Source organism: Streptopelia decaocto, assembly GCF_964273445.1.
Source record: "Streptopelia decaocto genome assembly, chromosome: 23".
NCBI classification, from domain to species: Eukaryota; Metazoa; Chordata; class Aves; order Columbiformes; family Columbidae; genus Streptopelia; species Streptopelia decaocto.
The window spans coordinates 549,453-612,551 of NC_138678.1; the positions used below are offsets into that span (position 1 = coordinate 549,453).

The 63,099-nt window shown below is 57.6% G+C and overlaps 2 protein-coding genes across 6 annotated transcripts in view; both read left to right on the forward strand.

Moving 5' to 3' along the window:
* AHDC1 (AT-hook DNA binding motif containing 1) overlaps positions 1-15,943 on the forward strand; it is a 51,703-nt gene extending 35,760 nt beyond the window's left edge. For 2 of the 3 annotated variants that reach the window (XR_014185957.1, XR_014185958.1), the window contains 5 exons: positions 5,928-6,078; positions 6,877-6,917; positions 7,264-12,336; positions 12,439-13,076; positions 15,854-15,943. Coding sequence is in view for 1 of the 3 variants with exons in the window: in XM_082071583.1 (XP_081927709.1) it covers positions 5,928-6,078; positions 6,877-6,917; positions 7,264-12,293 (5,222 nt within the window). In the remaining 2 variants the exon portion in view is untranslated. Of the gene's footprint in view, positions 1-5,927; positions 6,079-6,876; positions 6,918-7,263; positions 12,337-12,438; positions 13,793-15,853 lie in introns of those variants that run through there. The other variant, XM_082071583.1, reaches the window with a different exon arrangement.
* An 11,161-nt stretch (positions 15,944-27,104) lies between these two features.
* WASF2 (WASP family member 2) lies at positions 27,105-59,390 on the forward strand. 3 transcript variants are annotated; one of them, XM_082071265.1, is made up of 9 exons: positions 27,105-27,215; positions 43,907-44,055; positions 47,800-47,934; positions 48,446-48,599; positions 49,612-49,729; positions 50,781-50,911; positions 52,341-52,496; positions 54,259-54,779; positions 55,201-59,390. In XM_082071265.1, the coding sequence occupies exons 2-9, from the start codon at positions 43,926-43,928 to the stop codon at positions 55,356-55,358; spliced, it is 1,503 nt and encodes a 500-aa protein (XP_081927391.1). In that variant the 5' UTR covers positions 27,105-27,215; positions 43,907-43,925; the 3' UTR covers positions 55,359-59,390. The 3 variants fall into 3 exon arrangements, with proteins under 3 accessions (XP_081927391.1, XP_081927390.1, XP_081927392.1); XM_082071264.1 differs by having other exon boundaries at positions 27,113-27,215; positions 43,902-44,055; XM_082071266.1 differs by lacking the exon at positions 47,800-47,934 and having other exon boundaries at positions 27,113-27,215; positions 43,902-44,055.
* The last annotated feature ends 3,709 nt before the right edge of the window (positions 59,391-63,099 follow it).

A 63,099-nucleotide genomic window follows, 5' to 3' on the forward strand; every position in this document is an offset into this window, starting at 1 on the left:
TGGCGGTGGGACGGGCTCCGTCCCCTCCCCGCACCCCCTGCTCCGTCACGCCGGCGCTGGCATCGTCCCCAGCGGCTCCCACACCCGGCCCGGCCCCAGCCGGCCCTGCACCGCGCTGCATCTCCCAGGAAACAGGATCCGCAGCCAGGAGTTTCCGCTCAACTCGTGTGCGCCTCCCGCAAAAAAAATCAAGAAGAAAAGAAAGAAAAAAGAGAAAAAACAAGAAACACCACCCACCCCCCCCCCAACACCAGCCCAGCCGTAAATCCTGCCCGGCCCATTCTGCTTTTCTTGTCTAGCCAGTTTCTAAAATTGGCCGAGGGAAGCAACTGGCTGCTCTCCCCCTGCCCGGACCCCCCGTTTCCCCCGGTGTCGGCACCGCAGGGTGCAGCGGTGATGCCGCGGGCTCAGCCGGTGCACCTGGACCCCGCTGGTGGGGCCGCGGGCGAGGGGCCGGTGCTGCTCCCCGGTGCGGGTGCTGCTGGGTGTCCCAGACCCCGGTGGAGACGGGTCCGGTGTCCCCCGCATGCCAGCGGGTGCCCCTTTGCTGCCCCCCAGCCCCGGGGAGGGGGAGCGTGGCTGTGCCGAGCGAGCCTTCGGCACGGGCACGCGTCCATCTGGCGCCTTCCAAATGTTACTGGCCTCGCAGGATCCCGGCCCCGCTCGGTTAACCCGCAGCTCACCGCGGCCTTGCAGCCGACGGGGGGATGAGCATCACCTCCGGGTCCCCCCCGGGGGTCCCCCAGTGGGGTGTGTGGGGCTGCGGAGTCACCCTCGGTGCCACAGGTTCCGGCGTCGGGCAGGGGCCGGTGCCCCCTCCACACCGGGACGGGTGTTACATGACCCGGCGTGGCCGGCGCTGGGCAGGGACACGGGGCTGTGACTCATGCTGTGGCTATAACAGGGAGCCCAGAGCGGGAGGGGACGTGACCGTCTGCGCAGCCTCGCGCCTGCCGACGCTTTTTTCTGGCGGGGACACGCTCGCCGCATTGGGGCAAAGCACCCGGGAACAGCCGTCGCGCGGAGGCCTGCGCGCAAAAATACCCCACACCCCAAAAAGCGCCCAGCACCCCGAGCTGGCACCTCGAGGGAGGGGTGCTGGGGTGCGTGTGTCCCCCCCCAAGCAGGGAGAGGGCAGGGGAGGGGGCCCGGCCGGCTGCTCGCCGCCCGCGCTGGCTCGGCGGGGCGGGGGAACAAAGCTGGCACCGAGAAAAGCAGCTAAATTTAGCCCGTTTCCCTGCGAGCTCTGAACTGCCGCTCTGGGCTCCAGCCGGCCGAGGTGCCACCGTCTCTGCCGTCCATCTGTCGAGCGGTTTCACCCCCCTGCCAGCCCGGCCCCCCCAGCCCCACCGCCACCTCCTGCCCCCCCGACAAAGAGGGGGGTCAGGGACCTCTGGGGCCAAGGGGGTTGGGAGGGCAGAGGGGCTGTGTCTGCGCTGGGTGGTGCTGCTGGGGGGGTCTGGGCATGGAGGGGAGTGTGTCCCCCCCTTGGCTGTGCCCAGGCAGGCTTGCGATGGGGGGGAGAGTACAGGGAAATGGCTTCTTGCAGGGGGACGTGGTTGCAGGGGAAAATGGTCATTGCGGGGGAGATGGTCGTTGTAGGAGAGATGGTCGTTGTAGGAGAGATGGTCGTTGTAGGAGAGATGGTTGTTGTAGGAGAGATGGTTGTTGCAGGGGAGGTGGTTGTTGCAGGGGAGGTGGTTGTTGCAGAGGAGGTGTTTGTTGCAGGGGAGGTGGTTGTTGCAGGGGAGGTGGTTGTTGCAGGGGAGGTGGTGGTTGTAGGAGAGATGGTTGTTGCAGGGGAGGTGGTTGTTGCAGGGGAGATGATTGGTACAGGGGAGATGATCGTTGCAGTGGCGATGGCTCTTGCATGGGAGGTGGTTGTTGCAGGAGAGATGGATGTTGCAGGGAAATGGTTCTTGCCGGGGAGATGGTTGATGTGGGGAGATGGTTCTTGCAGGGGAGATGGTTGATGTGGGGAGATGGTCCCTGCAGGGGACATCAGTGTCCCTGCAGCCTCCTCTTCCAGGGCCAGCCGGGATTTCGGAGCTGGGAGTTTCCCACCCTGCCTTGCTGCAGCACTTGGGGGGATGCAAGGACCTGCGGGCCCCCCCAGCAGTCCCAGCGTCCCCTCCCCGGTGGGTGCCTGAGCCTGCCCCGGGGATGTGGCACCCCAGGGTGCCATGGCAGGGGGGCTCCCAGCCCCGGCTCAACCTTGGGACCACGTCTCCCCGGTGTGTTTGCCCCACACCAGCCAAGCCCTTCCCGGCAGCACCATCTCCTCCCGCGGCAGCACCGCACCCCAGCGCCGCGCTGGGGGGACGTGGTGCCCCGCCAGCTCCCTCCTTCATGGGGGGGACCCCAAAAAACCTCAGCACTGGCAACTGACAGCCCCATGAAGGGAAACAGCGGCCAAGGAGCTTGGCTGGACGCGGTACCTAAAATGAAACCCAGGCGCCATCTGCTCCATCTCCTCGTTACCAGCGCGGCACAGAGGGCAGGGCGGCGGGGGGACGCGGTGACAGCCACGCTCGAACCGCGGTGGGAGTGGGGTGACAAGCGAAGGTGGGCTCAGGGCTGCCTGCAAGCACCCTGCGCCCCAGCACCCACCTGCGCCCAACCCTCAGGACCCCCGCTCTTCTCCCACCCCATGCACCAGTGGGTCCCCAAGGGAGGACCCCGGGAGGGCTTCTGGGTGGGGGGGATGCAGAGGTTGGGGTGACAAGGGCAAAGGTGGGGGGTCCTCCTGCTTGTGCAGCCCCCTGTGTGGGGCAGGGAGGAGGTGGTGGGGGGGCTGGCTGGGGAACACGGAAACCCTGGGAAAGCGCCTGCCAGGAAGCTGTCACTGGAGGGGATTTTCCATTGGTGTCAGCAGGCGCGGGACGGGCTGGGGGGGACTCGCGGGGCTGGGGGGACCGGGTGCGTGTCAGCGAGCAAAGGGGGCGCGGGAGCGTGCGAGAGACGGGGCACAGAGGGGACAGCGGGGGGGGCACTGTACAAGGGAGGCACCTCCCCGGTGTCCCAGGGTTGTGTGTGTGTGTGTGTGTGTGCAAGGGAGCTGCATCTCTGCTGTGCTGTGCACCCAGATGTGCAAGGGAGGAAAACCTCTGCCGTGCCCCCAGATGTGCAAGTGTGCGTGTGCAAAGGAGACGCTGCAGCAGCCCCAGGCTTGTGCAAGGGCAGAGCCAGGCGTGGGACACCCCCGATGTCACATCGCCTGCGAGTACAAGGGGGACGCACCTCTGCAGTGCCCCAGATGTGTGTGTGTGCACGCCAGGGCCAGCTGTGCCAGCTGTGCACACAGAACACGGGTGATGGGGGTGTCCAGAGACCCCACCACACCCACATGGAGTGTTTAGGGCCACCCCGACCCCTCCCGTCGCCCCGCCATGGGGAGGACGCCCCGTCCCCGGTGCCGCCGCGGGCAGCTGGGCACGGCGCCTGGGCAGGGTGGGGGGTGGCGGGGCCAGCGTGTCCCCATCTGTGTGGCGGCTGGGTCCCCGCCGCCTGCCTGTCTCCCGGTGGCATCTCCGGCCCCACCCTGACGTCTGGGTGGCCTCGGAGCCGGGCACCAAACCACGTCCGTGTGTCCTGCGGGGCCGTCCCTCCGCCGCAAGCTGCCGCCAAGCCGGTGCCAAGCGAGCCCTTCTGTGCGCCCCCCTCCCGCCAGCGCTGGGGGGCAGGGCTGGGTGCCAGCAGCCTCAGGGGACTTTGGGGGGACAGCAGCCCCCTACGCCACCACGGTGCCACGTCTCCCACCCCACAGCACCCCCGCCACCCAAGCAGGAGCCTGTCTGGAGGGGGTGGCGCGGGGGGGGGGCCACGCTGCCACCAACCTCGGTCAAGCCTGAAACCGTTAAACTAATTAAAGCTTTGCAGCAGGAGGATTAAGCCCGGGCAGGGGAGGTGGCGAGCCCAGGTAGTCGATTAGTTCACCAGGCGAGGATATTGGATTTCTGCGAGGCGAGTCAGCAGTCTTCGGGGGCTGTTATCTGTGCAGGCTGCGGGGTCAGGAGGTGGGAAGCGGAGGTGACTGCAATCTCGCCCGCGTCCCCCCCGCAGCCCCCCGGCCCTGCCGCAGCACCCGGCCTCGCCGCCTCTCCTCCGCCCGCAGCGCCCATCTATCTCTCCTCTCCCTCCGTCCCTCGCTTGTGTGGTCTCGGCTGGTGTTTTGTAACCAGCGAGGAGAAAAAAAGATAAAAAAAATAAAAAATAATAAAAAAAAAGGAGAAGGAAAAAGGCCCTACCCCTGGCGAGGGAGCCAGAGCGGCCGAGGCCAAAGAGCCTAATGCGAAACATGTGGCGCCTGCCTGGGGCTGAGCGGGGAGGTGAAAGTGAGCGGGGCAGCAGGGCGAGCATCCCGGCCCCCCCGCAGCCCCCTCCCCACCGCCGGGACCTGCGGGGCGGGGGCGGTGGGTGCTGGGTGGGGAGGATGCAGGTGGTCCCCATGGCGGGGGTGGCAAGGATGAGGGAGATGGAGCGGCCCCCTCCTTGTCACCAGACGCGTCCCTGCCCAGGGTGGCAGCGGGTGCGAGGGCAGGAGCGCAGCGCTGGGCGGGTGAGGTGACAGCAGGGCAGGGGGGACGCGCCCTGCGCCTCCGGCACCATGGGTGCACACCGGTGGGTGCCGCACACCCCGTCAGGGACCCCGTGGGCATCCCACGGGGTTTGCCAATCCACCCGCAGCTCGGTGCGCTGCGGGGACACGGGGACACAGAGGCGGGGGGGCTGTGCCCCACACTCCGCGACACTCCGCGACACCCCGCTCCTCCCCGTGGAGCCGCCGCAGCGTGTGCGGCAGGGACCAGGTCCCAGCGGCTGTTCTGGAAAACCTCCCGTTTGCTTCCTTCCTGCCTTGCCTCCCCTCCAACAGCTTCTCCGGCCACATTAGCAGCTTCACCAGAGACCAGACCGGTCTTTCGAGCACATATTTTCCTGCTCCACATTGCCCTTGGTGTAACTCAACACCGGGCAGGCGGCGCGGCCGGCGGCGTTTGCCGGAGCTGTGCCCGCGTCGTCACCATGCCAGCGCTGCGCCCAAAGGCTGCCGGGGGAGATGGGGAAGGGGGGGGGATGCGGATGGACTGACAGGTTTGAATTCTCTGTCCCTGCCTTGTTGATAAGTTGTCACGCTAATCCAGACACCGGGAAGGAGCCCGGATCACGCCGAGCGGCTGCGTGTGTGTGTGTCTGCGGGTGTGCGCTGGGGGGGCCAGCGGGCAGGGATTCACACGCAGCTCTTGGCGGGGGGGACAGGCGGACACGCAGGCACGGGGGGGACAGCAGTGGTTTAGGGGGCTCTGCTGTGCACCCCTGTGCCGGATGGGTGGCTGGTGTGGGTGCTGGGACCCCCAGCAGGCCGGTGTTACACGGGGGAGCTTGCGTGTGCAACGCATGTCCGTGTATGTACACACATATGTGCAACACACATGTCCGTGTGGATACACACACGTGTGCAACACACGTCCATGTGGATACACACATACGTGCAACACACATGTCCGTGTGGATACACACACGTGTGCAACGCACATCAGTGTGGACACACATGCGTGTGCAACACACATGTCCGTGTGGATACACACACGTGTGCAATGCACGTCAGTATGGACACACATGCGTGTGCAACATGTACCCGCAGCCTGGCAGGGAGATACCTCGGGTGGGCAGCCCCCAGCTCAAGGCACAGCCGTGGTGGGGAGGAAAGGGCTGTCCTGCCCCAAAATGCCTCCCTGTGCCCATCCCGTGGGGCAGAGGGGACAGCGTGGGTGTCGGCATGGGCTGTGGCTTTGAGGGGGAGGCGTGAAGCAGGGGACACCCAGCGTGCCCAGCGCCACGGGCACCCACGCCAGCCCGGGGCAGGGGGTGCTCCACGGGGAGGGGGTCGCCGGGCTGACGTGGGGGGGTGTGTGTTGTTGCTCGAGCAGATGGGAGCTCGGTCGCCTGCCAGCCCGTCGCACTGGAGAACGGTGCCAGCCCGCCAGGCGAGTGGTTCCCGCGCACCCAGGGCCCCCGCCAGCCCGACGGCGACGGCAGGAGCTTCAGAGTGAACCTGCACTGCAAGCACCCCCGGCCCAGGTACCCGGGGGGGCCGAGCCCCGGGACGGGGAGCGGGGGCTGCACCGGGGTGGGGGGGTTGGGGTTTTGGCAGCAAATCTTGCTGCTTCTGCTCTGCCCGGCTCTGCCTTGGCGGGAGAGGGGGGGCTGCAAAGTATCCGTGGAGATTTGGGGGTGCTCTGTGGCTTTGCAAAGCTCTTGGCTTGTGGGGGGGCAAATAGGGGTGTCTGCAGCTCCCCATGGGGTGCAGTGGGTGCATGGGCTCCGTGCTGGAGACGTGGGTTCCTGTGCCGTGGACCCCCCCGCAGACCTGCCAGCGAGGGGAAACTGAGGCAGGCGCGGTGCGGGGAGTCCCCGGGGTGCGGTGTCACCCGGGGGGGTACAGCAGCTGTGCGGGGGGGGCAGGAGGTGGGCCGGGGGGGCGGGTCGGAACATGCTGAGCCACCTCCGCGGGAAAATAACTTCCCCCCCGCTCCCGGTGTGTCCGGCGGGGCGGGGGGGCGGGCGGGCCGAGGAGCGCGGCTCGCCGGGGACACCTAGCGGCAGCCAACCGCAGGGACCCCCTGCTCCGGGACACCCCCCGGGACACCCGTGGAGAGACTGGGGGAGGCAACCTGTCCCCTCTGTCCCCCCCACTCCCCCTTCTCCCATCCCCGCCCCGACGCCGGGGTGATGGGCGGGCGCTGCCCCCTCGGTGGGGGGAGCTCGGGAGTTTCGCCCCCCCCGCCCCGGTATGCCCCGTGGTGCTGCCAAAGAGCCCTGGGCACCTAAGTGTGCCCCCCCGCTCGGGGCTGACCCTCCGCACCCCTTCCTTTGCAGAGAGCTCAAGTGCAATAGCAGGAGCAGCAGCAAAGCCGAGGGTAAGTCCCAGCCCTGTGACACCCCCGGACGCCCCCAGATTTGCCCCACAGGGGGACAGAGCCACCCAGCCACCCCACTTCCCCTGGGGGCTGGCAGGGGAGGTCCTGCTGTGGAGGGGGCACCCAGCCCCCCTGAGGAGGGGGGTGGCCAAACCCCATTTCCCCAGCGCTGCGGGGGCCAAGGGGGGTGCTGGGGGCGGTGGGGGCAGGTTCCCGCGGTGCCATCCCGGTGATGGGGCAGGGATGAGCTGGGTGGCAAATACAGCCAGCAGGGATGGAGCAAAGCACCGCGAGCTGCTTTCGGTGCCCCCGGAGCCTCACTGTCCCCCCTCTCTGCCCCACGCAGGTCCCAGTGTCACCTTCCCCGACCCCCATGTCAGCAACTGCTCGGCCAAGCGGCACGCGGGGGAGGAGGAGGCCAGGATGCGCGTGAAGCCCCCGGGCCCAGTGGTAACGACCAGCGTTGTGCGCGGCTCGCCCGACTACGTCCGAGAGCCCAAGTTCTACCCGCCGGGGCACCCGGTGCAGCAGCCCCCAGCCTGCCCGGCAGAAAAGGCCTTATCCTGCAGCGTGCTGAGCTTCCCTGAGGGCTCGTACCCCGCGCTCGGCCGGGAGCACCAGGCAGGTTCGCTGCTGCACGGCGACCCGGCCGACCGGTGCCAGAGCGTGCACGGAGGCACCAAGGCGGCCGAGGAGTTGCTGGGCTGCACCGGCGAGCCCCAGATCCTGGGGGGCAGCGGGGAGGAGGCAGCCGCCCGCGATCGGGCGCCTCAGACCTTCCCCAACGCGACGCTGGCCTCGGGCCGCTGCAACGTCGACAGCATCCTCGCCTTGCTGCGGAGCAAGTGCGGCAACGGGCACATCAACCTCCACCCCGTGGTGCAGCTCATCGACATCATGAAGGATCTCAACCGCCTCTCCGAGGACCTCAAGAGCAGCGGGGTGCACCTGGACTGCGGCAACCTGCGCGGCGGCGGCGGTGGCCACGAGGACGGCCGCCTTCTGCCGGCCGACCGCGACCTCCAGTACAGCTTCTTCTCCTCGCCCTCCCTGGCCAACAGCATCCGCAGCCCCGAGGAACGGGGGCTGCTCTGCAAAACTGAGCCGCCGCGGCATCCCCGGCCCCCGGCCCGCGATGGAGAAGCCGATAGCGGTGGGGGGAGCACCCCGCAGCCCCCCGGCCACGGCGGGGGTGTAGGGGGACCCTCCAAAGCGCCGGCAGAGGAAGCCGGTTGCTCCCAGCCCGATGCTGGTGATTATTCGGAGCTGGCCGAGGCGGACATCCTGAATGAACTGGCCTCCCTGGCTTGCCCGGGGACGCAGCTGCTGGAGTCGCAGGCAATGGAGCCGCAGCCCCAACTGCTGCCAGCCCAAGAGCTGGACTCCCAGTCCCGGCTGTTGGATTCCCAATCCCTTGAGTCGCAACCCCAGCTGCTGGATTCACAGAGCCTGGAGCCGCTGCCGGAGTCGCTGGAGCTGCAAAACCTGGAACCGTTGGGCTTGCAGTCACTGGAGCCGCTCTCTGAGTCGCTGGAGCTGCAGTCCCTGGAGCCCTTGTCCGAGTCGCTGGAGCTGCAGTCGCTGGAGCCGCTGGCAGAGCCGCTGGGGCTGCAGACGCTGGAGCCGCTGCCCGGGGCGCTGGAGCCGCCACTGCTGGACGCACGGACCCCGCTGCTGCCCACCGAGCCCTCGCTGCTGGAGACGCAGCCGCTGGGACCCGTCTCGGAGCTGCTGGAGGCACAGCCGGGCACCGGGGACCCGCTGCAGCCCCACGGGCTGCAACCCCGTCTGGGGGGGTGTCCCCTGGGCAGCGTGGTGAAGCGGGGGCCCTGCGGAGGCCGGGGGGCCGGGCGCTGCGGCGAGGACCACCGCAAGTACGCCCTGCGCCGGACAGAAAAGCCAAAGATGCTGTGCCGCCGGAGGAGGGCAGGGCGAGGGCGCCGGGTGGACGTCGCCCCTGAGAGCCGCGTCTTGTCCCCACTCGCCCTGCCCGCCGAGGTGCCATCGGAGCCCGAGGAGCCCAGCACCCCACTGCTGGGCCCCCCGCCGCCACCCCCCGCCACCCTGGACACCGATGAGGTGCCCAAAACCCCCACACCGGGGAAGAAGAGCAAGTGCCGGGGGGTGAGGAAGATGGTGGTGAAGATGGCCAAGATCCCCGTGTCCCTGGGGAGGAGGAACAAGACCACCTACAAGGTGTCATCGCTCAGCAGCAACCTGAACCTGGAGGGCAAGGAGCTGGCGGCCAGCAGCTCCATGGAGCCCACGCCACTGCTCAAGATGAAGAACAACGGGCGCAACGTGGTGGTGGTGTTCCCCCCCGGCGAGATGCCCATCATCCTGAAGCGCAAACGGGGCAGGCCCCCCAAGAACCTGCTGTTGGGCCAAGCGAAGCCCAAGGAGCCCGTCCCGGAGGTGAAGAAGAGGAGGAGGAGGAAGCAGAAGCTGGCCTCCCCGCAGCCCTCCTACATCGCCGACACCAACGACAGCAAAGCCGACTACTCGGACGTGTTGGCCAAGCTGGCCTTCCTCAACCGGCAGAGCCAGTGCTCGGGGCGCTGCTCGCCGCCCCGCTGCTGGACGCCCAGCGAGCCCGAGTCCATCCACCAAGCCCCCGACACCCAGAGCATCTCCCACTTCTTGCACCGCGTCCAGGGTTTCCGCCGGCGCGGCGGCAAAGCCGGAGGCTTCGGCGGGCGCGGGGGTGGCCACGCCGCCCGTGCTGCCCGTTGTTCCTTCAGCGATTTCTTCGAGGGCATCGGCAAGAAGAAGAAAGCCGCCGCCGCCCTCCACGCCGACGCCGTGCACCCGCGCAAGCGGGGCCGGCTGGAGCCCGACCCCGTGGGCAAACCCAAGAGAAAGCGCCGGGCTCGCAAGAACGGGGCGCTTTTCCCCGAAAACAACCCTGGGCAGAACTTTGGTGACGGCCCCACCGAGTGGGCCGGCGGGGAGAAGGGCAGCCCCTGGGCCGCCCACCACGGCCACCCCGCTGGCCAGGCTGGCCGCAATGGTGGCTACCAAGGGGCCGAGGCGAGACCCTTCCACACCGCCGGGCTGGAGTCGGGCTCCTCCGGCCGGGCTGGCTACTATGGCGGGAGCGCGGCGTCCTCGCAGGCGGAGGCCGGCCCGGAGCGGCACAGCCTCTTCACCGGCTATTTTCGCTCCTTGCTGGACTCGGACGACTCCTCTGACTTGCTGGACTTCGCCCTCTCGGCCTCTCGCTCTGAATCCCGCAAGTCAGCGGCTGCTTACACGGCCCCCCCGGCCGCCCTGCCGGGCCAGCGGGGCATGGCCGCCTACCCGGCCAGGGGCGGCAAGGTGGCGGCGGCAACCCCCGGCGCCGAGGCCGCCTTCCACGCCGCCATGCAGGGCCGGCCGGCATTCCCACCCGGCCGTGCCACTGCCGCCGGCTACGCCGTGGCCCAAGGCTCGTCGGAGTGCCGGGGCACCGAGGCTTTCCCCAAGCTGGCGCCGCCTTCCGCCGTCTCCCGGTCGCCCACGGCTCACCCGGCGGCCAGCGGCACCCCCGGCTACTCGCCGTACGGCAGCTACGGCGCCGGGCAGAGCGTGGCACCCGCCAGCGTCTTCCCGCCGGGGAAGCAGTACCCGTCGGCACAGGACTGCCCCAACAGCAAGGACTGCAGCTTCGCCTACGGCAGCGGCAGCAGCCTCCCGTCCTCCCCCAGCAGCGCCCACAGCGCCGGCTACGCGCCGCAGACGGCCGGTCCCAGTTTGCCGCTGGGGAAAGCCGCGTTCTTCAACAGCGCCGAGCAAGGGGGACAGTTCTCCAGCGCGGCGCACACGCCGTTGCGATGCGACAGCCGCGCCAGCACCGTCTCGCCCGGCGGCTACATGGTGCCCAAGGGTTCGGCCTCCTTCCAGCCCTCGCCGGAAAACTGCCGGCAGTTCCCCAGCGCCGCGCCGTGGGCTTTCCGGCAGGGCTACGGTGGGCTGGACTGGAGCTCGGAGGCCTTCAGCCAGCTCTACAACCCAGGTTTCGAGTGCCACCTCAACGAGCCCAACGTCATCTTGGACATCTCCAACTACACCCCGCAGAAAGCCAAGCAGCAGACGGTGTCGGAGACCTTCTCCGAGTCCTCCTCTGACAGCACCCAGTTCAACCAGCCAGCCGGCTACCGGCGCGCCAACAGCGAAGCCTCGTCCAGCGAGGGCCAGTCCAGTCTCTCCAGCCTGGAGAAGCTGATGATGGACTGGAACGAGGCGTCCTCCGCCCCGGGCTACAACTGGAACCAGAGCGTCCTCTTCCAGAGCAACTCCAAACCCGGCCGGGGCCGACGGAAGAAGGTGGACATGTTCGACACCTCCCACCTGAACTTCTCCTCCTCTTCCTCCTCCTCCTCCGTGTACCCATCCAAGAGGAGCACGGGACCCCGGCAGCCCCGGGGGTCTCGGGGGGCTTGTGCCTCCAAGAAGGAGAGGGGGACGGGCAAGGCCAAGTTCCCCAGCAAGTCGCAGGCGGTGAACCCCCTTTTCCAGGAGAGCACAGACCTGGGCTTGGACTACTACAGCGGGGACAGCAGCATGTCCCCCCTGCCCTCCCAAAACCGGGGCTTCGGGGTGGGCGAGCGGGACCCCTGCGACTACGCCGGCCCTTACTCCATGAACCCCTCCACCCCTTCGGATGGGACCTTCGTCCAGGGCTTTCAGAGCGACTCCCCCAGTTTGGGACAGCCGGATTTGGAGAGCAAACACTTCCCTGCCCTCCCGCACCAGCTGGCCACCCCCGGCCAGCAGACTGTCTTCGAGGCCGGTTTGCAGAAAGCCTTCTCGCCCAACTGCTCCCCGACCTTGGCCTTCAAGGAGGACCTCCGGGGGGGGGACATCCGCAAACTGCCCGCTTGCGACTCGCTCAAACACAGCATGCAGGGGGGGGCCCTGCCGCACGCCCCCCACCTGGCCTGCCGCGATCTCCCCATGCCTCAACCGCACTACGACTCCCCCAGTTGCAAAAACCCCCCGTACTGGTATTCCCCCAACGCCAGCACCCGGAGCCCCTCGTACGACGGCAAAGTGGGGGCCGGGATGCTGGTAGACTTCATGGGCAGGACGGACCCCCCGTGTCTGAACCCCCACTTGAGCAGCCCCAGTGGCCCCCACCCCTCCAAGGGCGAGAAGGAACCCTTGGAGATGTCCCGGGGTCACCACCGAGGACCCTACGCTTGTCCCTTGATCAATGACTTGAACATCTCCCCCGTACCGAGAGACTCAATGCTGCAGCTGCAGGACAACTACAGGTACCCCAGTTTTGCACCCCAAGGGCACCCCGTCATGGCCCCCACCCAGAAGAGCGGGTTTTTGGGACCCATGGTAGAGCAACAACACCCCGAGGACACTTTTACGGTCACCTCATTGTAGTGGCTGCTGACGTGCCAACCGGACAACGAGGTTTTGTTACAGGGTAGGTGGGGAGCCCCCCGGGGCGAGGGCTGGGGGGGCAGCGGGGACGGGGGTCCCTGGGCACCTCTCATCGTGTCCCCTCCTCGTGTTGTTTCTCTTGCAGAGGTAATTTAGCCAGCACTTTTTTTCTGGAACACTTTTCAAGTTCTGTATTTAACCGGGATTGGAACCGTTTGTTTGTTTTCTAAAAAAAAAAAAAGAAAAAAATATATAAGAAAAGGAAAAAAAAAAAAAAGAAAAAAAAAAGGAAAAAAGTTTAAAAATAAGCGAAATGAAAAAAGAAAAAAAAAAAAAAACGAAGGAAGAGAGAAAAGCCCCGTTTTCCCCCCTCCGCACTCAAACCCGCCCGCCTGCCAACCGCCCGGCTCTGCTTTCCGGACTGCCGCCCCCCCCGCCCCGCAGCAGGACAATCGGACCGACGGACGGATGGACGGACGGACAGCCGGCGCCAGCCCCCGCCGCGCCCGGGCAGGGGTGCAGGCAAGGGGGCAGGAGGCGGCCGGAGCGCCCGGGGCAGCGCTGGTGTCCCCTGCCCGCAGCCCGGCCGGGGGAGCCCCTCGGCTGCCCCTGTGGGGCTGGGTGGGGGTTTGGGTTTTGGTTTTGGTTTTCCCCCCCCCCCTGCCCTGTCCGCTCACTGCCCGGGGGTGTTTTTCTTGCCGGATGGATGTTTGGGAGCGCTCACTCACCCCACCAGGCTCCGGCAGCTTCGCCAGCGGGGCTCGGAGATGCCACCGTCACCTGGTAAGTGCCACCCGAGCCCCTTTGCTCCCCAATATACGTCCCCCGGGGGGGCACTGGGGGTGCGCTGTGTGCTCTGTGCTTTCTGGTGGGGTTTCTAACACAAGTGCACCCAGTGGGTGCCCCCAGACCCGTTCGGGGTGGAAGAACTTGCCCCGGGTGTTGCCCCATGGCCAAGCATCAAACTGGGGACCCCTGTGAGCCAGTGTCTGGGGGGGCTGCAGTGCAGGGTCTGGTCCCCGGGGTGGGGGGTGCTAGTCACGAGGGTAATGGGGTGCTGGGTACGCCAGAGCTGGGGGGTTTGGGGTGCCCCAGAACCCTGGGTATGTGGTACCAGCCTGGGGGTGCACAGGATCACAGACCCTTGGGTATAGGGGTGCAGGTGGGGGAGCGGGAAAGACCCCAGACTTCTGGGTATGTGGGTGCCCGATGGGGGGTGAGCAGGACCCCAAACCCCTGGGTATGTGGGTGCAAATGGGGGGTGCACAGGACCCCAAACTCTGGGTATGTGGGTGCCAGATCAGGGTGAGCAGGACCCCAAACCCCCATATACATGGGTGCCACATGGAGGGTAAGCAGACGCCAAATCCCTGGGTACATGGGTGCCAGATAGCGGGGAGCAGGACCCCACACCCCTGGGTATGTGGGTGCAGATGGAGGGTGGGAAAGACCCCAGACCCCCATGTATGTGATGATGCAGATGGGCAGGGAACAGGACCCCAAACTCTGGGTATGTGGGTGCCAGATCAGGGTGAGCAGGACCCCAAACTCCCTGGTTTGTGGGTGCAGATGGAGGGCGGGAAAGCCCCCAGACCCCCAAGTATGTGATGATGCAGATGTGTGGGGGGAGCAGGACTCCAAACCTCTGGGTACATGGGTGACAAATAGCGGGGAGCAGGACCCCAAGCCCCTGGGTATGTGGATGCAGATTGAGGGTGGGAAGCCCCCAGACCCCCCAGTATGTGAGGATGCAGATGTGGGGGTGAAGAGGACCCTAAACTCCTGAGTATATGGGTGCAGATGGGTGGTGCACAGGGTGCCAAATCACTGAGTACATTGGTGCCACATGGGGGGTGCGCAGGACGCCAAACCTCTGGGTACATGGGTGCCAAATAGGGGGTGAGCAGGACCCTAAACTCCTGAGTATGTGGGTGCCAGATGGAGGGTGGGAAAGGCCCCAGATCCCCAGGTATGTGATGATGTAGATGTCGGGGGGAGCAGGACCCCAAACCCGTGGGTATGTGGGTGCAGATGGAGGGTAGGAAAGACCCCGACCCCCAAGTATGTGATGATGCAGATGTGTCAGCGGGAACGGGACCCCAAACCTCTGGGTATGTGGGTACCAGCCTGGGGATGCACAGGATCACAGACCCTTGGGTGTGTGGGTGCAGGTGGGAAAGTCCCCAGACCCCCAAGTATGTGATGATGCAGATGTGGGGGGGAGCAAGACCCCAACCCCCCATATACATGGGTGCCACACGGGGGGTGAACAGGACCCCAGACCCTGGGTACATGGGTGCCAAATAGGGGCGGAGCAGGACCCCAAACCTCTGGGTATGTGGGTGCAGATGGAGGGTGAGAAAGCCCCCAGACCCCCAAGTATGTGATGACGTAGATGTGGGGGGAGTAGGACCCCAGACCTCTGGGTATGTGGGTACCAGTCTGGGGATGCACAGGATCACAGACCCATGGGTATGTGGGTGCAGATGGGGGGTGCACAGGACACCAAACCCCTGGGTACATGGATGACAAATAAGGGGGGTGCAGGACCCCAAACCCCTGGGTATGTGGGTGCATATTGGTTGAGCACAGGGTGCCATGTCCCTGGATACATGGGTGCCGCATGGCGGGGGGAACAGGACCCCAAACCTCTGGGTATGTGGGTGAAATGGGAAGTGCACAGGAGCCCAAACCTGGGTATGTGGGTGCCAGATCAGGGTGAGCAAGACCCCAACCCCCCATATACATGGGTGCCGCGTTGGGGGGGAACAGGACCCCAAACCTCTGGGTGCATGGGTGCCAAATGGAGGAGGAGCAGGACCCCAAGCCCCTGGGTATGTGGGTGCAGATGGAGGGTGGGAAAGACCCCAGACCCCCCAGTATGTGATGATGCAGATGTGGGGGTGAACAGGACCCCGGACTCTGGGTGTGTGAGCACCAGATCAGGAAGAGCAAGACCCCAACCCCCCATATCCATGGGTGCCACACGGGGGGTGAACAGGACCCCAGACCCTGGGTACATGGGTGCCAAATAGGGGGGAAACAAGACCCTAAACTCCTGAGTATGTGGGTGCAGATGTAGGGTAGGAAAGCCCCCACACCCCCAAGTATGTCATGATGCAGATATGGGCGGGGAGTAGGACCTCAGACCTCTGGGTATGTGGGTACCAGCCTGGGGATGCACAGGATCACAGACCCTTGGGTATGTGGGTGCAGATGGAGGGTGGGGAAGCCCCCAGACCCCCCAGTATGTGATGATGCAGATGTGTCGGTGGGAACAGGACCCCAAACTCTGGGTACGTGAGCACCAGATTGGGGAGAGCAAGACCCCAACCCCCCATATCCATGGGTGCCGCACGAGGGGTGAACAGGACCCCAGACCCTGGGTACATGGGTGCCAAATGGAGGAGGAGCAGGACTCCAAGCCCCTGGGTATGTGGGTGCAGATGGAGGGTGGGAAAGACCCCAGACACCCCAGTATGTGATGATGCAGATGTGGGGGTGAACAGGACCCCAGACCCCGGTACATGGGGCACTCACCCCTCTCTCCTCTCCCACAGCCTCCCCGGCCCCACGTCCCCCCCCGGCCCGGCCACCGGCGCAGAGAGGAGAGGAGGAGGAAGGAGAGGAGGAGGAAGGAGAGGAGGAGGAAGGAGAGGAGGAGGAAGGAGAGGAGGAGGAAGGAGGGGGGGGGGCAGGAGGGGAGGGGGCAGGAGGGGAGGGGGCTGCCGCCCCGCCCGCCCGCCGCCCGCCCGTGGCGCCGGCGCCGCGCTCTCCCCCCCCGCGGCCGAGGAGCACAGGGACCCTTTGAATTTGTATTTTTTACCGGATGGATTTTCATTTTCCGCACAAAACCAGCAATTGTAAATATACTTTTGAAGAAAAAAAACAAAAAAAAAGGAGCTAAAAAGCTGAAAATTCACAAAAAAAAAAAAAAAGAGAGAGGAGGGAGAACCAAAAAGTGACTGAGAAGAGACCTGAAGAGGTGAAGGCGCAGGAGGGAAGAGCGAAAACCCACCCGTGTGCACTGAGAAACGTTTATTTACAGATCGACCGACAGAGAAGAGAAGTGACAATAACCTATTTATTGTATATAATGTTTTATTATAAATCGTGTCTTGTATATTGCATTCTGTACATCTGCTGTGGTTTTGTGGTGTGCAACTTCCGCATGGGGTTCCTTGGGTTTCCGTTGCCTTTTTTTAATGATTTGAGTTTTATTTTTGTTATTATTAATAATTATTGGGGAGAGCGAGGCGGGTTTTTTGGCGGTTACACACCCAAAGAGCCGGATTTGTATTAAAAACACATAAAAAAAAGGACAAAAAAATTAAAAGCAAAAAAGGAAAGAGAAATCAAAGTCAATCACACACCCTCATGGGGGGGGCGGGGTGGGCAATGGGGCTTTGCTGTGGGTGACAAGTCAGGGGGTGGGTGCTGGGGGGGCTTTGGGCTCCTTCCCCCCCCCAAGTCTCCTGTGTATCCCCCCTCCCCAACTTCTGTGCAGCTTGTGGATTGTGCAAAAAGAAGCAAAAAGCAGAAATAATTCCCACCCCCCAAAAAAAAAAAAAAGCACCACTTTTTTTTTATTAAAAAAGGCAAAATGCAGAATAAAAAAGGGCAAAACCTGGTCAAAATAGCCCCCCCATTCCCTCCCTCCTGTGCACCCCCCCGGTTTGTGCTGCCCCGGCTGGGGCAGCCCCCCTGGTGACCCCCCCGGTGACCCCCCCGGTCTTTTTGTGTTCTTTAGGAAGGGATTTTTCATAGGCACTTTTTTTATATTAAAAGAAACCCCTCTATATTGAGCGATGCCCGCGGCTTTTCTTGCTTCTCTGGGGGGGGGGCTGGGGGGAGCCTGCCCCCCCCCCCCCCTCCCCCGGCTTTTGGGGGGTGTTGGGATGCAGCAAAGGTGGGAGTTGCAGCGAGAAAGGTGAATTTCCGTACGAATGGCACATTGTTGGGGACACCCAAACCGCCTCGTGCTCAGGGCTGGGGGTGCTGGGGGGGGGGGGGGGGGCAGGATGGGTTTGCACCCCCTTGGCACCCATGGGGCACCCTGGGTGTCACCTGGTGGGGGGGGACAGGACACAATGGTGATGGATGAGAAAGCGCCGTAAAAGAGCAAAAATAAGCAAAAATATATATATATAGATAACAAAAATACAAATGATCCACCAAGTTCAGGCCGGGAAGATGAAGCTGCAGCATCCTCAGGGCCAGAGAACGGGGGGGCCGGGGGGGCCCAGCTACCTGTGGGTGGGAGAGGTGAGTGATCCCGGCGGGGTCAGGGCTGCTGCGGAAAGTGCTGCTGCGCTGCGGGGGGGGCCGGGGGGGCGGCCGGGAGGTTGCTATGGAGAGGAACACACGGTGCATACTGATGGCTGGGGGGAGCGGGGGGGATGCAGCGCTGGCTGCAGCCGGGAAGATGTCGGTGCTGTGTTTGGGGGGGGGGGGGGGATGGTGAGGGACTCCCACCCCCCCCCCCCGCTATTTGCTGGGCTGGGGGATCTGCAAAGCGCCCCCCTGTTGGGTGGTAGCAAGTCTGGTTCAATGCAGCCCCCCCGCACAGGGTGCCCCCCTGACCCCCCAGCTGGACCCCCACGTCCCAGGGGGGTGTCAGTCCCTGTGCCCCAGTGACGGTGTTTGCAGGGGTTGTACTTCCACCCCCCCCACACCCTCCGAGCGCTTCTGGGGGGGCTCTGGTGCTGGTGGGTCACAGACCCTCCCCAAATCAATGTGGGGGTTTTTGGCGGTGTGGCTGGGGGGGGACATGGGACAAAATGGGTCCCACAGTGCAACCACACCTCTGCAAGGGCCAAACTGGGGGGGGCTGTTACTGCTCTGTGCCCCCTGCACCCCTTAGGTAAGCTGGGGGAGATGCTGCGGGGGGAGTGATGGAGGGGGGTCCCGCAGAGGATGCTGCCCCCACGCTGGGGTCCCACAGGTGCCTGGGGACCGGCGGGGGTGACAGGGGACCCTGGGGGGGGGGCACCCAGGTGCTGTGTGCCCCCCTCGGTGGGCTCCAAGCAACCCTGACTGCGACAACACTCAACGGGGAAACTGAGGCACGGGGAGGCGGCGGGGGGACCCCTGGGGGGGTCTTTTAGGGGTGCATGACTGTCCCCTTGCCTCCAACACGATGCTTCCCGCAAGCATCGAATTTGCTCTTTTCCCCTCATTTTTCCTCTCGTTTCAGGTGGGCAAAAGCAGCAGCACAGGAAGATTAAATCCATTGTGGGCTGATGAACACCCTGGTAAGGTGGGTGCAATTTCCACCCCCCAGGAAGGTAAATCCTGCCTGCAGCCACCGCCTGGCACGGCCGCATCTTGCCGGGCAGTGCCGGCTGCTCGGAGCACAGCTTGATTTTATTTATTTATTACATTTTTTTAAGACTCAATTAAATCTATCAAGCAGCGTGCGCCGTTTCTGAGCCTGAAAAGCCTGGTGATTGGGCTGATTGCTGGGGGTTTATCAGCACAGCCCAGCACCGCCGCCACTGCCAGGCCCGGCGCTTGCCGGGGTTTTGCCAGCAGAGCCGGCGTGGGGGGGCGGAGGTAAAATAAAGGGAGAAAAGCCTTCGAAATTTGGTGGGGAAATGATTGGTTTGCTGCTTCTTGATTCTGCACAGCACTCACTTATTGAAGGTGTCTGGGTGATGCTTGAGGGGACACCTGGGGCGGGCACCCAGGGTGACATGGGGTGAATAGGGAGAGCCTGGTCTGTGGGTGCCTGGCTGTACCTGCCCGGCCACGCCGCTTCCTCGGGCTGGAAAATGGTGGTATTAATTAAGCAGCTTTGCTGGGAGGAGGTTTCTGGCCTCTGGTGGTGCTAACAATACCGGAGCTGGCGATGGTGCTCGGAGCTGGGGATGCTGCGGGACGGCGGGATGGAGGATGCTCCACATCCCGGGTACCGGCAGAGCGGTGACCCCGGAGCCGCGGTCACCCCGGAGCCACGGTGAACCGGAGCTTTGCCCCATGTGCCACGGGGAGTGCGGCTCATTGCGCCACTGCCGGGATCCGGCATGTGCCAGGAAAAGGCAGCTCTGCGGCCATTTCAACGTTTTTCCATTCCCTTGGAAACACGGCAGGAATTTGCCCTCCTCCCCCTGCCCGGCGCATGGGGACAGACTGGGGGGACAAGGCTGGGGAAATGCCCCGTTCCTGGCCATGCGGGGGCAGAGGACGGGGTGTGCGGGTGCACACGTGTTGCACACCCGCTCCCGGTCGCACCATCGCCCCGGCACGGGGAAGCACACGGGATGCCCGTGCCGGTGCCATGCGCACACCAGCACCCGGCTCTGCCGCTGCCCATGGGCACCCGGAGAGGGGCGAGGGCCACGTCACCCACCCCAGCCCCACGGTTGGGGCCGGAGAGGCAGCGGCAGCACCCTGAAACTGCCCGAGGAGGTTTGGACACCCCCTTCTCCTTCAAATTAATGGCTGTGCCGTGAAGAAAATTGAAGCCATTATTCTTAGCTCGCATCCTTTATACCCACCAACTTCAACCACTTGACATGCTAATCACAAGCTAACGAGGAAGGGAGGCGATTTCCCACGTCAGACCTGCAATCCACTGCATCTGGCAGCCGGGGTGGGGAGCATCTTGTGGCGGGGGGGGCCCGGCACCCCATCCCAATGCCAGCACCCCATCCCAACGCCAGCACCCCATCCCAACGCCAGCACCCGGCCGCCACCCCAGCCCTTCCCACCAGGAGCACCCTGGCAAACAGCCCCTTTTGAAGCCCCCCATGTCTACAGGGGCCGCTGCCCCGCCCAGGACAGCCAGGGAGGGGACCTGGGGTGCTGTGCCGTGTCCCCTCCGCGGGCTCAGCCTCCCGCGCCGGCAGCGGGGGCGGCGCAGAGCCCAGCTGGAGCACCAGACCACCCCGGCTATTCCCAGAGGAAGCGCCAGGCCCTGGGAAGATATTTCCACCCCCCAGCCCTGTCCCCGCTCCATCCTCCACCCGCAGCTCGGGCTCCCCGTGCGCCCCGCGTCCAGCTGAGCCCCGGCGCGCCCGGCGCACCCGCCGCAGGGCCCGTCCCCAGCCACCCCGCGCTGGATGCAACCCAGCTGCCGGCCGGGCAGAAAGCTCTGGAGTCCATTAACATTCCCCCGAGCGATCTAATCCCCCTCTCTGCCCTGGCTCTGGCTTTTTACTTGGTTTTAATCAAGCCCAGCCTGGCGCCTTTTAAATCACCGGGGCGGATGGCACCCGCTCCCGCGCGGCACACGGGTGCTGTGGGTGCCGGCGCGGAGGGGGCGGCGGGGGCCGGGGGGGCAGAGCGTTTGCAGAGGTCTCCACTCTCCAGTAATTTCAAAAGGCGTTTTGGAGCCGGAGGAGCTGAGCTCAGCAGAGCAGGGGCCAGGAAAGCCAGGGAATAAAAGCAATGGGGTTGTTATTAATATTTGCTGGATGATGGTGGTGCGTGGAGGGGTGGGCTGTGTGCCCACCCCGTGGCGAAAGGGCACACTGGGGTCCCTGTGAAGGGAGGGGGATTTGGCAGCCGGATGCCTGGGTTTCTTCCGGGCACCCCGTGATGGGGTGGGGGGTGCAGGATCTGTGCCAGCACCCTGGGGACCCTGGCTGCTCCTAAACCAAAGCGTAGGGCACAGCTGGGGGGTGTCAGGGGGCACCCCGGCCCCCCCTGGGGTGGGGGCACCCCGGGGATCCCCATGGGGACCAGAAGGGTGGGAGGGGAGGGCACCCATGGGGCTCAGTCTCCAGGGACTTCACCATGTCCCTGAGCAGGAGCCGGGGGGGGAAGTGTCCCCAGGTGGGGTCCCAAGCATGTCCCCTTTGGGGAAGGGGCAGCTGGGGGCTCTGTGGGGTCGTGGTGGCCGTGCCCTACGGGAAGGAGCGATGCCGAGATCCCCCCAGGCTGTGGGGCTGGGGGGGGCTCTGGGGGTGCTGGGGAGGGCAGGGGGGCCAAGTGGCAGCATGTGGGGTTTTGGGGGGCAGAGCATGAGCCGAAGCGTCGGTTGTCGCGGGGCCCTGGCGGTGCGAGTTATCAGCGGCGGCAGAAGCACCGGTGCTTCCCGGCCGGGTGTGCGCCGGCTCCTCGGGGACGGATTAAGGGGATTATGTTATTATTCGTTATCACTGAGGGGGGAGGAAAAAAGGAAGAAACCTCCTTTGCTGGGAACTCTGCTGAATCGGAGCAGAGATTCACCCCCTGTCTGGGCTGGACTGGGACTGGGACTGGGACTGGGAAAGAGACAGGGACAGGGACAGGGACTGGACTGGGACTGGGACTGGGACTGGGACTGGGACTGGGACTGGGAAAGGGACAGGGACTGGGACTGAGACAGGGACTGGGACTGGGAAAGGGACAGGGACAGGGACTGAGACTGGGACTGAGACAGTGACTGGGGCTGGGACTGGGAATGGGACTGGGAAAGGGACAGGGACTGGGACTGGGACTGGGACTGGGACTGGGACTGGGATTGGGACTGGGAAAGGGACAGGGACTGGGACTGGGATTGATACTGGGACAGGGACTGGGACAAGGACTGGGGCTGGGACTGGGACTGGGACTGCGACTGGGACTGGGATTGGGACTGGGACAGGGACTGGGATTGGTATTTGGACAGGCACTGGGACTGGGACTGGGACTGGGATTGGGACTGGGACAGGGACTGGGATTGGTACTTGGACAGGCACTGGGACTGGGACTGGGACTGGGATTGGGACTGGGACTGGGATGGCTCCTGCAGGCACTGGGGCTGCCCCTGCCCAGGATGGGTGTCTGGGGGGGCTGCCAGGGGAGCACAGTGGGGTGCCACAAGGCCACCGGGTCCCTGGGGAGCCGCTTCGCCTGTGAGCCAGATGTGGGACACAGTTTTGGAGGTTTTTGCTCTGCCCGGAGCAGAGGAAATGGCAGCTCTTCTTCAGTCCCCCGGGACCGTGGGGACCGTCACCCCCGTGGGGACATGGTGACACCCCAGCTCTGGGGGGACTGTCCCTGTGGTTTGGTGTGGGGAGTGACGCTGTGCCCCAGGGGTGCTGAGAGCCGCCTCGAATGCCGCTGGCAAGGGTGAGCTCGTGACCGTGGTTTTCCACCTCCCCTGGCCATGGCGGGGGGGTCTTGGAGGTTTGGGGGGGCAGGAGCTCAGCCTGGCAGCGCAGACGGGGGTTTTGTGCCTCCCCTGGCACCAGGATGAGGGTGAGTGCCCTTGGTGACACTCCAGCATCCCCAGAGGATGGGGACAATCTTGGTTGTTGTCCCCCCCTCTTTCACCCCCCCAGGTAACCAGCTCCCAGCCCTGGACCGCAGGGTGACAAAGGAGCTGCCGGGGGAGCTGAGCCTGATGCTGCCTTCCTCCTCTTGTCTGCCACCTTCACCCTCCTCCTGCAGCTGCTGCGGGAGTGATGGTGCTGCCAGCACAGCCCCATTGCGGGGTCACCCTGGCTGGGGCTGCTGGGGGACATGGGGGGCTCGGTGGGGTGATGTGCCATGGGGTGACGTGCCGTGGGGGGCACGTGAGGACATAGGGGAGACCCTTCAAGTCAGTGAGGGCTCTGCCAGCCCCATGCCTGCCCCAGGCAGGAGGATGAGGAGGGGCCAGCTGAGCCAGGGACCCTTGAACAGCAAAGTTTAGGGTTCCCCACCTGGGGTGAGCCCCATCCCATCCCATCCCATCCCATCCCATCCCATCCCATCCCATCCCATCTCATCCCATCCCATCCCATCCCCTCGTGTGCCCCCAGGGCTGTGCTGTAGCCAGCTGGTACCCATGGGCACCGCGTGTCCCGTGCTGCTCCCTGCCCGTCCCCAACCCCACGGGCTGTGGGTGTCCCCATGGGGGTGGCCTGGGGACACAGATAATCAGGACATCAGGCTATTTCTTTTTCTGCTCCCCTAAGCCCCCGGCTCTGCCTGCTGGGCCAGGACTCCCCCAGGACAGCCTCACTCATTACACTGCAGCTTACAAGCACACATCTTGAAATTTTCTTTCCAAACCCCCAGTTTCCAGCAAGTGGAGGCCGAGCGGGTTCAAACGGAGGGTGCGGGCATGGGGCAGCCCCTCTCCAGTCTTGCCTTCTCTGTAGCGGGGCTGGAGCCACCACCAGCGCCACAGAGAGCCCGTCATTAGAGCTGCTTCCGCGCACCCTTTCCGCTGATGGCCCGCGTTATTTTCTTTAGTCTTTTATTTACACTTTATTGCTCTTGTTTTTGCACCGGCAAGCGCTGCTGGAGTGCAGAGAAATCCTTCAGATCTCGGCTGGCAGCAGAGCTCTGCCTAATCATAGTCATTATCTGGAAGCAGGTAATGGGCATCTTTCCCATGTTAATTTGAAAACAGAATCGGCAAGAGCAGGACACCGGGGATGGAGCGTGCTCCCGCCAGCTGCCGCTGCCTTCCCATGATTTTTGGGTGCCGGTGGCTTGGGTGGGCGCTGGTAACTGGGCAGGGGTGGGTTTGGGATGGGGGGAACACACAACGGCTTGTGCCGAGCCTCGTGACTCAATAAATCAGGCGGGAAGGGGCCGCTGGCCGGCATCCCGCGCGGCAGAGCCTGTCCTTGCTGCCGCAGCAATAAAATCCCCCGGCCTTGTTTTTTTTTGGCGGCGAGGAGGATGGCGGCTCTTCCTCCTCCCCGCACGCCGTCAGAACTTGCCCCCGGCTCGGCCCAGCGTGGCTGGGTCCTTCGTTAACAAGGACTCGTCCCTTTTATCCCCATGGGCGGGAGGGGACGGGGATGGAGGTGAGAGGCGAGGATTTCTCCCGGGGCCGGGAGGGGAAGGCTGGGTGGCGTTGGAGTTTCGTTTGCTGAGATACCATTAACGAGTGAGCAAAGGTTGCGGAGTCTCCATGGAGACAAGACAGCAAGCGAGACGGAGCGGGTGTGCGGCGGAGGTTAGAGCTGATTAGTAAATGTCAGCGGCACAGCAACTGCCCGACGCCACGCTGGCGCGGGGACCCGGCGGGCAGCGGTGCCACGGGCACCCCACGCACCCCCTGCACCAAGCATCCCGGCCATCCCGTGCGTCCCGCTGCATCCCGTGCATCCCACCCACCCTGGGTACCACACCTGCCCCGGGCATCCCATGTGTCCTGCGCACCCCGTTCATTCCATGTGCCCTGTTGCAAATTGTGTCAGGGGAGGTTGAGGTTGGATTTAGGAACAATTCCTTCCCCAAAGGGCTGTGGGGCATTGGAACAGGCTGCCCAGGGCAGTGCTGGAGTCACCATCCCTGGAGGGTTGGACAGACGGACATGAGGCTCTCAGGACATGGGGCAGTGCTGGGGTGGGTTAGGGTTGAACTCGATGGTCTTGAAGGGCTTTTCCAACCAAAATGATTCCACGATTTTACAATTCTCTCCCACATGCCCGATGCACCCCTGGGCACCCCGCGCACCCTGGGTATCCCACATGCCCTACACATCCTTGGGGCACATCCAGATGCCCCATTCACCCTGTGCATCCCACGCACCCCAGCTTGTGGTTGCAGCTCAGATTGATGCCCGGGTGTTGTGGTCCATGGGAATCAGGGCCACCATCCCTGGGCAAGCACGTGGCCTCGTGCGAGGCTGGGGTGGCACATGGGCTCTGATAAGCTGCCATCTCCTCCCTCGCATGGAGGACGTTCCCTCTCCCCATCCCTGGATCATGAAAAGACGAGTCTGCACCTGCTGGGTCCCACCTCATTTTCAGTAGAAGCGAAGCCCGGGCTGAGGGAAATGGGGTTGGAATGAAGCCAGAACGGGCAGCAATCTGTGCCAGGGCCTATCGGGGGCTATCAGGGGCTTGGATGGGGTTATCGGGGCTTGGACGTGGCTGGAGCCCACCTGGGAGGGGGGCGGGATGCAGGAGCAGCCCAGCTGCCCTTCCCCACCCCCAGGAGCATAATTTACCTCCAGCAAAACAGCGAGAAGCACCTGGCAAGCGAGAGCATCCCTCTCGCAGAGAAACAAGTGTCAGGGGTACCGCGGGGCCGGGAGGGGCGGCGGGATCCTGCAATTTAGCAGGTATTATTCGGCAGCTATAAACAGAGTCTCTCGCACAGCCGGGGAGAGATAAAGGTTGCAGTGCAGATCCAGATTAGGTGGTTCCCTTGAGGCTGTGACACCTTGAGATAGAAGCAGAGCTTCTTCAAGGGAACGGTGAGCTGGCAGCCTGGAAAACCTGGAGCACAACAGCAGCACCTCAGCCCTTGTCTTGCACCCACGGGGGTGAAAAGGGGGTGCTGGGGCAGGATGGGGGGCAGCGGGAGGTCCTGAGCATCACACCCAAGGTGGCTGTGCATGGAGGGGAGCGATGCAAAACGGGCGAGAAATGGCTGTTTGCAACATGCACAAAAAAGATGTGTAGATATCTCAGGGATGTGGGTTAGTGCCAGGGGTGGGTTAACGCTTGGACTCGATCTCGAGGGTATTTTCCAGCCAAAACGATTGAGTTGCAGGCACAATGTGCAGGTGGGCAGAGCACACACCAAAGCGACACCCGTGGCGCTCCCGGTGATGCTGTGGCCGGTTTGCCCTCCCCAGCAGCACCGACAGGGATCCTTTTGGGACTGTCGGTGATTTACCCGCCGTGGTTGGGTGTGAAGCACGAGCACGGCAGAGATGGGCGCTGCACCCGCACCTGTCGTCCTGCCCGCTCGTCCTCCCCTCCCGCGACACCGACGGCCCCGGCGCCCCGCGCTGAGCGCCAGGCGGGGAGGGAACGTTCAACATCAGGCGCGCAGGCGGGAACGCGGCGTGATGGCAATTTCTGATCCAGCCTCTGCTCCCACGGTTTCTGGGGGGCCCGTCAGCATCGCCCCGGCTCTGCCCAGCCAGGTGTTCTTGTGGGACTGGGATGCACAACGGTGTCCCCCCAGCGGGACCCATCCTGTGAGCCCCCCGTACAGGTGCTTCCAGCCCCATTCGTTAAACGAGGCTCGTTTATGCCCTGGCTCCGCTCCCCACCTGGTCAGGCCCTGGGGAGAAACCCCAAATCAGCATCACCCCACCGCAAGGGGGGGATGGCTGACCCCATGTCCCCCAGTTCTGGGGACCCCCATGCTGGGGACCCCCCACCCTGGTTTGGGGGCTGGAGGTGGATGGGGACCCTCAGGGTTTGCGGCAGGACAGGCTCTGGTGCCACTCACCAGCCCAGCGCTGTCCCTGTCACCTGCACCCCCCTGCCCGCCCCCCACCTCTCCCCAAAGCCCCCCCATGCCAACACTCCTTTCTCCTCCTTTTCCCCCCCAGTCCTGTCTCCTACACTTGTCTTGTCCTGTCCTGTCCCCTGTCTTCTCCTCTTCCTCTCCCCGCGCCCCCTCCCCACACTCGCAGCTCGGACCCCAAAACTCTGCCCCCCGCCCCTCCCACTCCGTCCCCCCGCCCCGCCCTGGAGTGACACCCCCGCTCCCCCAGGTGGAACTTTCCTCGTTGGGCGTCAGACCATAGAGGCGAAAGGTAACACCAAAGAGGAGCTCTCCAAAGGGGGGTGCGGAAGGGGCAGAGACTCTTTTCCTCTGAAGCCACCTGGAATAATATCGATCTCTGGCCCTCACAGACTCAGACACACATCTTTAAAATGTCGTGGCTTTGTGTGGTTTTGCGGTTCTCCCCTCTGCCCTTAGAATCTGTCGCAAAATCTGTCTGTGCTCCCCCTATCTACCTCCTCTAAAGGTAGGTTCCGCCCTGTTTACTCTCATTGCGCGGCTGGCTTGGGTGGGGTTCTTCTGCTACTCCAGTTTCGTACGCAAGTGGCGTAGGACGGCCTTGATAGACATCCGAGCGAAGCCAATAGCATGGCAGTATCGTTGGCCGGCGAGCCAATGGCGCAGCGGACCGGCGGCCGGGAGGAGGCGGGGCGAGGCCCAGTCAGGGCAGGGAGGGGGAACTGTGGAATGGCGGACGGCCGGGCTGGCCCGCCCTGGTGGTAGCGAGCCGAGGGGGCCCGGAGGGCAGAGCCGCGGAGAGGGGTGAGTACGAGAGGGGCGAGCGGCGACTCCTCGGGCCTCCCAGGCCGCCTTTTCCCGGGGGAGAGAGGCGGAGGCGCTGGGGTGGGCCGCTAGGCCCTTGCCAAATAGTGAGCTGTGGGGCCGGGCCGGGCACTGTTTCCTGCCATATAGTGAGTCCCGGTTGTGTGGGCCCCGGCGCCCCCGGGCTGGGGGCGTTGGGGGGCAGCGCGGCCCGGCCTGGGCTCGGGGAGGGGGAAATGGTTTAATCCCTGGGCTGACACTTGCCCAGCCCCTCCCAGGGGCCAGGGCTCGGTGCAGGGCTGTGCCCGGGCCCGGCTGGAGGGGCTGGGGGGCAGGGACAGGGCCCGGGTTGGGTTAAGGAAATGCTGCTCTGCTGGACTTTGCCGAGGCCTCGCCGGTGTCTGCTGTCCTGGGCCATCGCAGGGCTCTGACTTAGTGGGGAATGGCTTGGGGAGAAAGGGGGGTGCTGCAGGGTCCCCTGTGTGCTGGGGAAGGGGGACCCTCCATTCCCAGGCTGTTTTCGGCCTTTTGCTGGCTGGGTTTGACATCAGTGCTTGTGCAAACGTCTGTGTGTCCGTGTACAAAGTCTGTCTGGGTGTGAGCTGGCTGCCCTCGTTCGGTGCAGGTTCTGCTGATTGCGCTCACACAGGGTTGCTGTGGAAGCAACTTCTCCCTCCTGGCTGGCTCCCTGCCCCACACTGGGTGCACCCTGTGTCTGGGTACACTGTAAGGACGTGTGTAAGCCCCTGGACTATTAACTATGGGCACACAAAACCTAAAACCATTTGGGGTGAGACCGTGATGGGGGCTGTAGCATGCTTTGGGAAACGTTCCCCCCAATATTCAATCCATAGGCGCTCTCTGAAAGGAAGTTTTAAAGGGTATAACAGGATATGATTGGGTAGTGTGGTCAAACGTGCTGACCTGCCAGTGACCTCAGACCATTTTTCTTCCAGAGAGGAAATAAGTTGTTAGGGAATATCCTCAGGCTGTACCTCACCAGCATTTAGGGGTTACTCCTTTGGGATACAAGTAAGGTAAGAGATTGTAGTTCCTCCCTGTTAGCTACTATTTGACCTCAAGGACCTTCCCCTGGTAGGATTTTTGGGTTTTCCTGCCAAAAGTTTCCCATTTGGCTTTATTTTTTTACTTTCATTAGTAGCAGCAGCAGAATTGGGCACCTCAGTGCAGATCAGACCACTGGTGGGACTGCATGATGTGTTCATGCCAGGAGTAGACCTGCTTGATAAGACACCCCAAAACACTGAGAGTGTAAGTTTTTCAGCACTGCGGATGTTGGACATGAAATTATATGAGTAACAGTAAAAAAAACCCCTTTTATTAAGTACACTGACTGCAGACAGGGTGGTAATTGGCAAAGCCCTCTGTAACCTTCGCACTTTGCGTGTCCTTTCCAAAGACTCATGAGATGGAAAACTTGAAAGCAGAAGATGTGAGAAGGCAGCAGGGCGGCTGTGCTTCCCTGGGACAGAGCTGATGCAAAACCGGTACTTTATGGGAAGTGCTAAGGTCCGTATGCTTGGTCACATGAGGAAGGGGAATAGTTATGTTTTCCACCCATTTTAGACATCTGCAGAATGAGTTGCTGCTGAATGCTGCAGGAATTTAAAACGCCGCGTTGCGATGCTTTTCGTTCTGATTTGCCCCTTGTTGACCTTGAGTGGGTTTTTGTCACAGAAACTGATAGAGTTTAACCCACAACTCAGTTAAAGCCAAACTCACATGGACCCACTGAAAACACAGCGTGGTGTTAGAGTGACTTTGAAAATCCGCTCGCATTCGCAGCCAAGGACAAATTCAGCCAGGAAGTGGGGTGGAGCAGGCTGGGCACTCCACTTCTGGGTTTTTAAACATTTGTTTAGGATTGTGCTTGAAAACATGAAGTTTGGGTGTGAGAACATGACCTAAGCTTTAAAGACCCACCTAATGCTGACCCTTGGTCAAGCTACAGTTGTCAATATTGCCCCTGGGTGGGTTGGTGATGGTGGGGATCAAACCCAGGAGTTTTACCTTTCACAGCACCGATTTCTGCTGGGCACAAACCCTTGTTCTCTTTGTGGGGAGGAGCAGGTTTACCAGCTCCCTGTGTAGCCCAGTTACAGCAGGGCAAAGCCCTTCTGTACTTGATAATTTGTCACAGGATGAACTTCCTGGGGTGAACTGGGTGCAAACTCTTCCCTAAACTGCACATCTTCACCGCTTTTAAAAAGAAATGTGATATTTTTTTATCTGTCTGGTAACAAAATCAAAAAGTAAATGCCCCAAATTCTGGTGTTTCATGCCTGTCAGGCTCCTTCCTCTTCACAGCTGTGAAGATGAAGCCTTTCCAAGCTGTCTGCTCCCTATCAGGTTTTTCCAAGTGCTGTATGGTACCGTTAGTGAGACCCTCGCTGGATTTCCCTGTCCCCAGCCCCACACGAGCCGCCTGCTCTGGGACCGTTTCCCACTTCAGCTTCTGTGTAGTCTACATTCCTAACAAATTTCCAAGCTCTGGTTTTACAAAACCATGCTGGGGGCAGGGCAGGAGGATTTGAAAGGGAAATACAGTGTGTTTTTGGCTACTGTATGTTGTGCAAGTGGAGCGAGCGGCTTCCCGAAGAAGCAGCTGGAACTGCAGCCCTCGTGTCTTTAGAGATCGCGCTGCTGGGGTTTGAAGGAACGAGTTAACAGTCAAATTCTTTTAAGCAGAGTATAAAGCTGCTTTCCCTCTGAATAACGTGACGCACCGAACAGAAATGGTGTATTTTTAAGTTGCAGCTCAGAAGGTATTTGCGAGCAGTGATTCATTAAGAAGAATACAACCTTTATGATAACTACCAACCCAGTTTCTCAGCATGCTTTGAATGTATCTCATTCTTCAGGGCTGGTCTAGGAAAAGTTGATTTCATTCACAAAGCTTAGATAATGGCACAGTGTGGGTGGAGGGGTTAAAACTTCAGCGATTGCCTCATGTGCCTATAGTTCCAGCAGCAAATCCTTCTCCTGTTGTATTTGTTTTGATTTTAATTTTATTTTTTGTGGTGATAGAAAAACAAAGGAGGTTGTTAGGATTAATGTTTCCACAAAGTCAGGTTATTTCTGTAATAATGAAGATTTCAACAAGTGTAAGACTCAGCTTGAATCCTTCTAGATAGTTTGTGGGCTTTCTTGAACTCTAGTGTTTAATAACTTTATAAGTTGAGGAATGACATATTAGAGAGCAGTGTAGGGGAAAGGGACCTGGGGGTCCTGGGGACAGCAGGGTGACCATGAGCCAGCACTGGGCCCTTGTGGCCAGGAAGCCAATGGTACCTGGGGTGGCTTAGAAGGGGGTGGTCAGTGGGTCAGAGAGGTTCTCCTGCCCCTCTGCTCTGCCCTGGGGAGACCACACCTGGAATATTGTGTCCAGCTGTGGCCCCTCAGTTCCAGCAGGACAGGGAACTGCTGGAGAGAGTCCAGCGCAGCCACCAAGATGCTGAAGGGAGTGGAGCATCTCCCGGGTGAGGAAAGGCTGAGGGAGCTGGGGCTCTGGAGCTGGACAAGAGGACACTGAGGGGGGACTCATTCCTGGGGATCAAGATGGAAAGGGGGAGTGTCAGGAGGATGGAGCCAGGCTCTTCTGGGTGACAACCAGTGACAGGACAAGGGGCAATGGGTGCAAACTGGAACATGGGAGGTTCCACTTCAAGATGAGAAGAAACTTGTTGGGGGTGAGGGTGGCAGAGCCTGGCCCAGGCTGCCCAGGGGGTTGTGGAGTCTCCTTCTGTGCAGACATTCCAACCCGCCTGGACACCTTCCTGTGTAACCTCAGCTGGGTGTTCCTGCTCCATGGGGGGATTGCACTGGATGAGCTTTCCAGGGCCTTTCAACCCCTCACATTCTGTGATTCTGTGATTCTGTGAACTTCAAAGCTGCCGGTTTTGTTTTGCCTTTGTTATGTATAATGATAATATTTAGCCCTTGGTCATTCTGCAAAATACGCGTCTGTCACAAACCAGGGAAAGGATTAAATAGCAATTGTGTTACGGATAAAACCCCCAGCACCCAGCAAAACCACGCGCTGCCAAAGGGTTAAAATAGCCAGAACAGATGGCTCAGCGCCGGCCTTGCTCCTTTTTCTAGACTCTAAAAGAACGCTGCGCAAAATGCACAGGAGGCAAACCAAAAGTGACACTTTCACGTCTAGGAAAGTAAAACGTGCCTATTTTGCCTATTTTCATAGGGCGCGTTACCGCTTTCGGCAGCGCTCTTCTGGTGGGAGCTGGAGCCAGGAATTGTGTATTTGCACCGGGTATTTATTCTCACTGTGCAAGGATAAATATTTGCGAGATCGGGTCTTTAAGTTAAGGCAGATTAACATTTATTTAAATATTTGGGGTATTTATAAACACTGGGTTTAAAAAAAGGCATGTGGAAATGGCTTCTGGGTAATAAGCAAATGATTGCTCAGAACAGAACCACCCTGGTGACATTCACTTCCTTTGTATTTTTGCAACTCCGTGTCATAAAAAGCCCGTGTGTTTTTCTTTTTGAGGAGGGGAGGCTGCTGGTGCCACTGCCCAACAGGAGCTTCTACAGAAGGTTTTCACATTCAGGCCTAATTCTGATTGATGTAAGATTTATGTTTCCATCTGAAGGTCCGCAGGCTGGTTTTTCCCTGCCTGGCAGGCGGCAGAAGGTCCGTCCCCTCCCAGAAGAACCGAAACACCAACTTCCACGTTATTTTTCTGTTGAGCAAGCAGCGCGGAGCGTTAATCGCGTTCTCCATCCCCAGCTCGCCTTCACTGCCCTAATGGGCCTGCGAAATAGTTCCTCAAGATCCTCCCCTAATTCTTGAAATCGCAGTAAAGCTTTCGGGTATTATGTTGCTGCTGGAGAAGCGGCCGAGCACAGATACATCTCAAGTATCTGCCAGGGGCTTTGATGGAGAAAATGTAAAGGACGAGGAATCTCGCTTGGTCTCCCAGAAATGGGGTCAGGGCTGACCTGCTCTGTTCCTTCGGCACCTTCTGTGTCAGCTCCTCTCATAGAGCAGCGTCCCAGACCTGTTTTGGGGAGAACTGGTGGTTTAAAGGGTGCTGTGGTGCCAAGAGGGGAGGATGGGAGATGCCGAAAAAGCAGCAGTTGTTTTGAGGGCTTAAATTTCTGTGGTGCTGAGCTGCTCAGAGGTCACCAGTGACCTCTTGTCTTAGAGGTTTTGATTCTCCTGTTGACAGTGAGTATGGTTGTCCGCCCCATTCTCAATAAGCAGCTGTCCGCTGAAAAGCAGCTCTTACCGCTGCCGTAAATCAAACCTAAAGCGGGAGTTTATTATTTGGGTTTCCGCTAAAAGCGGTCGATAAGAATGGAGAGCTTCTCGTGGTGTGCGATGCAGCCAGATAACCTTCTTCTTGGAAGGTGCTTGTTTCATATGAACGGCGATACGTTTAGTTGAACGACTCCTTTATGTAAGATTTGAGATTCAAATCTCTTAATTGTAGAGCGAAGGGCATAAAAGGAAGCGTCTTTTCACCTGGTGTATGAGGAATGTGGGACTCGCTGCCCTGGGATTTGGTGGATTCTCACTGTTTAGATGAGTTCAGAAGCTGAAGAGACCTGTTTATGGCAGTGAAACCCATAAAGGACAATGAAATGATGGTGGTTGTTCCTGCGTGGTCTTCAGGTGGGATGTGGAAAAGGACAGCAGGGGGAATTTGCGCTGCGCTTGCCTTGCTCTCATGCTCTTTATGCACGGAGGATGCTGGTTTATCTGGAGGCTGGATGACCTGCCTTGGCTATTCTTAAATCCCGTGGTTTAGGGTTTTTTGTCTTATTTGTTGGCTGACGTTTCCCGTGATGTTCCAGAGCAACCTGCCTCTTCCCAGCCTCCATTTCTCCCCGCTCATAAAACTGGGCTAATGACTCTGACCTTTTGTTTGTAAAGCAAAAGGAAAAGGATCAACAAAATACTGGAGCTTATTTACTATCATTACTGAAATGATGAGCAATGCCACTTTGCGGTACTTCAAAGAGGCTTCGCTTATAAGATGCTGGAAATCCCTGGAGAGAGAAGATGTTTCAGATGGAAAAGGGGGGGTGGAATATTCCTCCAATGGAGGGAATATCTCCAGCATCTCCCCTCCCAGCTGGGCTATTTGAAATAGCCGCTGACAATCTTGGCCTCTTCTCTGTAATAGCCAAACGGGCTGGTGTCACTGATCGCCTAGGAGGGAGCTCTGCATAAATTGTTCCCATGCTGTGGAGTTTTGCGAAGTACTTTGTTGACCTATTGTATTACCGCTAATAAGATTGAATGTGGTTTTAATTTCTCATTTCCTCTTTCGCTGGATGCCCTTTTCCTACTTCTTAGAGTCTTATTTCAAGTCTCTGTATAGCTAAAGTCTTTTTTTTTTCCTTCCTGTTGCTCAAAGAATGAATGATGCTTTGCTTTCAGGCAGCTCCGCGCTGGAGGGCTTTAAGTGGCATTCAGAGGAGACTATCAGCCACAATATCTGATGTATTGGTGTAGCTGCGGTTCATGCATGGAGTGCAAAAAATGGGATTTAATTGGGAGGGAGGGGGAATAGCGGCCTTGGCTGAATGGATGGGTGAAAGTTCCCCGACCACCCCTTAGCCCAGCAAATAGTTGGTTGAGTGCTCGCCAGAGCGGAAGCGAGTTCCCTTTCAGGCACCCTGCTTTTGTGCACCGTCAGAAAAAACACACACGCTCTTATGGTTTTGGCCTTGCAGCTGCAAAAAGGGGAGAAAAAAAAGGCAAGAGAGAAGCGTGCACACACCCAGATCCTGTTCTTTCAATCCCGACAGCTGCCGAGCCCATGCTTTGCTGGAGGAAAGCGAACAGCTATAAACACAGCTTGTGCGAAACCTTTACCTTCTGTCTAGGGCAGCGTGAAATAACTGGCTGCATCCCTTTTGGAGGCTAAATTAAAAACGCCTGTAATTAACTTATACAAAATAGCCTTTTGGTTGCTATTGAGAATTCAATATTGTATCAAGGAGGTTACGTCTAGGGTCTCGCTTCACATGAGAGGTTTCCATAAAGCAGCTTATTATAGACCTTGTGGTGAGCTTTGATAGAAAGACTCGCATCTTTAGCATCCCTAATATAGTCTAATCTCTCTTCTCCCGAAAAGATGGGTTCAATAAAGTGATGGTTTCAAGCGCTCTGCAATGGTCTTGGATGGTGCAAAGCCTGGAGTTTGCACTGTGGATTACATAAGGTGAGATCACTGCTGGGCTCGGAACAGGCAAACTGGAAACAACTACAGCTTAAAAAGACTATTTTTCTCACTGTCCCAAGGAGATTACGCAGGCATGTGTCACCACGGCCAAGCTGAAATCTGACCGGGGGGGGCTGATTGAAACAGCAGGGCCTTGCCCAGGCCCGCCTGGAAGGGCGGTCGGTCCCGCTGGCTGCGCCGACGGAGAAAGTGAGTCCAAGGATTGTCACGCTCTTGAGCAAAACCAGAAGACTGCGACTCGCAGCTCCCTGCGCTCCGCCTGCGCATCCCGAACGGCAGCTGAACTGCGCGCGCTAAATCCAGCTCGGGTGTTTCTGGGGGGTCTCCTCGCTGGGCAGCTCTGTGGGAGAGCGGGGTGACCCCAGCCATGGGGCAGACCCCTTTTCCCCAGCCCCAGTGCCTCTGCCCGCCCGTGGGCAGCACAGACTGTAGGCGTGGAGCAGAACCGCCTGGAAAACCCTGGAGACGCGGGGGCTTCTGGTGCTGGTGGGGTCGGACCTGCCTGTTCTCCCCACTTCATGGTCGTACCGGTCTCACTTGACTCCTGAGATCCAAAAAGCATATTCAGGGCCTTAATGTGGCATCACACACACATATATATATCTATTTTTTATTATTATTTTTCCCTCCACAATAGAAAACCCACGTGTTATTTTGACTTTATTAAGACGCTGTTCATAAACCATTTTAATTTAGATGCTCAAGGTTGTTCTTATGGTTTATTTTGTGACGGAAATCCCAGCAGATATAACACTTCTGCAGAATAGCAGGGAGTCAGTGTCTTTTTTTTCTCCTTGTGTCAAAGGTTAACTTAAAATATTAATGCTGCAAAGATTCATTTAAGATATTAAAACTGTTCAGGCAAGAATACATGTACATATTGTAATTACTTCCTTTTTCTTACAATTAAAGTAATTGGATTATATTTAATGAGCTATTTACATTTAATAATTAAGAAAAGACTTATCTTTCCAGTATTCCCCAAGTGCAGCAGAAGGGTGGGGGCACTCGGAGCTGTGATATAATTATCTAGGCGTGAGTAGAAACTGAAAGAGCAGTTGAGCTGTATAGAAAACACTTGGAACTGGTTTATTCTGACTCTTTCATTAATCAAAATAGTTTAGTGTGTGTGTGTGTGTGTGTGTGTGTGTGTGTGTGTGTGTGTGTGTGTGTGTGTTAAAGGAGGGGAGGCTGAGCTTAGTTGCAAATGAGACAGAGTTTATCTGCTGAAAAGGAAGGTTAAAATACCTTCCGACTTCAGGAATAAGTCATTTAGAAGAGAAACCACACCCTCTCCTTCCGTTTTAATTACCGAGCGCTGCCCTAGGATGCAAACGCGCTGCTGCACCGTGAGTTGTGCTTTGCACTGAGCGCCTTGTCGGTGCTCACGGGCACGAGCCTTTCGTCCGCTGGAGGAGGAAAACGCCTTCTCCTTGTTAGCGGCGATTCCTCCTGGGAAGGAGATCTCAGCGCTGTTTTGCTTTAGCAGCCCTGCACCCTTGGCAGAGTTTGGCCCCTGGTTCCGCGCAGGCGTCCCCGCAGTGCCAGCGTGAGCTTGGAACCCGCGGTGCATCCTGGTGGAGATGTTGGGAATGATGCTGCTTGTGTTGCCACCTAAATTGGCATCTCTTCTTGTTGAGCCTTTCTGAAGTGAAGGGGCTGGAGCACAAGTGTGATGGGAGCGGCTGAGGGACCTGGGGGGTTCAGCTGGAGAACAGGAGCTGAGGGGAGACCTTCTGATCTCTGAACTGCCTGAAAGGAGCTTGGAGCCAGGGGGGTCGGGCTCTGCTCCCCAGGAACAAGCACCAGGAGCAGAGGAAACGGCCTCAAGTTGCGCCAGGGGAGGTTGAGGTTGGATTTAGGAACAATTTCTTCCCCAAAGGGCTGTGGGGCATTGGAACAGGCTGCCCAGGGCAGTGCTGGAGTCACCATCCCTGGAGGGTTGGACAGACAGACATGAGATTCTCAGGACATGGGGCAGTGCCAGGGTGGGTTATGGTTGGACTCAGTGATCTTGAGGGTCTTTTCCAACCAAATTGATTCTATGATTCTAAGTGAATTCAGTGCTGTTACAGAGGCTTGGAAAATGGAATCTTGTGCTTTTATCCAGAGCTCATTTTGCCTGGATCGGGATAGAAACAAATGGATGACTTTGTCAATAAAACCTTCTCAACCTTGACCTTTTAGGTCTGGCTTTTGGGGCAGAGTGCCAGTCCCAGTTGAGTGGACACCTCTCTCTCTCAGGTTACTGTCACTGCTCAGGGGACTTTTCTCCTGGGACAGGCCGAGACTGATTCCTTGAATAGTGTCATTGACTGTGGACAGTGGGGCTTGGAGCAGGTTGGAGACCTCCCGTCCGTGGACGGACACCTGTCCACCCCTCATACGATATCTGAGAACCTATAGCAGGTTTTCTGTACCCGACTATGCCAGAACTACCTGTTGATTGAAGCTCATGGTGCTCCTCGCTATTGTCACTGACCTTGTATCCTTGCCAAAATGATTCCCAGGGTTAACAGGCAGCGTTCTGCTCCCTTTGCTGCTCCTGTTTCCTAGGAAGCAACAGAGCCAGAGCTATTGTAGCGCTGGAGGAGCCCTGCCTCTCCTGATGTATATCCTCACGGCAAAGACCTTGAAACCTCTCTGTTTCGGAGCTTGAGTTCCAGTTTAATCAATAGTTCTGTATTCTGAGCATCAAATCCCTGTGACGGCTCTCTTTAATTGAGCTAAACTGCCTTTCTCTTGTCGCATCTCTTGTAGAGTTTTATTTAAATGTGTTTGTTCTGCATGTATCCTAGTCAGGCATTGATAGGAACACCAGGTGACCCTCTGTGTTTAACTTGTTTTTCAGCTAAATGAAGGGAAACATTAATTAGGGCAGCGATGTGGTTTTTAGGAATTAAAGAAGAAGCTGAGGTCGAACTGCTGGCTGTTTGCACTGCAGCAGGAGGATCTGCATGCTCCCCATTGATGACCCCCCAGCCTTCCACCCCCAGCTCCATTTCTCCCAGCGAGTCCTTCTCCAGGCTGCCATTCATTCCAGCAACATCATCCTCAGTGAGGCTGATAACAAAAGTTTAAAAGGAAGAGCCAAATTTTCAGGCACACCTGTGCAATCCCCTTGAGGGCAGCGAATGATGATGATAACGCACGAGCCAGGCAAAAACAATGCAGAAAATGGCTTTCTGAGCCTCCTCTTGCGTTTTTTAGAGCCAGCAGACTGGAGAGGGGGGTAAAAACAAAAGAAAGGGGGGAAAATAAGAGAGTGTTTTTACTGTGGGAACGGAGCGGGCTGGGTGTCTGTTGGCTCAAGGGCTGCTCTGTACAATGCTCCGTTATGCGGCGCGATCGGGGCGGACGGTTCCTGGGGTCGGTGCGGCGCTGTGGAAACGTGCAGCCCCACACTGGTGCCAAAATGCCCTTTCATGATGCCAACAGATCCTATCCGCAAAGTTCCCCGGTTGGGGATTGAAGTGGATTATTAACACGCAACGGGAAGGGGTTGCGTGTGGTTTTTTTTTTGCCACGGTGCTGTGTTCTCCCAAAGGCGCTGTGGGTTTGGTAGATCCCGCTTCTTTGTGCGATGGTGGGTGAAAACACAGCCTGTGCTTTCTGTCTTAGCGGCTGGTAAGAGATGGTGGGCAACATTTTCCCCGACACCCCGGGGGGGGGGTTTTACCTTTTACACTCGTTCATCTCCCCCGTGGATTTTGGGGAGACCAGAGCGCGGTGAGCGGCAGCAGCTGAGCTGCCCCTCGCTGCCGGCTCCTGCTCAGCTGCTGCCAGCCTGGGCTCTTAATGACAGATGAGCCCGTGACGCGCGGTTTTGGGAATGAATACTTGTTACAGCTGGCGGGATGGAGGAGTTTGTGGCATCGCATGGCAGTTTGCTCTATAATTTCCCTCCCTATTGCTGGGCTGCAGCACTGATTGCTGGGTCTCTGAGTGTGGAACTGGAGCATTGCTGATTGCTGCATCCCACTTCTCCCTGGCTGCATTGTGAGCTTGGATATAGCCCTGAGCACTCAGCAGAGCCTTCTGCTGAATTTTTCCTTCTTTTTTTTTGCTCAGTTCTCTGTGTGTGTGTGGCTGCTGCTTCCCTTTCTGCGAGTCTTTTGGGGTTACATAAAAGCCGGTCTCTTTCTGGCCATTACAGCTACATGGGGGAGTAGTTACTGCTGAGAGAAGCTTGAAATTTGAAGCAGAGTTGTCACAGACATTAGAAAGAACAGTCAGTCTGCGTTGGCAAGCTACTGAGTTAAGTCTCATTTCATACTGATGGGAATTTCAGATCTGATTATCTCCTTCCTCCCTCATTCCCAAACCTGCTGGTGTGGCTAATCCCCCGATGGGTTCTCCTAAAGGCTGCTCTCCAAGGCGCTTCGCTAAAGGCTCCGTCTCCTTGACTATGCTCCTTATTTGTGTCCAGCAGAGGGTTTTGCCAGCCCCGCCGAGGGCGGGCTGATTGGTCACCCTGATGCATTTGAAAAATCAAGCTTTAATTTCCCTCCCCTTCCCCAAAAATACCCTCTGTCCTCTTTAGGTGCTTTGTGCTACGCCAGACACGGCGACAGATGATATCACCGCTGGGGTCCAGATTTATTTGCAGATGGTCCCTGATCTAAGAGGTTGTGTGTCACATTGAGCAGGGAATTACCCAGGTGACTCCCAGTAATGCTATGCTGGCTGGTCAAATACCAGTAAGACGAACCCTGCCAGATCACCGCCGTTATTTACAGCTCTTTGTGTGCCTTGCACACACACGGCTCACCTTGTAGTCCTGCCTTCTCCTCCGCGCCGCGGCGTTCGCTGTGCTGTACAAAACCCAAAAAGAAAGAATAAAAGAAGAAGCTGGTTCTTCTCTTGCTGTGCAGTGCTGGTTTGCTGCTCTGCTCCAAACTGCTTGTTAAGGAATATTTGCTGCGAGTTGCTGGTTTCAGTTGACAGAACTCGCGTTGGCAAGCAAATACTCAATCCTAAAATGCCCCCGTATTGCTTCTCAATACTTGTAATCAAAGTCCGTCTCCTTTATTATTTGTAACAATTGTCCGATTTTACCGCGCCGGCCCTATTTATTAAAAATAGTCAATAAGACGCGGCTTTGTGCGAGGGGTTTATAGACTGGTAGTTCTTGTTTGAAACAAACCAGTTGCCCTTGATTCTAACCCAGAACTGGGATTCCTAAGCGACCTGCTGCCATGGAGCTGGTGGGGAGCGCGGCCCATGACTTTCTGATAAGAAATCCCAGAGCAGCACAGTCGTCTGGAATCCACCCCGTGTCTGCTCCAGGTGCTGGGTCCGGAAAGGCAAAATTCACAAGTTGCAGTGGGTTGGTAGGAACGGCGATGCCGAGCGAAAACACCCGGTGAATCCTGGCAATGGGTGCCAGTTGTGCGGGAAGGTCGGCAGCGATGTCGGAGCGCTGAGCTCGGCTTTTGTCGTGCTCAGCAAACTTTTGTGTGTGGCTGGCGCGGGGCGGTGGAGCCGGACAGGGCTCGGCGGCGTTTCGGGAGAGGGGAAATGCTGAGGAATCCTGGCAATGGGAGGTGGGGCAGCGGAGAAGAGCTGCAGGCAAAGCCGGGCTTCTCGGATGGTTTGGCTTTTAGTCATTGCCATCATAACAGGGCTTGGAACCGCCTTTGATTCAAGCCACGACTTGGAGACTTGGGAGGAAATGCTCATTGCAAGCAGGTAGGAAGGTTCTGATTCAAGTGGGAGAGAAAAAATCATTTGTTATCGTAACAAAAGCCTTTGCTTCTTGTTTTTAAGAAGGTGTGAAGTGCGGCGGTTGGGAAGACGAGTATTTTGAACGTCGATTGATGCAGAAGCGTTTGTGCATTTGGCACACGAGCAGCTTCGACGACGGCCCGTGTCTTTACGGCTCTTCCAACCAGCAAACATCACTTCTTCCCTTGCATAGTAGTGCTGTGTTTCAATTTGATGCCTTTTTTTTCCCCATATTCATTAGGAATCTGTTGCAGAGAGTTTTCTGTTTCCTAGAGGCAGTTCCCTGTCACTTTTAACGTGCTTGATCCCCCGTTACAGCGGGATCAGGGCAGGTCCTCTGTGCCCATGACATGCTGTTCTTACCGCTTCTTAAAATCAGTGCATGCACCCCAAACTCTAGTACTAAACCAAATCTAATCTTCAACATTAATAAGCGAGCGGAAAGGCTTATCTTTGCCTGAAAGATGGGGATTTTTGGCCTCGCAGTTCATTTGACTTGCATCTGAATGGTGAGATTTAGCTGTAATCCAAGGTCTGCGGTAGTTGGGTGACAGTGACTGATGCCTGGTGACCAGGCTGGGTGGTTGGGGTGGAAAACTGCTGTGCTGTGGTGCCCCGACCACTGAAACTAAAGTGGTTCTGCATGTCCCTGACTGGTAGCGTGTGTCAACCGCCTTCCTAATGACTCTCCTAAAGAGGAAAACCTCCCGGAAAGGGTTTTTAGGGCTGTCCCTTCCTTGTTTCATTTATGGTGCCTGTCCCTGTCCCTCCAGCGTTTTGCTTCCTCCTCGTCCCTTCTCCGCGCTTGATTTTCTGCCCCTCCTGACTGCTGCTTTCCAAATACACCACTAATTTTCCAATCCACGCTATTAATCTTTGTCCCACCTACTCGTGAGGCATGAAGGTTTTACAGGAGCCCATTAGCTGTTATCTCCAGACCTACCTCCCAAAAACTGACGGGGAAAAATGAGATTTAACAGCAAAGCTCCTTCTTGCGGGGACACGGCCTGTCCTTTTTGCTAACGCTGGCACCGGGCTCTGCTTGTAGGTCCCAGATTTCCTATCGACCCACCTCCACCCTACAAAAACATCTGAAACCGTGTCCTTCCGCTCTGAGGAGAGGAAATTTTTGCTTTTAAAATGCCTCTTATCCCAGCGGTTACTGGGTTGGTTGTGCACAGCCCATCCTGTCCTCCTGCCCCGCGCCTCTCCGGTGCTCCCTGGGTTTCATCTCTTTTAGCTTGAGTCCTGCTTGCTGGATCCTGTCGGTGTCGGGAGCAACAGCGGAGCCGTCCCGGTCGCCTTGGGAAGCAGCGAGGAGGAGGAGGAGGAGGAGGAGGAGGAGGAGGAGGAGGAAGAGGAGGAAGGCTGTCCTAGCCATCAGGAGCGCGAAATTCTGGATTCCACAGCGGCTGTGCTGGGAGATGGGGGGTGGCTGCCAGGATCAGCCGGGCTGCAAAGGGAGGGCTTTTCTGAGCCCTTATCTCTGCCGTCTTGCACCGGCGCAAATTCATAATGAACGGGACGTACCATTGTTATTTTCCTTAAAAACAACTTTTGCCACTACTCCTTGCTTTTAGTCCTAAACATGCTTGGAAGACAAATGCTTTTGGGTGGTCTGTATAGTGACAACGTATTCTTTATTTATAGGTATTTGGGGCACCGCTCCATTTTCTGCCCCATACTTGCAGAAATAAGCGCTACCTGCGTTTATCTAACCTGCCATACATATAATCTTTTGGGTTGTTTTTTTCTTTGTTTTAAACGCATCTCCTCCACCCTCTGGGTAGATTTCTCCTCTCGCTGTGTTCCCTCTGTCCGTCCATCGCGCTGGCTGGTTCCCAGCGGGGCTCTGGTGACCAGGCTGTGCGCTCGGGCTCTGCACATCCCACCGTGCTCCCTTGGCCGAAACACGGGGGAAAAGAGCAGGATGCGGGCAGCCTGCAAACGCCGCCTTGTTACCGAGAGCGGCTCGAACCGCGCTCTGGGGGGAGCCGGGCAAAGTTTGTCTGGCATAAAGCGCTAAAGCTGACAAAAGATTGTAGGGCTTGGGCTGTAATCGATAAAACACAGGGTGTTTGGAAGCGAAGGTCAGAGTCCTTCCGTAGTTCTTTAAATATCCCGGACTGCTGCAGTGCTTGAACAACACAGCCTTCGGTCCTCGGAGAATCTCTGCTGTTATTTATTTGGATGCAGAACTCGCTGCTGTTTTCTGGAAGGTCTGTGGTTTTGGGGGCTCTTCCCTCGCACATGAAATCCCTCACGTAGAGGCGCTGCAGAATGGCACCCGCTATCGGCTTGTCCTGGAGATATCCGCGCGCCTGGCACGCCGCGGCTCTTCAGCTCCTCTGCCTTAATGGGTCACATTTAGCAATTCAAAAAATCTGGCTGGTGAGGTAATTAGGGAGGGATAATGCCCACTTCTTCCTCTTAACACCCTGATAGAAAAGCATCCAGGAAGGACTCCTGGACCTCGAAGATAAGCTGCCAGCTGCCACAGAGACTATCAAAGGGTGGCTCAAAGTCAAGAGCAAACAGCTGATTTTTTCTGGTTCTGGGTTTTGCCGGTGGTGACAGGAAGCCATGTTCCCCAAGCTGTTCGCTTCCTGCTTTATTTTTACACCCAGCCCCATCACATGGGAGCTGCCTCCTCTTGGGTTGTTCCTCAGCTGACCTAGAAAAGTGATTCTTTCCCCTTCTAAATTAATCAAGAACTTGGGCTGTATTTGCTTTCACTTAGGCTTAAAGATTTCAGGCGTGTCTCGTGCTCCGTGTTCCGAGCTCTGCTGGCCCCGGTTTCCTCCTCTCTTGGAGGCGGATGAGCTGAGAGGGAACGGTTTGTTGCTTCAACGTTTCGGCCTGTTAGCAAAGGAGATTTTTGTTAGTTCAAGGCACTGACCTGCACATAAAAGCCGTTTCTGTCCAAAGCATAACTTCCGGACACTTACGCTTTCTTCTTTATTTTATTTTTGTAAAGAAAGAACTGGAAGTTTGTCCCAACCGGTGTACAATCAATCTCTCCTTTCTGAGCACGCTCTAGTCCTGCATCCTGATTAAAGCTCCGTCGCCGTTCGGCTTCTGGAGCGGGAGAACAATGGTGCAGTGTAAACCGGGGCCGGGGATTTCCCAGGGGAAGGGGGTGCAGCCTGCAGGACAGGGAACACTCACCAGAAAGTTTCCTGGTCAGCTGCAAACGCTTCCTGTTGTTTGAGAAGAGCCCTGTCTGTGCTGCTCCAGGAGAAACTCACCGCGCATGCTTCAGTTTGCTGCAAAAAGCCTCTTTTTTCTATTTTTTTAACCTCTCCATTCTTCCTCCTCTCGGTTTAAGCAAACCTATTGATTGCAAGTTTTAAAATGGTTCTGCAGAAGAGGTTGTAAGTCGCCGTGCGGGAGGAAGGAGAGCGCTCGGGTGGGTAGGAAGGGAACAAGGGCTGCGGCGGTGCCCGCAGCACCTTGCGTGGGGGCGAAGCCGTGGGCTTTTCCATCTCTGCCTCCGTACCTGAGCCGGAGGGGCTTTGCTGTCACCGCAAGTCACAGAACAGCGGGATCTTTATTTTTGATGAACCGGTTTTATAAGGGTGGGGTGGGGGGGAAAGAAGCCTTATAAATAAAGCCATTTGAGAGCAGGAAAAACGAACACCGCGGCTCTGGTGTGCCTGGAATTTGCGGTTGAGTAATCCTTTCCTGTTTCTTTTTTGGGTTGTTTTTCATCTTTCAGAACAGTGCCTGAAGCAGGTCCACCATGCCGTTAGTAACGAGGAACATTGAGCCAAGGCACCTGTGCCGTCAGACGTTGCCTAGCGTTCGGAGCGAGCTGGAATGCATGACCAACATCACCCTGGCAAATGTCATTCGACAGCTGGGCAGCCTGAGTGAGTACCATGGCGAGCCTGCGCGTTGCCCTCAGGAGTCGCTCCTGCTCTTTATTTAGCTCCCTTTCTACTCTCGTGTTCCTATTTCTCCCCCATCTGCCTTCCCTGGGTAATGCTAAAATGTTTTCCTAAAGAAATCTGATGCTAATTTCATATCCCTGGTCCCACTGCCTTCCCATCGAAGAGAAAACGGGGAGGAGGGGGGTGTATGTGTGTGTGCGAGAGGCTGCGGCGAAACTGCAGATGGGAGGATGGAGCACAACTCCGGCTTGTAAAATGGGAGCCAGGATCTTGTGTCGGAGAACGTGCCCGTCGTTGCACACGCTACTAAATGGAGCTCGACTCCGTTGAATCTCCACTGTGTCAGTAGCCTTATTTTTAATGAAAGATAATTAAAGCGCGCACGCAGAAGCCGCCTGTTTGCCCCTGCTGTTTGTTGCGTTGTGAGACCCCAAGTCCCCAGGCTGAGCCGAGCGTTGCCCCTGGAGTATTGAGGGTTTGGGGCCGCTGGTTGGAAAGCAGCGTGAGCTGTGGCGATGCGAGCTCAGCTCTGTGTAGGGCTGACCCATAGCCCTGGAGAGGCTGGGGGGCAAACGTGGCCCTGCGTGCCACAGGAGAGACAAAGAGTTAATTGTGGTCTCTCCGGGACGGCTTCTTACTGCGTTGAAATGCTCTGGATTCTGATTAGCTACCTTTGCCCTTGAAGCGAGACTTTGATAATCAAATTAATATATTGTTTAGCTTCCCCGTGATGTCTGCAAGCGCTTCTGCTAGCTCTGCAAAGCCAGCCCCGTGTCTTCTGCCGTAGCGTGGATGTGGCAGGGAAAGTTTGGACGCGCTCTCTTTCCAGCAGTGAAAACCGTGGCTGTCGCTAAAATCTGGGCCTGTGTTTGCTGCCAGTCGGCATCACATTCTGTTGGGTTGTAGAAATGTCACTGCGCAGGCAAGACCAGTCTCTCTGCTCGCATTCAACTGGCCCTTGTTCATTTGTTAGGTCTTGTAGCCAAGGTGGTTGTGCAGTGTGAGTAAAATCCATCTCGAGCATGTGAAATGATGAGGAAGAAGGCAGCAAAGCTGTGCAAATCTCAGCTGCAGAGGAAGCTAATCCCAGTCCAAAGGCGTGCGGCGGGTTAGCGTGACAGCGCCGCGCCGAGATCCTGCGGGTTTACACCTTCTTTGCGCAGCTCAAGATACTCAAAGCTTCTCTGCTTCTGCCTCGTCGGAGAGGGCGAGGTGCTGGCAGCCAAACCGCAGCGCGGTTTCTCTGCGGGAAGGTGCCCTGGGAGCCTCGCTGGGCCGTGCGGGAAGGAGCAGGTACCTGGAGGAGAGCGCTGGAGGGAACGCTCGGGAGAGGCGGCTCTTGCTGCCACTCGTGCGTGTTTGTGACAGGGGAGCGAGGCAGGTGCAGGAAAGGCCGAGCACCAGCGCTTACCCGCCTCCCGAGGGCCAGCGGTGTTTGAAATGAGGCAATATTTACACTAACTGCTACAGAACGCTCGCACCCAAATGACCAAACTCCTGCCCCCCCGCCCCCCGTTCCTTACTTCTGAAAAATAAATCCGCTCCTTCCTCGTACGTTGAATATTACGGGAACGTAAAGCAGGTTCAGTAGGCTGTGACAGCCCTGTCAAGTGAATAATCAGCCATGCCTAGTGCACCACAGTCTCTTTACAAAGATGCAAACATAAATCTTGTCAAACTTTCATATTCCAGTGAGTTTACCCTTCGTTACTATCACAGCTGGTAGCACTTTGTATAAGTCGACTGTGTGATTTTATAGAATCCACGAGCTAAAGATGGAAAGACCTATTAAATCATGCCGTCTGTCTTCCTGCCGGCGCACGGCAAAGATAATTCTGATTGTAAGCTGCGCTTTTGCAGTCGAAGTAACTAAACCAAAAAATTAATCTCTGCCTTACCCCGTGTAAAAGTGGCCGGTAGGTGAGATGGTGGCTGATAACTCCGTACAGGTGCGTCTGCACAGGCAAGGGAGCACAGACCGTCCTTCTTCTCTCCCCAGGGTCAAGACCGCTATATACAATGCTGTTTAGATATTACTTTATGCTTGAAACACGCTACTCAACATTGCAAACTAAATACTTCTTTTTTTCCCTGTTTCGGTTCCTTGTGAAATTCAGAAATTATTTTCAGGGTGTTTTTTTTAAGTAGAAAGCAAATTGCAACTTCTTTTTTGAGCTGTTGCTGGGCGGCGCCAAATGATCCCATAGAGAAATGTTGGTGAAGTGGGAGAGCTGGTGTTGTGAACACAGAGCGCTCAGTGAATCCCGGCTGGAGCAAGAGCCGCCCGGCCCTTGGTCTCCAGAAATAAAATCCAGCTTGAGGAAAGCTGCTCGGGCTGGTAATGGAGCGTGTGCGGAGACCGCGGTGCCGGGGAGGGCGGAAGGGGGGTCAGCTGGGGGGAACGGCCGGCGTTTGCTTTTCTGCACCGCTTGGAGCTGCCATTGCCGCAAAGGGGTGGAGGAGGTTGATTTTTAACCCGGCTGCTTCCCCGTGCTTGGCAGCGTAAGGAGAGCGGCGCCGGAGCCCCAGCAAGGAGCTGATATGTCGGGTTAGATAGCTGCAGGTATTTGTGCAGCCGGGCTGCGGGAGATGCCCTCGCGTTGCCTTGCGGTGGGAGCGCTTCTCTTCCTCGCGTGGCTCATTGCAGATGATGAGATTTGCCAAAATCGCTGTTGAAGTTGGTGATCGTTTCCTGAATGTCGGAGAAGGATCTTCAGGAGTAACAGATTCCAGAACAAACCGTGCGATGATGCGCTTCAAACCCAGGCTGCTTGTTGGGAGCAGCCTTGTACTCAACAGCCGAGGCCGGAGATGTTCCCGTGGCGGGAGCTCCGTGGGCCTCGCTCCGCTCTGATCCGCGGTGTCCTCAGCGTGCTTCGGGTTCCCTTCATTAGGCCTGAGAACAGAACAAAAGCCAGTACTCACTGCAAATTCTTAGTTTTCTCCCTGTTCTCCCATCTCTGCCTACCTGTGGTCACCTCTTGTACGCAGATCTTAAACTCCTAAGGACAGGGAACGTCTTTTTGTTCCGCTCATGGTGCTGCGAGCTCCTGATCCAAACCCCCAGGCGCTCTGGCTGTCCATCCGACGGATGGTGTTTGTCATAGCAGCCCACTGGGCAATCCAGGCTGTTACAGAGAGAATATCCCCGTTTGAGAAAGTTCCCCTTTGCTTTTGATTTAGAATAAAAACGTGAACGCATCAATTTTTCAGACACTGCCACCTGAAGGAACAAAAAGGTCAGTGCTTTCGTCTGTGGATCCTAAAGCTCCAGCGTTAGGATCAAGGGCTGCGTCTGCTCCCTGGTTCAGAGTGCCTGGAGCGTGTAAATGTGTGGCGGCTCCCCCGGAGGCAGGTCTGCCGCAGACTGCGAGCCCTTCCCGTGCTCCAGAGCCATAAAAATGTGACTGTAAACTGGATTTGCTTGTCTAATAAACACAACAACAGAGAATCTTAAAGAACCTTCAGACCCATCCAGATTCAGACCAGTGTAGTGTTGTCAGCCCTTTTTATTTCGTTACTTTAATAATGACTTGAAAGTATGTCTTGATTGTTTCTTTATTGCTTGAAGAAATGTCAGGTTTTGGTGGAACAGAGCGTTTTCTTCCTGGATGTTAAACTCAACCCTCAAAACCTGAAGTGTGGTTCCCTCACTTGTTCTTTCTTCAACAAAACAATCTGCGAGAGTGATTATGGTCTAACGTGGACGCTTTAATATTCCAGGTAAATTTGCAGAAGACATATTTGGAGAGTTGTTCACTCAAGCCAACACCTTTGCCTCTCGGGTGAGCGTTCTGGTCGAGAGAGTTGACCGCTTGCAAGTCAAAGTCACTCAGCTGGATCCCAAAGAGGAGGAAGGTAATGGAGCGGAGCGCAGGCCGTGCGGACCCAGCCTGGTGAAGGTTCTCATTGAGTCAGCGCCGTTGGGTCACGGCCGTCAAACGAGCGTGACGCTGCCATGGGTGTTGGAATGTCTTCTCTTGGGCTAAGAGGGACCGTTTCCTCCCTCCTGAACAAACACGGCGCTGTTGGCGCGGTTGGCCTTTCTGCTGGAGTCTGGATTTGCTTGTTAGCGAGGTTCCATGTGGAAACCGCTTTCCAGCCGTTTGATAGCGCTGCGCTTCTTGAGTCTTGGTCGCAGGGGTTCAAAAGCACATGGGCAGAGCCGTGTCTGTATGGCACTGGATCCTGGCTTGGCGTGGTCTGAGATTTGCCGGCTTTCCCAGGAGATCTGTGGGAAAAGGAACCTGACCTTAAGAAGTGCTGAGCATGCCAAGAACTCCAACTGGAATCAGATGTTTGCTACTTGATCTTCAGTGTCATGGGCCTGGGTCAAGCTGTTCTTCACTTGCTTTCTTCTTTCTTACAGTCTCCCTGCAAGGCATTAACACCAGGAAGGCCTTCAAAAGCTCCACTACTCAGGACCAGAAGCTCTTCGACAGAGATTCTCTCCCCGTGCCTGTCCTTGAAACCTACAGGACCTGCAATACTCCTCCACCCCTCAACATTCTCTCACCTTACAGGTACGGCTGCAACACCTTCTTGGCCCCTTGTTCCCCTTCCTCCCAGAGAAATCAAGTTGCTAAACTGAGATCCCCCAGGAAATCTCCATCCTCTGGATTATATGAAACTTTGCTTTTGGGGCTGTACAAATGAGCACAGCTAGAAAATTATATATTTGGTTACCTGCTGTCACTTTTGTGAGTGCCTTGGGGCAAGGCTTGGCTGGCTCTGCATAAACATGCTAGGTGTTGTGCAGATGAGGCATTTTTCTTGTGCTGCTCCGTAGTCCCGTGGCTCTTTTCCAGCAAGCCGCAGTGCACACTGCAGAGCGTACATCTGTAAATGGCTCTGGCCCAGGTGGGTGCAGCAGCGTCCTGGAGAGCCGGAGATGCTTTTCTGTGGCCTTCAGTGCCTGGTCTGAGCCATCCGATGTGACCGAGACTGGCTGCATAACCAGTTCTCCCGAGCAGTCCCGCTCTGATTTCATCTTGTAGGTAGTAGAAGTAAAGGGGGTCAGAATACAGAGACTTAGCCCACATCCATAAATATCTTTTGAACAGGTAAAAAGTAATTACAGATAGCTGGAGGCAGCTGTCTTCTGCCAGACGCGGCTGCACTGCAGAGTAGGAGGAGAGTGTGTGTGTGTGTGCTCGCTCATGAGTTTCAAGGACGTTGCTGGTCTGATTTAGGGTTCCTGAGCTGGAGAAGGGTTTTTTTCCACATGAGAAATACAACACAAACAAGTGGGAGTCGAAGCGAGAGACCTGCTGCTCTCATGGTGGTTTTCAGAGCAGTCGAGCTCTTCGGGTGCTGAGCAGTGGAGGGTTTGTGTGGGGGCAAAGGTGATGGCAAGTGGGACAGCCGGGACAAGTGGGTCCTGTGCCCATTCTGAAATGGGAGACAGGGGCAATTGACCTCCCTGCAGACCTTTAAACTGTCATCTGGACTTGTGCCTTGTGTTTTCTCTGGGCTTCTGACAAACGCGCAGCTTGATCCTTGTTTGTGTGCTTTTTTCCTCCCACCCTGTTCTAGGGATGATGGCAAAGAGGCGCTTAAATTCTACACAGATCCTTCGTATTTCTTTGACCTTTGGAAAGAGAAGATGCTTCAGGACACCAAGGATATTATGAAAGAGAAGCGGAAACACAGGGTGAGGAAACGGGAGATCTCTGCCAGCAGAGGCATGTCAGGGAAGAACGGGGGGTGGGAAGCGTTAATAAACCTTAGACTCCAAAGTTGCTATCCAGAATTCAGGTTTGCTCTATAGGGATCAATCCAGTGAAGTTTTTTATCTGGTTTACTCTCATCCTTGTTAACTAAAAAAAGAAAACAAAGATACCCTTAATCTGTTTCTCCAAATGCCACCGTCTTTGTGTGGTTATAATGGCTTCATTTGTGGTCCTCGAACACAGCGGGGGGAGAAAGTCACATCGGAGCCTTTTCTGCGCTTGCGATGTGGCAGAGGGGTCTGTTTGGTGCTGGAGCAGCGCAGACCCCGCTGCCGGCACTGCGGTGTGCTGAGCACCATCATCATTCTGCTGTGGAGAAAGAAAGGAGAAAATGGCCCTTCAGGAGCGCAAAACCAGGCCCTAATGTTAAACTAGGGGTAAGCGGGAGGCTTAACAAAACTAAGCTGAAAGTGCAGGTAGAGTTCCTGGCTGCCTGGGGATTCGGACCCATGTTCACCAACACTAACACTTGAACCGTACAAGATTCAGTTGGAGCGTAGTTGTTTTAGAAGTGTTAAATATCAAAACAATCATGGGGTTTTTTCAATCAAAATAACAAAGGAGAGATGTAGAGCATGTTAGAATACAGAGAGTGAGGCCAGCTAAAGCCACGTTCCTTGTGGGCAAGTGTCCGTATTGCACCCCGAAGCACTTAACACCAGCAAGGTGATGGTGAGATTGGGCAAAATTGGGCCAAAACCGGATTTGATGTGGGAAACGGAGCTTTCGTTCCGCCCTTGAGGAGGTGACGGCATCGTGCCTGGCTGCGCCGGGGAATCTCATCTTGTCTGTCCTTTGTGCTGTTTGTGCTCCAGCTTCTCTGTATGGGAGATCTTTGGAGCTTGCAGCGATCGGGAAAATGTATACTTGAAAATGTATATTTGTGAAATGGCTACAGGTCTGTCCTATCCCTCCCTGTTCCCGGTGAATTTAAAGCAAAATAAGGCTTGTGTTTGATTCTTCCTACCTTAGAAAGAGAAAAAGGAGAATCCGAACCGAGGAAATGTGAATCCGCGGAAAATCAAAACCCGGAAAGAAGAGTGGGAGAAGCTGAAAATGGGACAGGAATTCGTCGAGTCAAAGGACAAACACGGTCCTGCTGGGTAAGCAAGCGCGGGGCTGCGCTCAGTCCCCGTCGGTGATTGTCATGCAGTTCACCCCGCGCTGCAGCTTCTCCAGATCACCGCGCGGCGCAGATCGATACTGCCGCTAATCAGCTTCTCCCAGTAAATCCATCGGCTGATTTAAGATTTGCTAAATAAATCAGGGAGCTGCACGGCTTTGGACGAGGCGGCAGGAGCAGCTTCGCTGGCGAGTCTGCTCTCGCTGCCTGTCGCGTGGGCGCAGGAGCGTCGAGAGCTTTGGCTCCAGCGCCGCGGCGGTGCCGTCCCGTCACACCTGGGCTGTGCGCCGAGGAGCCGCTATTGTGCGATTGCTTTGTTACATTTCGCTCTTCACACCCCGAAGTTGAAGCGGGGGCTGTCCCCATCTGAGGGTTTCAAGCTACAGATCTCTCTTTAGCGCTTCTGGCTTGGGAATTCATTTAACTTTTGACACCAGCGAGGCTGGAAGCAGACTGAATTCCCCCACAATGCACTTCTCGCTTGCTCGCTCCTTGCAGCTTCCTTTCATATAAGAAAAAATCTCTCTTTAAATCACACTCTCCAGCTAAAAATAAAACTTGCTTTTAGTTTAATAGGAGAACAGGTTTGGTTTCTAGCAGAGGAGTCGAGCAGCACAACAGCACCATTTTCTTGCTCCTCTCTTTTCTCCTGGAAGCGTGTTCGTGCATTTGAATTTGCTTGAGGTCCTGAGCCCCCCCACAGTGAAATGAGCTCTTTGAAAGCCAAGTGAGAGAGTGGTCTCTTCCTTCAGCACTATTTCACTTATGGATACTTGTTTTTAATGGCATCGCTGTTTCTTGGCTTCTTTTTGATGTTCTCTTCTCAAGCTTATTTTTTTTGGCATCTTTGAGCACCTTTTTTTTGCCACTGATGATACCCCATGTAAGCGGGAGTCCTGCAAGTCCAAACTGGTCAAAACATCTTCTTATAGATGTTTTTTCTATAGCCAAATGTTAAACATTTTTTATTTTGGTTTTCTCTAAAGTATATACTCGTGCTGTTCTGATGTGTGGTAGCAATAAACAAACATGGGAGCATCTGGGCAAATTCCAGCCAAAGAATTATGCAGAGCAAACTAACACAGCTGGATGTGAGTCTTCATACAGGATGCTTGGAGAAACAGGCTTCTTTTAAAAGGGCGCTTTAAGGTTTTGTTTTGTGGGACCTGTTGCGGTGGTTGATCAGGTCCCGCTGTGCTGAGAAAAGCCATTCCTGCTAGAAAACCTCGTTTCTACATCGTGCAGGTTGGTCCATCTGCTGGGTTGACATCGCTGCCGTTCGGCGGCCGAGCTGCCGCCCCACTGTTTGTTGTAGGAGGCAAAGCTCTTGTGACTGAGGGGGAAAAGAAAGGAGCTTTAGGCATCACCTTGAAGTCTTTGCACTGATTTCTGGGCTTGCTTTCCTGCAGGTACCCCTCGAACATGGTGTATCAGAACGGCAGCATCGGTTCGAACGAAAGCATGGACATGAACTGCTACCCGCCGCCGCCGCAGACTGACTCCATTGTGCCACCACCTCCTTCGTTCCCAGATGACAGCCTGCCGCCGCCCCCGCTGGAATTTAGGTAAGCCTACGGGATCCCTTCTGTCACCGAGGAGTGGGAGGTGGTGTAAAAGGATGACATGAGGCAGGCTGAGATAGTTCAGCAGAACTTCCTAACGGGTGTTGTTTGGGAACCAGAATGCTCCTGTCTGGAGGGGAAGAGCAACTGCAGGCAGGGACAGAGGCGCAGGCAGCACAGAAATCCCCATAAATCCCAGCTGCCGCCATCGTTGTTCCCATACAGAAGCAGGAAACAGGCTTGGAAAGAACTAGAGCAACCTTATTTCACTTTCTACAAGAGCGAGGTCCCAGCTAATGGTCTGGCTCCATTGCGTGAGCTGTCCAAGGCTGTTGTTGCGGAGCGTGGAGACTCAGCGTTCCTGATAGAGCTGTCAAAGAACAGCTTCTTTTGCCTCTGGTTCGTGTTACCGCTTGCCCTGCGATCTTTGACACACACACGACCTGGACGCTGAAGATGCGGATGTCGTTAAATGTAAACGACTCGAGCACACCACTGACTTCTTCCCAGAGACTTCAGTGCGAGTGCGGGGCAGCTGCTTTGTATTGCATGAAATGGTGACTTCTGGTCACCTCTCGAGATGAGAATTACTGTCCAGCAGTGGCTCAAGACACAAAGGGTGAAACAAGAGTAGCTTTTCTTTAAAGACAGTAAAATAGAGTCAAGAGTAACAGGGGGAAGTATGTCTGATAGACAAGACTGCATTAGCTTGTCTCCATCTTCTCCAAAGGCAGCAATGCTGCAGAAAAGGCTCCTCTGATGTGTCAGAGAGACCAAGCACTCCACTCCACAACACGTTCCTCTAGGGCAGAGCAGAAACGAGCTCTCAGATGAAGCTCACGCCGCCGTATGCGGTTGCTTAGATCTCTGCCTAGCCAGAGATCTCCCTTCGCTGGTTTTGTTTTGGTAGTTGTTTTTAAGGAACCCTGGGAGCCGGGTTTGATCTCCAGTGCTCTGTCTTGGATCAGCACTGCGCACTGTTAAAAACCATGATGTCTTTGTGGCACTATGTACCTTATTTCTCTGTTTTACCATGGAAGGAGATGTCAATTTAGGGCTTCCTTTACCCGTACGTAGGATATTACAGTGTCTTATGGGCACTAGTGTTCTTTGGTGCAACACAGCTTCCATAAATGGGAGACTTAGTCACTCAAGAATCGGTGTTTTCCTTAAAAGCACGTTGGGTTTCCATGTCTTCCTCTTCGCTCCCCATGGTGAGCTATGAGCCGTGGCTGCTGCGCTCAGCTCCGAGCCGTGGGATCCGGGAAGAGATCTGCTCCTAGCAGGTGTTCAGAACATATGTGTTCCTGGCACACCCGCCTGGCCGGGTGTGATTTATCACGATAGGCATCCCTGGCTTGGCGTGACATAGGCCGGAGCTCGGTGCGGAGGGCTGGTGGCTCCGTTGCTGCAGGAGCTCTTGAGCCAGGAGGCTGCTCTGGGCTCAGACGTGCCGCCCGGCCACTGCTGGGGAGGTGACATGGCTCCTGTTCTTGTCAGCCTGGGAGATGGGACGGACGATAGCGTTTCTGCCAGTCCCCACAAGCTTTCCTTTGTCTTGGTGGTGTAGGCCAAAAGAAACACAGCAAGGGAACGAAAACCAAGGAGTGAGGTCTCATGGAAACACCAGTTGAAGCTGAAACTTAGTTTTTTTTTTTATGTCTGGACTGCAACAAACACGCATGATTTGTGTTAGCATTGAGATTGTCCAGTCTAATCTGGCCTCCCAGCCCACAGCCTGATTTCTCTCTCTCTGCTCCAACAGCTATCCTGTAGACAACCAAAGAGGTTCTGGTTCTGGAGGAACCAAGCGATCCAGCCTGGTCAGCCCGAGTCACCCGCCGCCAGCCCCTCCGATCGGCTCCCCCTCGGCAGCCCGGCCGGGCTTTGCTCCCCCTCCGGCGCCACCTCCCCCGCCACCACTGATGGGAACCACCCCGCCCCCCCCGCCCCCCATGGGCTTCCCCTCCCCGGGAACCCCCCCGCCACCCTCACCCCCTTCTTTCCCTCCTCACCCCGACTTTGCTGCCCCCCCGCCGCCGCCGCCCCCTCCAGCGGTGGAATACGCCAGCGTGCTGCCCCCTCCGCTGCCGCAGCCGGCCGGGGGCACCGCGCCGCCCCCCCCGCCGCCACCCCCTCCTCCCGGCCCCCCACCGCTGTCTGCCGGCGGCCTGGACGGGCCCCCGCCGCCCCCTCCGCCCTCCGACACCTCCACCTCCAAGCCCAAGTCCTCCTTGCCGGCGGTTAGCGATGCCAGGAGCGACCTGCTGTCAGCCATCCGTCAGGGTAAGCTCGTGCTCCCATACCGATTGCCTCCTTTGGAAAAATCCCCTGGTATCCAAGCGCGGGCGCTCGGGAGCCGCTGGTGAGCAGCGTGCGGCTGCCTTGCTGCTCCACACCTGTCCCTTGAGGTCCCACCCTGGTGACAACCTCACGAGGTTTGATGTCTCCACCTGCGCCTTTGGGGCCGGCAGCGCTGGGATTGCTGTGGTCCCCGTTTGCGGTGGTGTTACCCTTGGAGGAGCACGGCAACGTCTCTTTCCCCATTCCACCTGCCCATCCAGCCTGTCTGGGCTGTTGTTCCCCATCAACGTTATCCCCCAGCGTGTCCAACGCAGAGAACTCTGCCAAAGAGATGCCTGCTTTGGGAGAGTTCGGTGTAACCAAAACCTTTCCATCATCCCCTCCATTGCCTTTTTCCCAACAGGCTTCCAGCTCCGCAAGGTGGAGGAGCAGCGGGAACAGGAGAAGCGGGACGTTGTGGGCAACGATGTGGCAACAATCCTGTCGCGCCGCATCGCTGTGGAGTACAGCGACTCTGAGGACGACTCTTCGGAGTTCGATGAGGATGAATGGTCGGATTAACCACGGTCCCGTCCCCTTCCTCCCCTTCTCTCCTGGGTTAACGTCTTCTTAAAGAATCAGGTGGCCAAACCTTCCACTGTTCCCTTTTCCAGCCCGTAACCAAAGATGTGCCAAGGGTTTTCAGACAACCAGCAGCATATCTCCCCTCTCCCTGCCCCTCCGGCTTTGGCAGCGCTTTGTGCTCTGCCATTCCCAAAGGTCTGGCGGACCATGAGGATGCGGTGTTGGGATTTAGCTGGAGGGGCTGTAACGGTTGCTTATTTAAAAAGAGAGCTAAACCTCCCGATTCTCGGTGCCACCAGGCAGAGCACACGTAAACCCTCCATCCGGAGGGATTTTTTAAAGTAAAGATGGATGATCCTGTTGCAGCCACGTGGCCTTTCAGATGAAGGACATTTTCAGCTAGTTTTCTCATTGCAACAGCAGACAGTTGATCTGATGACTCTTCCTTTCCAGTGAATACTGGTAGTGCTGCAAGAAAATGGGCTTTAAATGTCAGTTCTCTGCTGCATCCCGCTGTCAAATAATCAGTTTTTGGCAACAGTGCACAATTCTTTCCCCTCTGACCCCCTAGTATTATTTCCAGACTGCCCTGCGTGGGGTGCGCTCCCTGGCTCTAGGGCTGCGGAGCGCGTTGGGTGCAGTGTGAGGAGGGACCCTTTCTTGGGTTTCATTTCAAAACTGCCTTTACCTTCCCCACGTCTCCCGCCTGGTCTGCCCAGGAGACTCGCGCAAAGGGACCCCAAGCCGGGGCAGAGCGGTCGCTCGACTTCTCGCCCGTGGGGAGCAGAACCGCTGCCCCACTGAGACGCGTCGGGATGGGCAGCGCCCAGCGGGGCCAAACTGCTGCTTTCTCCAGTTCATGCTGAGAATGTGTTTATAAAAAGAAGTGCCTAGAGCAGGGAGGTGGCGTGGGGAGGCTTCTCTGAACACTGTGGTTTTCCGTGGCCTGTTTGGGGCGATGCTGCAGTCGGTTTGAAGAGGTGCTTTTTCTAGCGGGGTGACCATATTTTTTATACAGGGACTTGAGTAACAGCAAATGCTGGTATTACCTTTGCTTCCTCCTCCCTTCCGCCTAAGGAGGGGAGTTCGTGTGCCTAAAAACATGTCGCGTGTGAACTGAGTTGCCCATCGGTTGCATCAGACCTAACCTCCGTTGTTTTCTATAATTTTGTTGTTATAATTCATTAGCTAATTTGAAGAAAGCATTTCTTCTCCTCACTAACCCGATGAATCCCCAGACTGCTCACTACAGTGAGGGGAAAACGGTGAACTTGAACTAGCTGACCTAGGTTTTATTGCTGTTTTATATTACCTTACATAGAATATAATCTAGAAACGAATACCCTCAGTGCTACAGATGTGCATTTCAATCTGAACCTGACTCAGGGTCATGCAGGAAGGCGATTCCAAAGCCTTTGGAGATCGTGGGTCCAGCTGCATGTCCCATTAAGACCAACTCGCCAGCCTTTTTGCTTTTCCTCTTGTAAAGTATTTCGCCAGCCCACACCTGTTCTTTCTCCTCTGATTTGCCTCATTTAACGCTGTTGTCGATAAGCGGGAGCGCCGGGCCCAGCCCGAGGCCGCCAGGTTGCTGAGAATCCTTTTTTTGGGCGTTTGATTGATGCCTTCGATTTGTGCCATTGAGTTCTTACCGCTCTCTTGTGTGTGTGCATGTGCATTTTCGATCTCAGAGCAGATAAGGGCCTGGAGGATCAGCTTCCAGGCGTGCGGATCCCAGCACGACCCCGAGGGATCGACTGGATCGCTGCACCATCACATTTTGGCTGCAGATGGACAGGATGCAAAGGGTGTGGATGGTGAGGCATCCCGAACATCTGAGCGGCTCTAATTCCAGGTTCTGGAAGAGGGAACAAACCCCTCGAGTGCCAGTTGAGCCATCGGAGGGACTTGGAAATGCAAACTGATTTTTGCTGCAAGCTGGGTAAGGGGGGCTGGAGGAGAATCGCCGCCTCTTGTTTTTCCTGCTCTTTCCGTAAGCGTCCTCCTCTGGCTGCTCTCGGAGACAGGTTCCCGGGGAAAACGGACCTTTAAGCTAACCCAGGCTGACAGCGTTATCACACAGGGAAGCGAGGAGCTCGCAAATGCCAAACCTGGCTTAATTTTAAATTGCCTTTAACTAGACGTGGCCCCCGTTGAGGAAGGGGAGCGAGTATTCCTGTCGTGTGAAATACAGAGACGTGCCACGTTCCCTGTCACGCAGATGGCTGGGCTGTGGGGCCGGGCCGTGCCTGGGGCCATGGGGCCGGGTTGCCCCACGCCTGTTGCACAAGGATGGTGTGGGCGATCAGGACTCGGCTCGCGGCTGCTCGCGGGGCTCCTGGCAGCTGCGGGGACGCGGCTTTGTCCGTGCAAGCCCTGCTGTAACCACCCCAGAGTGAGAATCACAGCTGCCGCATCCCAAACAGAACGGTTTGGGACATGTAGGATGGTTGTTCATTTGGTTTCTTTAATTTTAAAGCTACTTTGATTGCAAAAACAGCTCCCTTAGACACAACTGCTCGAAAGTGGCTTTGAGTAGTGTTGCGCCATTGCAGAGCGCTGGGCCACCAAGTAAGCCTCATATTTCTTAAACCAGTAGGGGAAGAGGGAGAGGTGCCAAAAACAACCTTTGCAAGACAGAGCAGCTGGGCTGGAGCTGCAGAGCTGCTGCCCCACAGGCTCCTCCACCATCCTCGTCATTTCATCCTCATCCTTCCATCCCCATCCTTCCTCCCCTTGTTCTTTATTCCGTGTAAGGCTGGCACGGGCGGCACGACGGGCGAACCTCAAGCATTTCACGAAGCCAAAAAGCTGGCAGCCGGGATCCTCCCGCGTCTCCCATTTCAGCCCGACCCGTGTCCGTGGGGAGCCCGAGCAGCCGTTCCTCCCGTCACAGGGGCCGTTCGCTCGGTGTGTTCGCGCTCCCTCCCGCACTCGCGGGTTTGCGCAGGTCACGGCGCCTTCCCCCCGGCGACCCCGCGCTCCGGTTGAACATTGTCCCGGTGTCCTCGCCCGCGGCTCCTGCAGTTCTGTCCCCCGTTCCCCTCCACTGACCTTCACCGCTTCCTCCTCCTTATCAGACCTGAAGCACCAGAGCAGATCGAGGGAAGGGGCTCCTGGAGCTGCCCGGGCGACTGAGAAACTGCAAAGTAGCGTTTCAGGGAAAGACTCTTATTATTTTTATCAATCCGTGAATTTATTTAATGTGCCTTTTGAAAGCAACTGCCCTTGAGGGGCTCCAGGGGGCAGATGTGGGTGCCCCGGCTCTGTTTTTGTTGCTGTTGGATTTCGGGGGGGTTCTTTCTCTTCCTTGTTAAAGCCTTAAAGTGGGAAGTGGATCCAGTTGTTTTTATTACTGTATTAACATTCATTTTAATTCATTTCAGAAACTAACCCATTTTTCTTCTTGATTAGAATGTCATAGAATTAGACGAGCTGTAACCCTCCTGAAGTGCCTTATTTTTCCTATATGGTATAAATATATTTATAAGAGTAATTATTCCACTGGTATTTTAGGGGTTCATGGCTGAGCAGAAGAGACGGTGGGAGAGGAGCTGGCAGTGCCCCCGCAGGGCCCGGCCGGGTGGTGTTTGGGGCGCTCTCAGGGCGCGGGGGTTACGCGTTTCAGACCAAAGGAGTTTCAGCAGTGAAACTCTGCTTGGAAAAGACAAAGAAAATACTGTAGATGTGTTCGGTTCCCCTCGCTCCGCAGAACCAGCACGTCGGCCGCGATGCGGTGGGTGCAGAGCTGCTGCCCTGGGGAGCGCAGCCCAGCCTGCGTCCATACCTCTGTCTGTCTGTCTGTCTGTGCTTTCCCCACCGGTTGCTGTGTAAGCCAGGCTTTCCTGCTGCTTTTTTTATATATATACATATATATATATATATAATCAGCTCAGTAACCCCTGGATGAAGATCCCAATTGCAGATTTTTTTGTAATGTACATGTAAAAAAAAAAAAAACAAAACAAAAAGTAATTTTTTTTGATCCTTTTTTAAAAACTGTAAACTTGATAAAACCTTTCGATCCGGTCGGTGCCTGCGTGTGTTACTCCGGGCGTGTGCGGGGAGGCCCTTGGCATATGGAGACCTGATTGTGGCCTGTCCGGACTGAAAAGGGGACAATAAGAAAGATGGGGACAGACTTTTGAGCAGGGGCTGTTGTGACAGGACAAGGGGTGATGGTTTAAACTAAAGGAGGGAGATTCAGGCTGGACATGAGGAAGGAATTGTTGCCCTGAGGGTGGTGAGAGCCTGGCCCAGGTTGGCCAGAGAGGTGGTGGATGAACCATCCCTGGAGACATCCCAGGCCAGGCTGGACGGGGTCTGAGCACCCTGAGCTGGTGCAGATGTCCCTGCTCATGGCAGGGGGGCTGGGGAGGTCCCTCCAACCCAAAATACCCCATGATTCTATAATTTGGGGAGCCTGGCAGCGTTGGTGTCTCACAGAGGTCACCCAGCCTGGGTGCTGTCCCAGGTGTGGGCTGCAGAAACCCAGCGTGTCCCCAGCTGTCTCGCAAACGCCGTCACCGCCAAAATCTCCCCGTAACCCGCAGGCAGCCGTGCCGGGGTGGGCAGCGGGTGCTGGAAGGCGGTGGGGACGCGCCTGGCCTGCCCTGTGTGCTCCTCCACACGCAATGAGCCCCGGCTCCATCTCGCAGGAGCTGCGCTGGGCTGTGAGGCGGCTGCTGCTGCTGCTTGTGCCTCCATTTCAGCCGCTCAAGGTCCCTTCTGCAGTTAATCTGCCAGCCCCAGCCGCAGCCACCATGGCTCCTGGCCCTGTTTCCAGGTGCCTTGGCCGCGTTTGGTACAGGACCCGGTTGTGCCGGGTGTATTTGTCTTGCCGGTCGATGGAGAGCAACAAAAGGATCCATCCCCCTTGCTCCTCGTCCCTGTTTTTACCACGAGCTTTGCTCTGCCAAATTCCCTTGGCTTCTTGGAGCCGCCCGTGCGCTCGCTCCGCAGCGCTGTGCCGTTCTTGGCTGACAATAGTCCCTGGCTGCAAAACCTCATTAGATTAATTGGCCTTGCCAGCTTCTGAACAAGCAAGCCCTTTAGTCGTGCTGGGGCGCGGAGGGCAGGGGAAGGAGGGACCTCCTGGGCTCCCACCTGCGCTGGTGCTGCTCTCGGATTCATCTCAGACCCAGGAGGAGCAGCCGGTGCCCCCAGCTCCCTTGTCTGTGGTCAGCGCTGCTTTTTTGGGGCGCACGCTGGCACGTAGCCCTGTGATTTTGGGGTCCCAGCCCTTGAGAGTCATCTGTGGGAACCAGGTGTGGGGGGATGCGTTGGTGAGTGTCATGCTGGTTTACCCCCTAAAAGATGAAGAAATCTCAGTCCCAGATCCCTCTTTCTGGGTCCCCTGCATCATCCTCCACCTCCACAAGCAACCTGGGGAATGTTCCTGGAGACCCATGGAGCCGGGGAAAGCTCCTGGAGACCCATGGAGCAGTGGGGAGCTGCTGGAGACTCATGGAGCCAGAGAAAGGTCCTGGAGACCCATGGAGCTGGGGGGAGCTCCTGGAGACCCATGGAGCTGGGGGGAGCTTCTGGAGACCCATGGAGCCGGGGAAAGCTCCTGGAGACCCATGGAGCCAGAGAAAGCTCCTGGAGTCCCATGGAGCCAGGGAAAGCTCCTGGAGACCCATGGAGCCAGAGAAAGCTCCTGGAGACCCATGGACCCGGGGGGAGCTCCTGGAGACTCATGGAGCTGGGGGGAGCTCCTGGAGACCCATGGAGCTGGGGGGAGCTCCTGGAGACCCATGGAGCCAGGGAAACCCCCTGGAGACCCATGGAGCTGGGCAGAGCTTCTATAGACCCAGCAGCCTCCCCTCTGCTGCTCCCCACCCTGGGCTTGGCTCGGTGCAGGGAGGAGAAGCCCAGCAGCAAGATCAATCGTGTGTCAGCGCTTTGGAGCCCGAGCCCTTTCCGTGCGCAGCGCTGCGCTGCGGAGGAGCTGCCGCAGCCGGGGGAGCGTCCGCGGGCTCTGCTGTGCCTTGGCACCCCGGCCTCGGCCCAGCCTTTGATGTGCTCGTCTGTCTGTCTCCTCCACGGCGCTGGGCACCAGATCACAGCCGCCCGCTCTCCGGCTTCACAGGAGCCCCTGTCTCCAAAGACCTATTTAATTTTCTCCTTCAAGGTGGTGTTAGCAACACCCAGAAGATGCTGCCGGCTTTGCCTTGGACGAGTGGGCTGCGTGTCCTTTCCACCACTGACGTCAGCTTCTCTCCTTTAATTCCCCCTCTGGGACCGGAGCGAGTGCAGGCGCTGCCAGCTCCCATCAGCGTTAACAGCCTGCTGCTCCCAGTGTGTGGCACCGCTCCGCGCTGCCAATGTCACCCCCAGCTCGCGCTGCCGTCCTTCGCCAAGCATCCACGGGCGCTGGGAGAGCACAACCCTCCTCCGAATCCCCGCCAAGGGCCCGCTGCCAGCCCCGAGCCCCCATTTCTTGCACGTAGGTGTGCTGAGATGGCAGCTCAGCCCGCGTAGAAATGGCTGACTGCTCCTCTCTCGCTTTCTGCCTTCTCTTTTTTCCCCTCCTCCCTTGCTTTGCTGTTGCCTACGCGGGTGTGTGGGGAAGGCGAGCGGCTCCCGTGCTGCGGATGGCTTTATCTGTAACTCTTCCATCTGCTCACAGCAGCTCACAAATAACCACGGGGTGCCAGAGGAATTATGGATTTGGAGCTCAAGTTTCTGCAGTCTGGCAGGGCAGCCGCTCTGCGCTGGGGCTCAGCCGCTCCGCAAAGGCCAGTGCCTGCATGTGGAGGGCTTAAGGCAGCCGGGGCCGGCGGCCGGGGCCAAATTCCCCTCCCCATCGCCGAATCCAGGCCAGGGCACGTCAGACAAAGCCCCAGCCCCGCGCCAGCGTGGGCGCCCGGGCGTGGGAGCAGCGGGTGCTGCCGCCCCTGCACCCGGCCATGCAGCGCAGGGCTCGCGCAGCGAAGCCGCCCCCTGCGCCCGGTGTTGCTGCGGGATGGAGCGGGTGCTGCAGGGAGGGAGACGCTTGCCGCCCCCCCGGGCGCCGTGTCCCACCCTGCGCAGCGCTGTCGCCGGGCTCTCCGCCCCGGGAGGCGCCGCTGGTGGCTCCCGGAGCCGCGCTCCGGTGGTGGCCGGGGACGATGCTCCGGAGCCGCGCCGGGAAATACCTCCTGCTGCCTTCGGCATTTGGTAAAACGCTTACGAGCGGGGCCGTGTTTTCATTTCCTGCCTGTTCTCGCTTCCAAGGAAACAAAATCCCCCAAGCCAGGGCTGAGGTTTCTCATTTAAATGTAACCCAGGCCGAGAACCAGAGCGGCCCAGCCCTCCCCACGGCGCGGCCGCCCGCGGTGACGCAGGGGGGATGTTGGGGCTCATGCTCCCCACCAGGACGCACCATGATGGGTACCCCAGTATGTCACCATTACAGATATCCCGGTACATCCCTGGGAGCAGAGACCCATGGCTGGGCTGCTGTGTGGGCAATGGCAGCTCCTGGCTCTGCCCCAGGCGGCTCCGTTGGGGTTCAAGCTGCTGGCGGGTGATTTTGGGGGGTAGCATTAACCTCTCTTCATCCTCCAAGCTGGCAAAGCCCCCCCTGTTTTCAGCGCCAGGGGGAGGGCAGGAACCAGCTCTGGCTTTGCTGCGGTTGCTGCTGGTGCTGCTGCCCCGTGTCCCCGCTCCCGGCAAGGTGACAAAGGGCAGGCGCTTGGAGCCGCAGCCGAGCCCGGGGGCTGCCCAAGGCAGACAAGGGCAGCAAAACCTGCCC

Coding starts and splice junctions, on each gene's coding strand:
- WASF2 (XM_082071265.1), top strand. CDS start 43,926: ATGCCGTTAGTAACGAGGAACATTGAGCCAAGGCACCTGTGCCGTCAG. Junction 47,935..48,445: donor GGATCCCAAAGAGGAGGAAG/GTAATGGAGCGG, acceptor TCTTTCTTACAG/TCTCCCTGCAAGGCATTAAC. Junction 54,780..55,200: donor GCTGTCAGCCATCCGTCAGG/GTAAGCTCGTGC, acceptor TTTTCCCAACAG/GCTTCCAGCTCCGCAAGGTG.